This window comes from Hakea prostrata, chromosome 2 (genome assembly GCF_041222555.1).
Source record: "Hakea prostrata isolate BN-2017 chromosome 2, UWA_Hpros_2, whole genome shotgun sequence".
Classification (NCBI taxonomy): Eukaryota; Viridiplantae; Streptophyta; class Magnoliopsida; order Proteales; family Proteaceae; genus Hakea; species Hakea prostrata.
The window spans coordinates 27390600-27462688 of record NC_142601.1 but is presented as its reverse complement, the minus strand read 5'-3'; the positions used below and the strand labels follow the sequence as shown (position 1 = coordinate 27462688).

General features: G+C 39.1%; 1 protein-coding gene across 3 annotated transcripts; it reads left to right on the top strand.

The window, feature by feature from the left end:
- The first annotated feature begins 30531 nt into the window (after positions 1-30531).
- Positions 30532-67893, top strand: CYP71 (cyclophilin71). Of its 3 annotated transcripts, XM_089144486.1 has the most exons (13): positions 30536-30884; positions 34493-34578; positions 40834-40922; positions 41187-41426; positions 41528-41649; positions 45699-45774; positions 45944-46051; positions 46135-46311; positions 48171-48388; positions 52299-52431; positions 52794-53017; positions 65541-65694; positions 66693-67892. In XM_089144486.1, exons 1-13 carry the CDS (start codon positions 30733-30735, stop codon positions 66774-66776), a joined length of 1863 nt encoding a protein of 620 aa, XP_089000612.1. In that variant the 5' UTR covers positions 30536-30732; the 3' UTR covers positions 66777-67892. The 3 variants fall into 3 exon arrangements, with proteins under 3 accessions (XP_089000613.1, XP_089000612.1, XP_089000614.1); XM_089144487.1 differs by lacking the exons at positions 65541-65694; positions 66693-67892 and adding an exon at positions 64554-65505 and having other exon boundaries at positions 30532-30884; XM_089144488.1 differs by lacking the exons at positions 30536-30884; positions 34493-34578 and adding an exon at positions 38033-38463 and having other exon boundaries at positions 41179-41426; positions 66693-67893.
- The last annotated feature ends 4196 nt before the right edge of the window (positions 67894-72089 follow it).

The following is a 72089-nucleotide window of genomic DNA, read 5'->3' as shown; positions in this document are numbered from 1 at the left end:
TAACTCAACGATTCCAATCCCCATTTCTTTGCATGAACAAAACAAACAAACAAAAAAAGAAGGATGAATAAAAATAAAAAACTAAAAATGTGCAATGAAATGTACTCACCCGTTTTATTAGTATGCATTTGGAAATGTTTCTGTTTTGTGTGACCAATTCTTTTGTAAAACTATTTTTTATATGTTTTGGTGTTGAAAGACCAGTCTTTGTTTGCAAATGGGTGTTTGACAAATTTGTTCTAGAAATATTTGTAGAACACTATTAGGACAAGTTGGTGTTTGACAAACTTGTTTTAGAAAATACCATCACGAATCACAACTTGAAGCATGACTCACACAAAAAACATGGATATAAAATCCAAAATACTCATGACATAAATAAAAATCTTGGATTAGAATACCCATGAACAAGAAAGAATAATGATGGGGGTGTCAATAAAACCATGTGGCCCTAACCTGCCCCAAACCCGCCCTGAGCCCAACCAGATCCCAACCCAATTTTTTCAACTTCAGGGGTGGTCTTGGGTTACAAAATAGTGAGCCCTAACAAGGTTGGGTCGGGTTTAGGTTTAGCCCTCGGGCCAACCAGGCGCGGCCCGACCCGACCCTTTGTTAATTTAATAGTTATTCTTAAAACTAATATGTCAAAGCATGATTGGTTAGTTGGTAAGATTAATAACTTTCAATAAATGGATCTTGGGTTCCATTATGCTTGGTGACATTTTTATTCATTTGGTTTCCCACCTTCAAAAGTAAAAATTAGGGTCAAGGTCAGGGTTAATCAATGCCAACCTGACCATATCACAGTTAATTAGTGCGGGCTGGCTTGGGTCGGGCCTGGCCCATTGACTCCCCTAAATAATTGTCACGCCCCACCCACCGTCTCGGTTATGCCCGACAACCCGTGGGTGCGATCCGTCATAGGATCCACGGTCTTACCCATCAATAATAATAAATGCAAGAAATAGATATCCAGAGCAAAAGCAAGTTCAAATAATTAATCACCAAAATTTATAGTGCCCATATCTGATCCTAAATGCTTTCCTGCAAACATCACTAGACTTTACTCTCAACCGATGATATCCAGATCTCAGATCGATCTTTGAGAAAATAGCAACACCTTTCAACTGATCAAACAAGTCATCAATCCTAGGAAGAGGATACTTATTCTTGATCATTGTTCAATTCTCAGTATTCTATGCACATCCACATACTACCATCCTTCTTCACCAACAAAACCGGAGCTCCCCAAGGTGAAACACTCGGTTGAATAAACCCTTTGTCTAACAATTCATTCAATAGGTTTGAAGTTCTTTCAACTTAGTTGGAGCCATTCGTACAAGAGCTTTCGAAACCGGGGCTGCTCCCAGAATTAGATCAATAGAAAACTCTAATTCCCTCTCTAGGGGCAAACCAGACAAATCATCAGGGAAAACATTAGGAAAATCCTTGACTAACCAATATCAGACAACTGCTTTGCACAATCTTTAGTCCACTCTCTGACTTTCACAATCGCAACAACAATCTTCTTACTCAGCTTCCCTTGGTTGCCTTGATATTCAAACGGATAAGCATCTTTAGGATGAAACAGTACTTTCCTTTCTGAACAAAGGATGACTGCTCCATACTTTGTCAACCAATCCATTCCAAGTATCACAGCAAAATCTTTCATATCAAGCTTCACTAGTCGAGCTTCCAAGATCTACCAGCTATAGATATTGGACAAGACTCAACCACTTCATCTAATCTTACAACAGATCTGGTAGGAGTACTAATAACAAGTCATCTTTCCAATTTCACAAGTATGACAGGGATACGACTACAAATGAAGATGCAATGAATGAATGAGATGCACCAATATCAAATAATACAAATGCATAAATAGATGATACTGAAATAATACTTGTCACCACTTTATGATATGTCTTAGATTCAAAACCAGTAACACTGAAAACTTTCCCTGTCGGAGCATTCTGAGCAAGCTTTATCACAGCTGACATCTGAGGATTAGGTTTTTGAATGCAATTACGAGAGTAAAGACCCGCTTTTGCACAATTAAAGCAAGTAATATCCCTAATGCCAACAGGAGTTGCTGAGGTAGGAACTGCAGGTCTCTGATTACTCATCACCGGACGAAGATTATCATACACAGGTCCAATACCTTGACTGCCCACCTCAGAACAAACCAATCCACTGCTAGATCCATAGCTCGAGCCAGAGCTAAAACTAGAACTAGCACCTCTAGGCTAAAAAGTAGATGTAGGATATGGAGCATGCCTAGACAATCTTCGGTTACGATCCACCAAATTGTTTCGGTTAGCTACTGATCTCTGGAACTGATAATTCTCTCTCTCATTATCCTCCACTTTCTTGGCATTCTGCACCATTTGAGCATAACCCTCAATCGGCTGAATGGCAAGAAAAGTCTTCAGTGATGGTCTCAAGCCCTTGAAGAATTTCTTCACCTTCTCATGATCACCTCTTGATGCTTCAAGGGCAAAGAATAACAATTCTTCAGCTTCTGTTGATACTCAAGGATAGTACTAGATCCCTAAATGAGAGCCATGAATTTAGACTCCTTAGCATCTCTCACAAACTCAGGAAAAAAGTTCTTGCAGAAGGCTTCTTTGAAGATTTCCCAAGTAAGATTCTGATGCAATGCTTCCAGAATTGGCAGAGTAGCATTCCACCAAGCATCAACCTCACGATGCAGCCTCTACTCAGCACACAAGATCTTCTGAGCATCATTACAGCGGAGGTTACGAAAAGCTTTCTCCAACTCTCTAATCCACTTGTTCAGAAACAAGACATCTCTAGTGATTCTAGTGAAAGCAGGGACTTGAAGTTTCATGAAATGTTCCATCAGCTTCGAATGAGGTCCTGCAGCAAAACCATCAACATTGGCACCAACCGCAGCAGTACCAGTCCCAAGAGGATTACGAGTTGCTTGCATGGTCTGTTGAGTACTCACGAAACCTTGAATCATAGAGTTAAACTGGTTCTACTGCTAAAGCATCATGTTTCCCAGAATGTTCATCACATCCTGAATAGAGGCTACCATAGGCGGGTCTGGAGGAATGGGGTTTCCACCAACAGGAGGCACTTCAGTTCTCGGAACTTTAGCATTCACATTCCTAGCAGGGGTCTCAACATTAGCTTGGTCATTGACACCATTGGCTTCTTCCTGCTGACCATTCAACACACTGCGATTCCTTAACTGAACCATTCTGCAAAAATTCCAACATTAACAACAGTAATGTTAAGTCCAGAAAAAGATTCTTGATGCCAAACATACTTCAATTCATTGGAAACAACAGTATATAGAAGTTGTATTTAGCACAAAAATCAAAAACCACCAAAACAGGGCCAAAATCCACAAAATTGGGCAACAACAACTGGGCCGGTTGCTTAAGCCATTCACTTGGTCAATCGACCGGCACAAGCGACTACCTCAAGTACCACGATGAAAAATGTCTTTATATACGATTTTTTGGCTTCCCATTTCATTCCACACTTGCCAAAACACAAAAAGGGCTCTGGGGATTTCGTTTAAGGTCAAAGAAGATTATTTGGAGACTCCATTGACTTCGAAACTACTTTCCACACCTTTCTTTCACGCTACACAGGTTATCTTCCCTCCAAAACCCTCTTTTCTATGGTTTGGTGAGACTTTCCCAATGTACAACTTTTTCTAGGTTTTCTTTGGTGCAAAGCACTTCTTTTCTTTTATAGAACATGCCTAGGCATAGATCTACTATTCACTATGCATTTTAACACTCATGGGTATCTCATAGACATATTCTAACTCTCTTTCTCTCTTTCTTTACCCAAAAATCAGATTTTCATCTAGATGGCTGCCCGCGGAGGTAAGAGAGTTCCTATTCGCGGCCGGTCGAGGTGATGCCCTTGATCTAGTACATCCAAATTACTTCAGATCTTCAGAGGCTTAGGATCTCTACTTTGGCCACTTTAGTCACCGCCCGGTCAAGTTGGGTCATCTCGTTGTGACCGGAGAGCTATAGGAGTTCCAGATCACAGAGAGATTCGCGGCTGTGGGATGGGGTAACATGTTGACATTGAATGATACCGCTTATCCCAAGCTTGTCAGGTTGTTATAAAGCAACTTGACCTTCTATGAGGAGCCAACAGGGGAGGTAGACACTAGGCTTATCATAGAGAGTCGGGTGAAGGACAGAACATCCGACTCTCTACTCAGAATCTCTCTCACATTCTTCAGATTCCACACATACCATCAGAGAGGAGATGGTTCGAGCCAGGAGCAAAGTCTGATGATGTCATACACTAGGAGGAGAGGGCTTTCATCTAGTCTGCCATATGCTACCATGACTGCAGTGGGGTTGAGTCAGTGACTGACTACTTCCCTCCTGCAGGATTATCTCTAGGATCATTGCTAGGAACCTGCTGGCTAAGGCAGGTCATCAGAGTGAGATAGCCCTCATGCAGGCGTTGATGACGTTTGCAGTGTACACCCACTACCAAATAGATTTGGCACACATCATCCACAATGCCATGATATATAGGGTGACACATCCTGGGGGAGCAAACCTTGCATATGGGAGACTTCTGACTCGGATCTTCCAGTACTTTGGAGTCGACTTCGAGGGTGAGGAGGTCTTACCTGTCGACTTTGGTGGCACCATCAATCACCGATTAGTCGCACGGATGCACTTATTGGGCGGGCCTAACTCACCAGAGATGCCAGCCGATCCAGAGTCAGAGGATATGGATGCATAGTTAGATGATGATGGTCAGGGAGACTCACCGCCACCATCTCAATTCGAGGTAGGGGGTCCATCTAGGGCTCAGGGTACATCAGCAAGGCCATAGACTTCAGCACCTACCTGTGCTATAGATCTGATCACTCAAGTGGAGCATCTAGAACATCATTGCGCAGCAGTGAGGGATCAGTTGGGCGAGTGCTTGGATATTCTTTGCCAACTGAGGCCAGCACCACCACAAAAGTAGCTTAGTTTAGATTTGCGCTTTTTCTTTTTTTCTTTTTAACTCAATACAGACTGACTTTAGGATTTTATATAGTTATTGTCATTTTTATTTCACCACATATTGATTTGTAAAGCATGAGTCACACTTTAGATTATGAAAGGCTCATCTTATTAATGAAATACAGTTATGCTTGTTGCAGTTTCAATTATTGTTTTTTATGCACTTCTTGATAACCATAATTGTGAGAATATGTTTCGCTTTATTTATAGTAAGTTGTACAAAAACAAAAATTCATTTACTTTATTGTTTCACTTCCTAGTGAAATATTTCACCTAATATTCACTTCTAATATTTTTGAGTCACTTCTGGATCTATGACTCAGATTGCTCATCTATGAATTGTATCAACTATTATTGACTTTGTAAAACCAGGGCTCTGATACCACCTCTGTCACACCCCACCCGCCAGTCTCAGTTATGCCCGACAACCCATGAGTGCAATCTGTCATAGGATCCACGGTTTGACCCATCAATAATAATAAATGCAAAAAATAGATAATCAAGAGCAAAAGCAAGTTCAAATAATTAATCAAAAGGATTGCAGGAGTCCAAATACTCCAAAGAATGGATCAGAGGAAAGAATCAAAGGAAAGTAATCAAGTTCAGGAACTAATGAGTTCAGCGGAAGAAATCAAATAAACTAAATGAGTTTCTTTCCAGTAGACTTCGCTAAAGCTATAATCATCTCTTCTAAAACAATAAGGTAGGAGTTCTCCAGTTCTTCAACAAGGACTTCTCAAAATGTTTGACGATCTGCCTTCTTCGGCCATCAATGGGTGCTATAAGCACTCTCCAAGCATTTGTTGGAAGCTTTGTGGACCACATCTCCGTTTCCCACTGACGGTGACACATCCTCTTCATATAAGTAGTTACACTCACGCGGTACATCTCTAGTTTCCGACATGCTACCATCTGTACAGTATAATATAACATACAAAGAAAGGAATGAGTTCTGACGAACTCAGTAAGAGTCACACATTTCTCATACATATGTCAACATATCCAGCAATGCATGTATGAAATGAATGATATGCAAAAGTATGAATGCTGCTAAGATCTAACTATGCTAGTTTCTAAATAGTTGACATGCATTAAGATATAACACCAGCCCTCCTCTAGGTAGGTCTAGTCACTCTGATCCCTCATGGACTGGTTACCTCTGTTGGGATCCTGGGTAAAGGGGTTAAGTCCTCATCAATCATCCATGGCTGGAGTTTAAGTCAACACTTTCTAACCACGACCATTGGCATGAGTACTGGCGCATGTTGGGGTTTCTAATCCAATGCAAGGTCATATAGTAACATACTACTTGAAGTCCACATACTTCCCCTATGGCACCAACCAACTCGGTTCTGTATCCTTCTCAACCTAGGAATGATAACCTTCACGGACTAGCTACCGCTATTGGACTCCATTCCCTAACCCTATGGTCATCCACATATTGTTGGGGCGGATGCTGTCATGACTCCTCACGACTCCCGGGCTGTTCCTTGGATGTCCATGAGCTCAAACCCTAACATATGTAACCCTACCATTGTCTGATCAACAATGGACCACTGAGTCTCCACATGGACTGGTTACCACTGTAGGATGAAACAGAGTCACGTCACCATTATCACAGGTCATTCAGTTCCAATTCCCTTACCAAAAGGGTAGTAGCATGTAAGGGTTTCTAGCCACGCAGTCTAGACTTCCTAGGTATGTCATCTAGCAATCATGATAGTGCTGGAGGCATCAGTGAGCAAGGGTCCAATATCACAGCCCTCTAATATTTCAAGCAATGATACCCAATTGGATACCCTTTCATCAGAACTACATCACATCATCCAACATTATATTATAACTATTCATTCAATATCATAAAGTGATAAAGTATATAGAAACATCATATATAACATACTTTCAACAGTAAAACAATGACTTATACAACTACAGCAAGTCATATGATTAATTGAGAATGTAAGAAATATACCATTCATCATATAGCATGTCATTACATATAAATAAGAAAGTATGTCCTTACTTGTAATTATGTAAAAAGCCTACTAAAGTGCAAAAAAACTTCACCCATAAGACTTCCAGTAAACTCAAAGAACACCTAAACATAGAGTTACAATAATACATTAAAGACATTGTTGGTGCAACCTAGAGGGGGGGTGATTAGGTTGCAACTAGTGGATTGTCCCAATTTTTCGGTTTGTGCGGAAATACAAGATAAATTGAGAATTCAAATGAATTCAAACAATGACAAGCAATCACAACACAAGATTTATAGTGGTTCGACTTTACAAGTCTACGTCCACTCCTCTCTTTGCTTCTAAGAGAGATTTCCACTAATGATTCTCTTTCAATACAATGGGTAGAGATCAAACCCTTACAATAATCTTTATTAAGCAAGTAGGGCAAGAGCACCCCTTAATAATCTTTGTTTACGGGCAAGAGCACCCAAACAATCTTTGTTCACGGGTAAGAGCACCCAAGCAATCTTTGTTCACGGGCAAGAGCACCCAAAGACCAATTCTAATCTACCTAGACTAGAATTGAAACAATTACAAAGGAAGGATGTTACCTTACAAGAGGTGTGACACTTTACCTCTTGTGTGAATGTGATGCAATGTGAGTTGTATGCTCAAATAGAGATGTATGCACCACCTATGCCTTCAATCACTCCAAGCTTGACTTTCACAAGCTTACTTTGTACCTTGGTATTGTTCTTCAAGGTTGGGAGAGGGTGAGAGGCAAAGCACAAGGCTTTCTTGCAATTTGAGAGCTTAGGATCACTTGGGGAGTGGGTGATCAAGTGTGAGTGTTCTGGCTCTCAAATGAGGTGAATTGGGTTTATATAGAGCACCTTTGAGTGCCAAAACCCAATCCCCAACGGATAGAAAACGGACACATTTTAAGTCCACTTTTTAGCCCAGACGGACGTCCGTCTGGTCAGACGGTCATCCGTCTGAAAAGAGTCGTTAAACTAGCTGTTATAGGCTGTTTTTACACCAGACGGAATTCCATCTGGGCAGACGGTCATCCATATCAGAAAATAGCAGTTGCAAACTAGCCGTTATGGCTTAGTTAAACCCAGACGGTCAGCCGGCTGCTAGACGGTCATCCGTCTCAGACGGAATTCCATCTGACCAGATTGAAATTCCGTCTGAGCTTCTGTGACTTGGAATCAGTCACAGCAAACCAAACAGTCGACTGTCGAGCCCTGTTTTGCTGAATTAAGTTGGGGCTGGGACATGGCTTGGGTTTTTGGACTTTTTGGTCAACCCTAAACATTGTACACCTCACTAACATGTCCTAGGTCACTCTAGTAATATGAATTACATATAATTGATGCATTTACATGAATGTGTATGCGAGAGTATCCTAAGCCCTAATTCAACCTAAGTCTTGATCTTCGACTTGATTTTGTGCAACGATCTTCATGTCCATCTCGGCATGGTCATCTTGACTTAGACTTCATGTCCATCTTTATGTCTATCTTGGCATGGTCTTGGCTTTGACTTGAGCATATGGCTTTGACTTGGAGTTGGTCCACTTGTTCTCATCTTGAACTAAAACATCATAACTCAATATAGCCATTAGTAATTCATGCTTATTATCATCAAAACCAATAGAGGCTGATGTGGCAAATGCTGATGTGGCATTTCCCAACAATCTCCCCCTTTTTTATGATGATAAACACATGAATGATTGGAAGCTATGAATGATAATTAACAGCAAATAAACACTCATTCATATGCATGTTATTTACATGTTTTCCATGGTGAATTCTAATTCATGTTTGTTATCATCAAAACATGGTGAATTCAAGTTTCATGTTTGTTATCATCAAAACCAATGGAGGCTGATGTGGCAAAATGTTGATATGGCATTTTCCAACAGACATGAGTCAAATTAGAGCAAAACAAACCTCACATGGCTAATGTGACCCAACTGGTCACTTGAGCCGGTCACTTGGGTCAAGTGACCGCCCCTGACACAATATAGAAAGCCTCCTTGAACAAATCCCACGACACAACGCCCACATGCAAACCTTCCAAAATAGGCCAAGTGGAAGTCCACCAAGCGTCAACTTCATGTTGCAGCATGGGCTCAGTAAACAGAATTTTCTAGGCCTCAGTACATTGCAGGTGTCGGAAAGCTTTCTCCAACTCACGCAACCACTTGTTAGGAAACAAATCATCCTTGGACACTCCGGTGAAGTTGGACACTTGCAGCTTCAGGAAACTCTCCATCAAGCGGGTATGGGGAGTTCCAGTCAGCCTTTCTGCATTCAGAACTACGGCATGAGGATTTCTATTCGCACCGGCATGAGTCTCATTGTGCAGAGTCATGAAACCTGTTAGCATCTAATTAAACTGGGATGCTTGTTGCTGCATCATATTGCCCATGATGTTGGCAATATCACGGAAATTCCCGATGTTCGGGGCACCAGTACATCATGGGGACCTTGGTCACCAGTGTTGGTCTGCTGATCATGACTACTGGATCCACCGCGTCCACTTCTCAAAAGAACCATTCTGCAAAAACCAAAATGTCCAAAACACCGAATTTCGAAGTTTCATCATAATCCATAAGTCCAAATGATTAAAAATCTTAAATCATGCTCAAATATATCCATTTAGTCATTAAACAATTAATCATAGGACAAAATTCACATTTTTCCGAAATTCATCAGAAATTGGAGCTATTGGGTCCATTGGTCGATTGACCCAGTAGACCAATGCTCACAGCACGCGAAAATCAAGGTTTTAAGTCACAAATCTTCATTCAAACTCATTCCAAACCTTGCAAACTTGAGAGGGAGCTCTGGGAAAGAAGTTCTAGAGTATTTCTAAGTGTTTCAAGAGTAGATTGGTGATTCAACAACAACTCTACAACACTCATACATCATCATACATGGTAAACCATCATCTTCTCTCTCAAATGCATCTTCTCATGTTAGCATTTCATCAAAATCCATGTTTTACTTGTGTCTATAGTTATAAATCATGCTTAGGAACACTTAGAAACATGTTCCATGAGTTTTTAGCACAATGCCATGTTTAGGCAACAAGTTCTAACACAATATTGCATTTTCACATCGCTTTCGCAACCAAAATCACCTATCTTTAGAAAAAAATTGATTTCTCACAAACCGCTTGGAGTTTTCGCACGAAATCAAATGCTACATGCTTAAAATGATATTGTGGATGTGTACATGTAGTTTGATTCCACCAATTTCATAAGTTTCAAAAATCCACTTTTGACCTAGAATGCAAAATCCCCAAATTCTCCTTATTGAATTTCTTACTTTAAACCAAGATTTCAATCGATTTTCTTCAAATAAACTTCATAATCATGAAATTCCAAGTATTGCGCACATGCTAGTATGTTCAATTTGCATTTTCCTCAAATTTTCAAATTTAATGAAAATTACGAAAATGCCTTTCTGGCTGAATTTTCGAAACAACACTAACAAGCAAAGTCTTTTGTCTTTTCCACAGACAATCATCATACAGAGAGAAGGACGCAGTCGAGGCCATATAGTTGGAGCTCGGAGGGGTAGAGGTCGAGTTCCAACTCAGCCGAGAGCAGAGGTACTTCGGCTCGATAGATTCGATACGCCACAGGCAGAGGTCTTGTATGAAGCGTTCTTCGAGTACTGCCATATAGAGTACGGGCGACTTCTTCACTTACGAGAGATGAGGGTGTTCAGGATCCGACAGAGGTTCGACACCTTAGGGTGGACCCATCTCTTCACAGCGGACTTGCCCGTCTACCCGGAGCTAGTGAGGTTGTTTTTCAGTAACCTCACGTCTATCGAGGAGGCCAGAGGACAGGGCCGTCCTTTCAGAATGATCCTTGAGAGCAAGGTCATGGAGACACATATCCGGTTCTCCACTAGGACACTGACACAAATTCTCCAGGTGCCTTACTATGCACATCAGTGCTTATGGATACCCTCAGGAGCTGAGGTGGACCGTTACTTATTGCCCTACGAGCTTCATGAGATACATGCCACGCTTTGGGATAGCTCCGAGTGTTATCTTCCACGGAACAGCGGGCAGATGACAGATTCGGCTCGGATTACCGGTCGCATTGTGGGCCGAAACATCATGCCAAAGGCCGGACATCATCATAGGGTCACAATGATGGAGGCCGTAGTCATCTACCGTATCTACATGGGATTTCAGATCGACTTGTCCTACATCATACAGAACGTCATGATAGACCTGGTGGCACGTCCGAGTAGAAGGAACCTATGCTTTGGGAGATTACTGACATTAGTCTTCTAGCACTTCGGGGTGGATCTAGAGGGCGCAGATGTAGTCACTGAAGCACTGGGATATCCTATCAGGACGAGGACCATCAGACAGATGCGGCTTACCTAGACTGTGAGATCTCCAGATCCAGAGGATGAGGAGGATGATGATGAGACTGAGGAGGAGGTTCCAGCAGATGAGAGTGATGCTGGTCCAGATTTTGATGATCAGGCAGAGGATGATACAGAGATGCATGAGGCTAATCTAGAGCATCATGAGATTCCCAGATCATCACATTTTGAGACTGGAGGCCCTTCACACTCAGTTCCAGAGACTTCTGATTTAAGTGCACAGATGAGATCAATGACTTCCATGCTAGAGAGGATGGGGGTCAGACAGGAGCAGATATATAGTGCTATGGAGTCACGGCAGGAGCAAAGTCTCAGATTACTCAGATGGCCGAGGACTTCAGAGCATTCAAAGATCAGAGTAGAGCACCTAGATAGATTGTACTTAGGATTTTCTATTATACTTAACCAAATGTCATGCTGGATCTAGTTCTGCGGCCTAGCATGCGGAACCTTTGCTATGGGAGGCTACTGACCTTGATCTTCAGGCATTTTGGGGTGAGTTTCGAGGATACACCAGTGGACACTGGTTCACGGGGTTACACGATCGGGACTCGGACCATTCGTCAGATGAGGCTGCAACAGACTGTGAGATCTCCTGGTCTAGAGGGTGAGGATGACGAGGAGACAGAGGATGAGGAGCAGGAGTCAGAGGATGGAGAGGAGGATATCGGTTCTGATAGTGATGATCAAGCCGGAGATGATACAGAGATGCACGAGGCTATGTCGGAGCATCACGAGTTTCCTTCCTCGCACTTTGAGACAGGTGGCCCTTCTCATGCAGTTCCAGAGACTTCAGATCTCAGTGCACAGATGAGATCGATGACTTCCATGCTAGAGAGGATGGAGGTAAGACAGGAACTTTTGTATGAGAGGATGGAGTCACGACAAGATAGGATAGAGTATCAGGTGACTCAGCTATCAGAGGACTTCAGAGCTTACAGAGATCAGAGGAGATCACCTAGATAGACTGTACTTAGGATTTTCCTTTACGCTTTTCAGATGTAATCATTGTAAAACTTTTCTTAAAGTTAATGAAGTTCTTTTTGTTTCACTTTATTATTGTGTATTATGCACTTTTCTTGCATTGCATTAAGTGACAATTGTTTAAGTATAACTATTGTACATTATTCAGAAGTATTCAGTTATGCTTCATTACACAGTTTCTAGTCCAAGTGTTCTATTATTCACATCTAAGAGTAAATGAGTCACTTCTAGATCTATGACTCAGGAATGTTCTGTTACTGTTTTTTGTGGTTAGGATTTCCTTGAACTTTGGGCTCTGATACCAATCTGTCACATCCTCCCAGCCGGTACCCTAACTGGCATACCTGAGAGTGTGATCCACAGCCCTGAAGATCAAGTATCGAGGAAATCATCCTCCCACATATACAATAACATAATCATAAACAGGAAATAATCAAGGTTTAATATTATAAATAAGGTTCAAAACAAGAAGTAAATAAACAATATAATCAGAGTGCGGAAAATGATACCAGATATCCAAAGATATCAAAAGAAGTAGAGAGAGGCGGAAACTCACTCCACAAAATACAATGGAACGCAGTACGTAAGTCTAAAAGAAATAACAACTAAATCAAAGGAACTAAGAAAGATAACTAAACATAGGAGTTTTCTATCCTATAGATGACATATTCAAAATAGTGGACTTCATCAATCCATTTGAGACGATCCAATTCCACGTTGCCTTTAATCGTGGTACGCAACTTGATCAACTGAGGGATCATCAGAGTAATCTTGATTGTCGCCAACACCTTGCGTGTAGTACGCTTCATCGGCTTGCGCTTCAGTGTATGGTCCTTCATAGTAGTCAGTACCTATAGAATAGTCTAACAAAACAATGTACAAAAAGGAATGAGTTTCGAAGAAACTCAATAAGGTAGTTAATCCATAAAAACATAAATAATATGTGGCAAAACATAACAAGATGCAACTTAGTATGAAAAAGATAATGTATGTATGCATCTAAACTTTATGTATGCTGGTCTCTATTGGCAGACATGCTTTAAGTCATAGCACCATACTTCTTTGGGTAGGTCACGCATACGGCTCCGTTTGGTAGTGGGTCCGGCATCCCTCTCGGACATTCCATGGCTGGGGGTTAACTCATCTCTCTCTCACATCACCATTTGGTCTAAGTATTGGCGCATGTCATGGTAAAAGCCTAGCCCAATGCAAGTCATCTACTCAGTTATATCAACTCAGGTCCAGATACTTCCATTCCTCCCCTCTCAGGATCCTTTCCGATATCCTTTCCACTAGAGTCAGCGTATTCGACTCTCTCAAATACGGACTCATCAACCCTATTGGTTATCCACATATGGTAAACGGGAAGCTCTCATGTCCTCACGGATATAACTCACCGGTCTCGAGTGCCCATGAGCCCAAGTCTAACCATATGCAACCCTCCAATACATGGCCCCCACAATGTGATTCCCGTCCTCTCACGGGTTGGTTACCGGTCTTGAGCGCCCGTGAATCCCCATTGCTGCCACGGGTTGTTCGGTCTCAATACCCTTCTGATTTGGGTTTGATATAACGGGGACATCCTAGCCAAACACTGCTAGATAGCCCTAGGTATGACAATCAATAATTCGGGAAAGCGTCGATGGACAACCCCGGAAACATCCCATACTATTTCCGATAATGTCCAAGGACAGAAGTGTCAATAAGACACCTCACAATCCCAAATCATACCTAATCAGACACAATCTCGGATCAGACATGACATACACAGTCAACAGTTCATCATATACAAAAGAGAATATAAAGTCATGATCTAATCATTAACAACATGATAATAACCAATTCATATAAGTATGAATAATGAAAAAGATTACCTAAACAAGTGCTACTGTTCTCACAGTAGTAAATCAGAAGTAAAAGTATACAAACAGTAATTAAACTCATAGTTTCATAAAGATAGAAACCAGAGAGTATGTGATCTATGTAGTTAAGGAGATAACAGTCCTTACCTTCTAACTCGTAAAGGAACTTAGGGAATCAAGTAAGACCTTGACTAAACCTGAGAAGAAAGTCCTAAACAAGTGTATACAACATGTTAGTATACAGAGAAGGAAAGATCACAAATCAATCAAAACAGACCAAGAATGAGGTTGCTGTACTCATTGGTCGACTGATTGGTCTACTCGCCCATCGACCAACAACGAGAGACGATAGCCTTCAAGAATCAGAATTTTTAGATTAAGAAACCGAATTTGGTGGTTCAAAAGGGTACAAAATAAGAGGGAAACTATAATGGTAGTATCCTAGTATATAGAGGACATCAAACTACCAACCAAATCAAGTTTCCAAGTTACAACCTAGGAACAAAAAGGTTAACCTGATTAGGTTAAATCATGGATCATGAAGAAAACACAGTATGATCAAGGGTAAATAATTAGAGGATGATAGGATACAATTCTTGTAAGGAAAACACATTGATTGGCTATTAACAGGGTCAATTAACATATATCCAAGAATTAGGGTTTCACCCTTTTTGGCTCCCATGAAAAAGTTGAGATCACAGGAGGGAGGGAATTAATGATTTGCCAATAACAAGAAAAACTAAAGAATATTAAATTTAGATCAACCTAAATATTACCCATGAGGTTTCCCTCACATGGGAGGTTACCGAAAGGTTTCCAGAATGATCATACAAGGGTTAGGGTTTCAAGAAATAATTGGCTAGGGTTTCAATAATCTAACTGGTTAAGGTTGAGATCATGATGATGATCATAGATCTCAAGGAATCGAATGAGATCATGGAATAGATGGTTGCAAGAATGCAGCATCATCTTCCTGATCTCAATTAAGAACAGATTAAAGAAAAGAAAATCAGAGATAGAAAAGAAAGAGATCATAAACATACCTTTGATGCAGGAGGATGAAGATCACTTGAGTTCTTGCGAGATATCAACCAAGGATGCAAGGGAATTGATTAGAAAGGGGTTCTAACTCGTTCCAGAGGCTTAGGAGGCAGAGTATTCCGGAGACTAAACTTAAATAGAGTAGCCACGACCTAATTTTCAAAAACAGAATCAATTGGTCGATTGATTGGTCGACTGGTCCAGTCGACCAATGAGTCGACCAATCAGAACAACAACTTCAAAACAGGGAATTGAAGGCTCAAATCAAGTCCAAACATCAAGGGGTTTTGCACACACCTAAAGTGACATACCTAGTAGGTAGAAATGCCTTCAAACCAATACAGAGAGCACTCCAAGTCCATCAACTAATCCGATCTTCATCAGGGTGCAGTTTCCATGGATGGAACACTGACATCAACACTCATGGATTTCAATCCAGCCATCAAGTCTTCTACTGGAATGGCCCAAAGCTGACTTCTTGCTTCGGGTTGCTGGACCTACAAACAACAGGGTTTCCGGGTCAAGGTTAGGGTTGGGTTTCACATAATCAGTCACAATCATTAGTCAATCATATCATACACAATTCTAGTAACTCCTCAAATAGAAAGTATACAATAACATGATCCATCTCATATACAATTGACAATAAAAGACATTCATAAACTAAAGAATACAAGTAAGTAATGCTACAGTAATTGAAGTAAGTACATCAGTAGTGTATCCATAAAAGAATCCATTTATGGTAACAAATCCGAATGATTCTAATATAGAAGCTAAGATCACACAATCTATGTAATTATATAAGTAACCCTCCTTACCTTATATAACTTTGAAGAGAATCCCAAGAATCAAGGAGAATCTTTTTAAACTTGGCAAGAAGATCCTAAACAAGTGTACATACCTTATTAGGAAAGAAGTCAAAAAGGCAGGAGATCAAACGAACCAAAACAGACCAAGAAAAGAGCTACTATCTTCATTGGTTGATTGATTGGTCTACCGACCCAGTCGACCAATCAGTCAACCAACTAAATCAGTAACAGACAAAAACAGAGGTTTCTGATCCGAAAACAGAATTTTGCGATCCGAAACACTACCATACAAGAAGGGAATTACAATGACAGTGTGCTAGTACTAAAGAACAAGTCTAACACTATCATTGATCAAAACCCAAAGATACAAATAAGGAAACAAAACTTACCATAAAAGTAACAGTCAGGGTTTTTGAAGAAAATGTGGTATGATCATGAAGGGAAAACCAGGGATTGATAGATTACTAATCTAGTAAAGAAAACATAGTGATTGTACACTAATCTAATCAAGAAAACAGATCTAATACTATAAGAATTCAAATCAGGAGATGAATCAAAGAAGAAGATCATGATTCCTTCAAAAGCTTGCAATGATCGTGATCAAGATCATTATATTAGCCATCAATCCTTAAGAAACTGATGAGCACATTTATGTGTGAAATCTTAGGGCATAAAGCATGCATTTTATACACTTAGAGTGGAGTTACCTTGGGTTTTATGTTGTTTTTGCAGATTTTAGGACTTTTCAAAATTTAAGCAAATATTTGGAGTTTAGGGCTTGAATCATGCTATTTTACATGTCAAGAAGTCCATTCAAATTCTCAAATACGAAAATGGGCCAGATCTGGAGCATGATGGGCTAGAGATGTGTGATTATGGGCCAACTCCGAAATATTGAAGAGATAAAGAAGGCAAATTTGATCTACGGTTGAGATTTTAAATCAAATCTACAGAGATATTATTGAGAGAGTCCAGATGGAAAAGAGTCCTTGCATACCTCAATATCTTATTTCCTATCTTGGATTTAATTAAAGAAAGAAAAAGAGGAAAAATCCCGTTTTTGAATGCCTCTGTCAAGTTTCGATCAAACCCTTCATCGAACAATCATCCGATGTCCGATCGTGCTGATTTTTGGAGGAGAGCTTCATGACTACTCAAACCTCAAATCCAACGGTGGAATTATGCATCTGATCTCTCTAAGTTGGCGTGATTAGTACGTTAAAACCCTAATTGGTGCAGTTTCCTTTTTAGTTCTGAGCAAGTTTCCATAATTGGAACACCAACATCAACATCTATGGGTTTAAGGTCAAACTTCATATCTTCCACTGAGATAGCCCACAGTTGACTCCTTCCTTTACTCCGGGTCATTGGACCTACAAACAACAATGTTTTCGGGTCAAGGTTAGGGCTGGGTTTCACATTCTCCCCCCTTAAAAGAAATTTCGTCCTCGAAATTAAAAGCGTACCTGAACTTCCAAAAAGGTGAGGAAACTTCTCCTTCATATCTTCTTCCTTCTCCCAAGAAGCTTCTTCGGGGGTATGGTTCTTCCACTGAATCTTCACCACAGGGATGGTGCGATTCCGAAGTTGCTTGTCCTTCTTGTCTAAGATTTCAGTTGGCTCTTCATCATAGGTAAGATCAGCACTAAGTCCTTCGGGTGCTTGCTGTAGTATGTGTTACAAATTCTCTATGTATTTTTGAAGCATCGAAACATGAAACACATTATGAACTCCAGCAAGAGATGGTGGCAATGCCAAATGATACGCAACAGGCCCAACCTTTTCAAGAATCTCGAAGGGTCCAATGTAACGAGGGATAAGCTTTCCCTTGACATTGAATCTCATCACACCCTTTATAGGTGAAACCTTCAAGAAAACTTTCTCTCCGATTTGAAATTCCAAATCGGTCATTCTCTTATCAGCATAGGATTTCTGTCTTGACTGAGCAGACTTAATCCTTTCTCTAATCATATCGACCATTGCGCTTGTAGCTTCAATCATTTCCGAACCTAAGACTTTTCTTTCACCAGTCTTAGTCCAATACAAGGGTGTCCTACAAGTGTTACCATACAAAGCCTTGAATGGAGCCATGCCTATTGTTGCTTGATAACTGTTGTTATAGGCAAACTCAACCAAAGCTAAGTGTTCATCCCAATTTCCACCCATATCCACTATACAAGATCTAAGCATATCTTCCAAGGTTTGAATTGTCCGCTCAAATTGTCCATCAGACTGTGGATGATGAGCTGTACTCAAGTTTAATTGGGTTCCCAAGGCCTTTTGTAAACTGTTCCAAAACCTTGAGGTGAACCTAGGATCACGATCAGAAACAATACTCATTGGCACTCCGTGCAGACGAACTACATTGTCCACAAGCCGAGCTAGCTTATCCAAAGTATGAGTAATCTTCATAGGAATGAAATGGGCTGATTTGGTCAACCTATTGACAATTACCCATACAGTGTCATTACCTTTACTTGTCCGAGGCAAGCTAGTCACGAAGTCCATAGAGATATCTTCCCACTTCCAACTAGGAATAGGAAGAGGCTGAAGTAATCCAGATGAGGGTTGACAAACGGCTTTCACATGCAGGCAAGTCTCACACTTGGCAACAAAATCATCTACATCGGCCTTCAAACCAATCCACCAGAAATGTTCTCTTAAGCCCTTATACATCTTGGTGCTTCCAGGGTGTACCGTAAAGATTGACTGGTATGCCTCCTTGAATATCTCTTTCTTGATCCCTTCATTAGCTGGTACACAAAGTCTACCTCTAAACAATAGAGCACCATCCATAGTTATACCAAAGTTAGGGTCCGAATCAGGATTTGAAGATATCTTCTCAATCCTTTCCTTAAATTCCTGATCAGAACCTTGCAGAGCAACAATTCTATCTCTAAAGGGTGGATCTTGTTGTCATGGCAGAAAGGACAAAATCCAAACCTTCAGGGACCACTTCCAAATCAAAACTTGCAATTGAAGACAACAGAGGTTGACTTAGAGCATTCAAGTCCAGTACTTTCTTCTGACTTTTCTCACTTCTCTCACCTTCCAACAAGTGTCTTCTGCCTACCGTCCACAGTAGCAATCCCGATTATAATAATGAGTTAAAAGGTTGGGGTTTTCTATTTATAGAGAACAGAGGGCAAATCAGAGTAAAATCCCGCAAGCAAACCATGTTAGTCTCTTGGGGTGGTTGATTGGCCAATCAACCACCTTAAGCAACCGCCCCTAGTACTTTTCAGTACTTGGGTGCTTTGCTTAAGGGGTTGATCCCCAACTCAAACCTAACCCTAAACAACATGTGGGGGAGGTCTTACCTTCAATCCGAACATCTTCAAACACCTCTTGACTCTGACTAGAACTCCACTTTCCCATCAAGGCAGGTTCTTCATCAAGAGAATATAGATCCATGGACTTCAATCTGGATATTCCACAACTTAATCCGACTTGAGCTTTAGGTTATCGGACCTGCAATACGGGTTTTGGGTTAGAAATACGGGGGTTGTTACAATAATATCCAAGATGGCTATCAAAACTGGTGCATTGCATAAGTAAAAAAATACATCAACCAAACCTTAATCACAGAGGAGCTCAAACTAATTAAACATCTTCTATTCAGTTTAATCAAGCAGATCATGGACATCCAAAATATACAATCCCATCCAAAGACATGGAATACATTGACTCTCTAATGTCAATGTTAGATAAAGCTTTCTTCTAGTATATTTATTCACCTCAAACCTTGGAGATGAGCATCTTCTTACTGGCCTTGTGGGCGAGTGTTCAATGGAAACTACAAGGTAGCTAGTGATGCAAGAGATACTCACTAAAGAGCAGTTGAAGAAAGCTGCAAGATTGCAAATGAAAGATATAGAAGGTTGGCTAGTGGGAAGGGGTGCTGCACTAGCAACATCTATCACATCCACCTAGCCGGTACCCTATCTAGAATACCCAAGTGTGTGATCCACAGCCCCAAAGATCAAGTTTAGGAACGATCATATCCACTTAGCACAATAATATAATCAAAAGCAAAAACAAATCATTGTATTCAAGTAATTTAATAACAAAAATCAAGAAAGGATCTCAGAAGAATCACAAAAGAATATCAGTGCAAAAATAACAAGATACCAATCAAAAGAAACTGTAGAGTATAGCGGAAATATACTCCACACACAAAGCGGAAGGTAGATCGGAAATCTAAAGCAAGATCTAAGCTATCACAGTTATAGTAAACAGTCTAGAAGAATAAGAGAAATCTAGTCACAATCTTTTGTCAGCTCTTCTTCTTCTTCAGTCTTCATCTTCTTCACCGAAGGGTTGTACTCTTGTAGCTTCAAGTGAGCATCTAACTCACGATCCCATCGGCGAACAAGACGATGATGGCTACCATCAATAGGAACCATCAGAGCAGTCCAAACCTATGAGCTAGCTGCCCGACAAGTCATAACCTTCTCCAGAAACTTATGAAGCTGCACCATATAAGGAAGGGTCCTCCGTACCGTAGCACAGGTTCTCTTCCGAACTTGCAAGGTCATCTAAAAATAAGTCCCCCAAAGGGTAAGCTCAAAAAGAACTTAGCAAGTATCCAATCACAATAAACATCTTCACACACACTCAATCAATACAATTCTCAGTTTTCAACATACTATCTTTCGATTGGGGGCATCACACAACACTCAAGATCAGATCCAGCAACAAAATCAAAAGGCATCGATTTAAAACCCATGTGGGACCTTCTACAAGGCATCGATTTGAAACCCGAGTGAGTTCCTTCTCAAACTTATTGAATTTCTCCAGAAATTCTTAAGTAAAGGCATCGGTTTAAAACCCGTGTGGGACCTTCTACAAGGCATCGGTTTAAAACCCAAGTGAGTTCCTTCTCAAACTTATTGAATTTCTCCGGAAATTCTTAAGTAAAGGCATCGGTTTAAAACCTGTGTGGGACCTTCTACAAGGCATCGGTTTAAAATCCGAGTGAGTTACTTCTCAAACTTATTGAATTTCTCTAGAAATTCTTAAGTAAAGGCATCGGTTTAAAACTCGTGTGGGACCTTCTACAAGGCATTGGTTTAGAACCCGAGTGAGTTCCTTCTCAAACTTATTGAATTTCTATGGAAATCTATAAGTAAAGGCATTGTTTTGAAACAACTAAGACCTACTGCAACAAAAGACTCAAGTGACTAACAAAGTTCAAAGATGAAGTTAATTCTTTATTTCTTTAAACGACCAGAAGGGGCCAACCTTTACATCAAACATACATATGAGATAACAAGTGTTGGGATACAATCTTCGTTCGGTCAAAAAAGAAAGTTATCGTCGGTGATCGTCAAGAATTTAAACAAGATCGAAGCAACTTTGTTTGAAGTAACACAGAGTCAAGAGGCAACACATATTCAAGAAGAAGAAGAAGAACAGAGTCGGGAAAACATATGTTATCATTTGTTTGTCTCCCTCGGGGATTGCGAAGCATTCTGCAAGTACAAAATCCTCCGCAATTCCATATTCTTTATCCAACTTTTCCAGAAGAAGCCTAATCTTTAATAAAACCTACATTCAAGGCAAGCTCTTCATAATTGAATCCTTTAAGAGGAGACAGAGGAGGAAAATCGTCAAGATGATGCATTATGTCCGGATCGGGAGATGGAAGGTCCATCACATCCTTAGCCCAGGTAGGAAGAGGAAGTCCTAGCTTTGCAAACACTTCAGGATGACAATTTTCGCGGTGGGGAGTCGTGTCGAAATAAGGATTTCTCCTTAGTATCGATTGTGAAACCCAGCCCTAACCTGACCCTGACCTTGACCCGGTAACCCAGTTGTTTTTAGGTCCGAAGACCCGGAGTAAAGGAAGAAGCCAACTATGGGCCATCTCAGTAGAAGACATGGTGTTTGCCTCTGAACCCATGGATGTTGATGATGGAGTTCCATACTTGGATGTCTGTGCAGATTTGGAAAGGAAGCTGCAGCTGTCTGAAGATGAGATTAGTTGAAGGACTTGGAGTATTATCTGACTTCGTTTGAAGGTATTTTCTCACACTTGACATGTCACTTGATGTGATGCAAAAGCCCATAAGGTTTAGAGCCCATTTGATCCTTCAATTCCCTATCTTGGCCTTAATGTCTGCCTTGGTCGACTCCTTGGTCGAGTGGACCACTCGACCAAAGGAGTGAAATCCGTGAATTTGTAATTTTAGGGTTTTTCACTTTTATTTAAACCCTACTCCGTGTTTCTTTGTTACGGCTGCCTCCTAAACACCTTGATTTCTGGAAAACTTTGGTGACCTCCCATGCGAGGGAAACCTCATGGGTAATGTTTCTATTAACCTAAACTAGATTTTCTATGATTTTCTCATTGTGTTCTTGATTGCAATCATTCCCTTTCATCCTGTGATCATAACCTTTCTTGGGGAGCCATAAAGGTTGAAACCCTAATTTCTTGGGTTAAATCAAGAACCCATATTTTTACCATGATTTGATGTTTTTACCTTCCCATATGATTCTAATACATCCTAGGAAGTTCCCCTTTGAATTTCGGATCAATCCGACTTCAAACGAGGAAGTTATGGCCAAAGCAGTCTGTACAATTCCGTACTGACTTGCTTGGTCGACTGGGCACTCGACCAAGCACTCGACCAAAGGAGTCAGTAGCTTCGTTATTTGCCCGATTTGATTCGTTTGCTCTCTGATCTTTTAGGCATCTTTCCTAATGTTGTATCCATGATTGTTAGGAGTTTATTTGCTAAGTTTGGAGTTGCTCTCTTTGATCTTTGGATTATCTTCGGCGATAATCAAGGTAAGGACAGTTATTTCATAATGCTATAGATCGCATACTCTCTGGTTTCTACTTTATGAAACTATGAGTTTAACTACTGTCTTGTACTTTATACTTCTGATATACTACTGTAAGTACACTAGCACTTGTTTATGTATTCTTTTTCATTATTCAAGCTTACATGTGATGTTTATTACTACTTGATCGGATTATGCTTTTACATTCTCTTTTGTACGATGAATTGTTGGTTGTGTATGTCATGACTGATATGAGAATGTGTTTGACTAGGTATGGTTTAGGGATTGGGAAGTGTCCTTTTGACGCTTCTGTCCTTGGACATCGGAGGGAATAGTATGGGATGTTCTCCGAAGATGCCCATCGACGCTTTCCCGAATCATTGGTTGTCATACCTAGGGCTGTCTAGCAGTGTTTGGCTAGGATGTCCCAGTTATATCAGACCCAAATCGGAAGGGTATTGAGACCGAACGACTCGTGGTAGCAGTGTGATTCACGGGCGCTTAAGATCGGTAACCAACCCGTGAGAGGACGGGAATCATATTGTGGGGGCCATTTATTGGAGGGTTGCATATGGCTAGACTTGGGCTCATGGGCGCTCAAGACCGGTGAAATGATCCGTGAGGAGACGTGAGAGCTTCCCGTTTACCATATGTGGATAACCAATAGGGTTGATGAGTCCGTAGTCCGGGACTATTAGGACTCTAGTGGAAAGGATACTGAAAAAGATCGCCCGGGGCGAAGAATGGAGGTATTTGGACCTGAGTTGATGTAACTGAGTAGATGACTTGCATTGGGCTAGGCTTTACCCTGACATGCGCCAGTACTTAGACCAAATGGTGATGTGAGAGAGAGGTGACTTAACCCCCAGCCATGGATTGTCCCGAGGGATGCCGAACCCACTACCAACAGGAGCCGTACGCGTGACCTACCCAAAGAAGTATGGTGCTATGACTTAAAGCATGTCTGCCAATAGAGACCAGCATACATTGAGTTTAGATGTATACATTCATTGTTTGTTTCATACTGCATTGCATCTTGTTATGTTCTGATATATGTTATCTATGTTGTTGTGAGTTAACTTGCCTTACTGAGTTTCTTTTGAAACTCATTCCTTTTTGTACAATCTTTTGTTAGACTATTCTACAGGTACTGATTACTATAACGGACAGTACGATGAAGCGTACTACACGCAAGGTGTTGGCGACAATCAAAATTACTCTGATGATCCCTCAAGTGATCAAGCTGCGTACTACGATTAGAGGCAACGTGGAGTTGGAGCATCTCTGTTGGACTGACGAAGTCCACTATTTTGAAGATGTTATTTATAGAATAGAAGACTCTTAGTTTAGTTGTCTTTCTTATTTTTTCTTTTGTTTCAGTTGTTATTCCTTTTAGATTTATGCTACGTTCCGCTGTATCTGTGGAGTGAGTTTCTGCCTCACTCTACTTCTTTTGATATCTTCGGATATCTGGTATCATTTTCCGCACTCTGATTATATTGTTTATTCATTTCTTGACTTTAAATCTTTTGTTTATAATATTTAAACCTTGATTATTTCCTGTTTATGATTATGTTATTGTATATGTGGGAGGATGATTTCCTCGATACTTGATCTTCGGGGCTGTGGATCACACTCCCGGGTATGCCAGTTAGGGTACCGGCTGGGGGGATGTGACATCGATTCCCATACCTTGTTCTCACCATCCCAGTATGCCTGCAAGTTATAAGCGTTTAGCATGTCAACAAAAGGCTTACTATGCAAATATTTGAAGATGCAAGCCCTACGAACATCAGTTGAAAAGGGACTCGGGCAAAAGGGTAACAGCTTGCCTTTGGGACGATGACGTAGCTCCAGACCCTTTTGCCCCTGTTGAAAGCTTTCCAACTTCCCGCTCTAGCTGTCGGATCTTCTCCCTAGCATCATCCAAATCCGAACGAAGACGCTCATTCTCGGAATTCTTCTCTCGGGCAATCTCCCAAGCTTAGTTTCCAAGACAAGCAATCTCAGCATCCTTGGCTTTGGATTCTTCCCAAAGCTTGGAAACTTCATCACTCAATTTAATGAGTCTAAAGGCTGCTTCTACCTGGTTGTGGAAGTTACCAGTGAGACTCCTGCAACAACCTAAGGGTTAGTCAAGAGCAAAAGAAAAATATTCAGAACGAAAGGTAATGAAGAAAAACTTACATCACCAGTGATTTCATAAATTCCTTATTTGGGACCGTAGAAAGCGCTATGCTCTCGGTAGGCATTTGAATAACAGTGCACCATTCTAGTGCCTTGTTAAAATCGCCTGTCACCAAGTCAAACCTCTTCAACGACTAGGAAGGATGGAACACATCATCGGTCACCGGGGCGCTTCCTAGTGGCAAAATCCTGCAGCTCCATGGAAGGAGTGGAGGAGGATGCCAAACAAGCACTAGAGTTGGAAATACGAGCGGCACCTTCGGGGACCACATCTTCCTCAGATGCCCGAAGGGTCTTCATCATGGAAGAAGACTCAAGCGTAGTTCCAGCAGGGGCGTCAATAGTGCAAGCGACGATGGAGGGAGCCACGTCCTCCTTAAAAGACCGAACGGTCTCTTTAGGCAGAGGAAGCGTGGGAGAAGCATCAGGAGAAACTGTGGGAATCTAATCTGAAGATTCCCCAACAATAATCTCCCCACGTTTAGAAGATTCGCCAACGGCAATCACCTCAGAGGGAACAACCTTCGTCGGTACTGGGGCAGTCTTTTTGCAAGAATTCGCCCTAATATAATCCAAGTTAATTCTTGGAGGCACTGCAAATGCAAAAAGCAGCATCAGTACGAGAATCTAACAATTTATAGCAGAAAAGGGAAAACCCTAGATTTCTGTTGAACAGATGAAGTAACGAACACCAATCCGGAAACTTCCATAACGAGTAAACCTTAAGTATGCATACTGTGGAGATTACTCAGGGAGAAGAAGAAGTTCGTGACAAAACTGAATGACAGAGCAGAGGACTTACTTGTTCATGTTCTAATCGAAGATATTGTTGGAGGACAAGAGTACAAAGACAGCAAAGAAAGACAAAATATTACTTTGCAAATCTATAAACAGAAATAACTTGCAGATAGCGAAATAAGGATGAAGCACCCTTAAGGAACTTAAATAGCCTCAAAGAGTGATGCGATGGTTGAAAGCCCAAGTTAATCAAGGGACAGGATGGAAGAGATGCTTCGAATTCCTAAAAATGCAGGATCAACGGTCAGGGGATAACGACGCTTCAAATTCGTAACTTGAAGGTTGAACTAGGTTTCCACATGGAATAGTGTGCACCTGATACGAGGATACTGCCAAATACCAACCGTCGCACCAGTATTAAATAATAGAGTATTTCCAATTCCTTGGGAAGAGCAACTTGTATACGAATACAAGGAAACGTTTGGACTTCGTCATAAAGGAGGAGCAGTTGGGAGAGAAAGTTCAACATAAGGTTCGGAAGAATCAAATTAACCGAACGCATCTCTCAGATGTCCCGAACGATATCTTCAATTAAGGTATAAGTTAATTTATGTGATAACTTATCTCATTCTACAATATCTCTTGCATGAGGGAATAGACAATTCTTTGAGTACGGTGTGAGAAAGTATTATGGAAATCATTGGAAGAGTTCGAGAAAAAGAAGACAGATTTCTATTCTATTATAGAAGACCATAGGGGGCCAACCCTTACAAAAAAAAAAAGATGGTTTCCTATGGGGTGGTTTCCTATTGTTCTTTCTCATTGTCAGCCGAAGAATTTTTGTCAGAATCTTTATCCGAAGCAAGCTTCTGAGGTTCTTCAGGAAGAGGCAGCGAGTCAGCAAGATACTTCTCGATGTCTGGGTCTGCTGGAATGGGGTCCTCCTCTTCCAAAACCGAATCGGGGAAAGGCAGTTTAAGCTTCTCAAAGATTTCCTCGTGACACACCTCCCGAAAGGGAGTTGTGTCGAAAGAAGGATTAGATTCAAGAATCTTTCTCCATACATCATTCTGCCCCTCTCGGTAGGCTTGAAGGTTGAAGGAACCCAATAGGTCATTGAAGGGAACGCTGTTCAGATACTTCCGGATGTAGTCCCTCTGAAGAGCTTGTGAAAGATGTTCGGGCTTACTAGGAACTGCCATCTTCGACAGGCGTTCGTTCTCCAGGGCCTTAAGCTCGAGGCTCTCACCAAATGCGATAGCCTCATTTTTCTGCTTCTTGGCCTCACATTCGGCAGTAATAGCACGACTGGTTGACGAGTCAAGTTCTTTCCTCAAAGAAGTCATCTCCTCATCATGCTTCTCCTTCAACTCTTTGGCTGCTTTCTTCAGCCGGTCCACCTCAGAATTGGCCTTCGTCAGATTCTCTTCGCAGGTCTGCAGTAAGGAGCCGCTACGACCAACTCGGCTCAATGCCTCCATGTGTTGATAGAAGCTCAACACAGCATTCCTAGAAAGGCACGAGGATTATCGAAACCCCCAGGAAAAATTACGAAGCAAGTAGTAAAAGCTCAAGAAAGGTAATACCTTGTGGAAAGACAAATGAGAACGTCGTCTTGCAGGGTTTCAAAGGCTTGGAGGTCGGCAGGCATAAGGCCGAGAGAGCTCCACTCAGTAGCCTTCTCAGGATCCTGTGTGGCTCGGTTTGTCTATGTCAGCGACCATTGGGGGACGAAGATCTCCTCAGAATCTTTATTCTTTTTGGATTTCTTCGGAGCAGAAGCATCGACCGAGTCGTGCTTCCTTTTGGTCCGGATGGGAGAGGGAATTTCGACCTCCTTCACCATAGGTTTCTTCCCTCTCCCCGAAGCCTCAACCACTGGCTTCAGGTTTCTAATACCCTTATAAGAAGGGTCTGGAGGCAGCATCGAGGCCACTTGTTCTGCAGTTAATGCTCAAGGAGACCATTGCTCTGCAGTCACAACGGATTTGGCAACCTTCGCCCGAAGGTTGTCTGGATTCATTCTTGGAGGCACTACAAAGAAAGACGAAAGTCAGAAAGTTGAAAAGGTTCATAGTACATTCAAGAAAGTGAAACGTGGCAGTTAGAAAGCTCACGTTGAGCCAGCCCCCAGTATTGGAGAATGGAGTTGTATTCCATCTCAAGCCCATGTATCTTTTTATACCATGGAATTGACTTGATCTTCTCGACAACAGCTCTGTCTTCTTTGGATAGTTGAGGGATCCGATTGCTCTCAGAATATGAAGTATACAGTTTTCAAGTGGTCGGAAAGTTAAGATATGATTGAGGCACTCGACAGGAAAAAATACTGCTTGCGCCACCCTTCGTGATTGGAAGGGCAAGTTTCTCTGGCAAGAATGCTGCCTGACCAGTCAAGCTCAACTTTGTTGCGCTTGGAAAGCACAACCCATCCAGGAGGATGGGAAAGAGAAAGAACATGAAAATGTACAAAAAGAGGAAGAGAAGGTACAATACCAAGTTTAAAACATAAACCCAAGAAGCCGACGATGAGACGCCAGCTATTAGGAAGAAGCATTCAGGGACAAATGTCCCAATGATTCAGAATAGCAGAAGATAAAGTATTGAAGAAGGGAAAGCGAACTCCGCTTTCCAGAGTATCTATATACAGGGAAAATTCGCTCGGAAGGATCGAATCAACCCTCTCGTCAGAAGTGGGAGCCCTAAGATGGTACAAAGAAGGAAAGTCGTAGCATTGGACGGCTAAAGGAAGGTTTTCCTTGATAAAAGAGGAAGCAACAAAACCAAGTCCATCAGCAGATCTGGTAGGTTGTTTGGACTGCCCAGAGGATTCGGCAGTCACCTTCGGAGTCATGGATGGTCTAGACTCAGGAAGGGCAGAAGAAGCCTTAGCTTTTTCTTCTGCTTTTCTTTGTTGGCTAACTTCTGCGAAGTCACGCCAGAGAGCAGTTAGGGTTTTCTTGTCGCTATCTGACTGCTTAAAGGGGACAGAGGCAAGGGCCTCATCACCAGTATCGCCCTTACCGGCGCTAAGTACAGGGGAAATTTCAAAAGAAACCCTACCGCCCTCCATTACTAAAAAGTCTGATTGTGGTTTCTGGCAAGAAAAGAAACCTGGAGACGAAAGTAAAGTTTTCAAAGGAGTCAGTAAACTTACTGAATCACTGAGGCAGAAAGCTCGAGAACGAGAAGATCGTGAGGGTGCGAAGAAGACGACGAGGTTTCAAAATTCTAGACAAAGAGAATGAAACCTACGAAGACAACGAACTGCTTTTAAGCACCCGCACAAGTGTTCTAGGACGTGTACGATCGAGATGAATTCAACATCAACGATCGAGATTCGGAGACTATTCGAAAGTTTGAACTCACAAATCAAAAAAGGCATTCAGAAACCGTCGTTTTGATTTCGTGAGCAACAATAGTTTTAGCTGCAGAGGACGCATGGCGTCACCCTCACAAAAAGTGAGAATACTCACAATGCTTGAGGAAAAAACGACACAGCTGCATTAAATGTGATATGACATTTAATGGGTTGAGGATTAAGCAAAACTATTGTTTGGCGGATAACCCAGTTAAAAACCAAGCCTTCGGGATCGACCGAACGCTTGGTCTCGGGGGCTCGTGATATGGAGAAAATATAACCGAACCTGGTTCAATCTTGGTTCGACCCTCGACTCCGGTCGGGACGAAATGAATCGACTCGCTTCCGAGCGAGCCGGGTCCAGGAGATAGCTTGCTGAGGAAGAAAACTAACTCAGTCACAAGCATGCCCTAATCTGATACGATCGGAATAGGTTAATCAACCTAAAGACGGCTATCAGTATTCGGCGGCTGTCACTCATCGCTATCATATGGATAAACACCAGATAATAATCGTATTATCATAGGAGTCATCTACTAGTCCAAACTAGTATAAGTCTATCGCTCAACGGATCTATCTGTTAAGATCCAACGACTATCCGAAGAATGTTCAAATACATCCAACGAAAGAGATTCGAAGGTACACTCTATATAAGACATCACCTACTCACAAGGTAGAGGACGAACACACACAGATACATACAATTTGAATCGTATTCTCGTTATTCATTCTTTAGCTTTGTGACCTAACAGAACCGTTTGTGATTAAGTTCATCAATTGACTTAGCCTTCGGAGGTGGACTCTCGATCCCAGCGGTCGGGCCACATCTGACGCTTGTTTTTGCAGGTCATTCTCAGGAGATCTAAGGGCTGAGCAGATTTTGGACGCATCACATCCTTAGCACGATTCTCTCTCCGCCTCCACGGTAGTTGCTTTCTATAAATTAGTTCCGCCTTTCGCAAGATTTGGGAGGTCGTTCATGGCTTGTAACCCTAATGCGGCCCCCTCATATGAACGTGGGATTAGATTAAAGTGGGTCTGGATCGTGGTCTAACCTGGACAGAGAGTGCGGCGGTTCGATGGGTTAGGTATAATTTTCTTCATATCAATCAGTCATGTCAATCAACTCTTTGATGTGACTTAAGATTTCAATCATATGATATAATGTTGGCACACATGACACACGTCAATAAGGAAAGTGATGTCTACCAAAAAGAAAAGAAAAGGAAATTGATGGACCTCATAAATTTCGTAAAAAGGGAGGGTTGAAGTTTTAGAGGAGAGAAGAAGAAATGAAGGGTTAAGATTAGAGCTAAATAAGTTGACGGTCGCGATGGAGGAGTTGCTGAGAGCAGAGCTTTCCAGTGCGCGGCGATAGCTATCACCGATTATTTAAACATCCATAGATGCAGGGTTTAACATTAGTAATTTCATTTCTCACGGAAAAACTGTTCAAGAGACTAGTGATTACTGATTCGTGAGTTTCTAGGGCTACGTGTTGGTCTGTTTATTGAACATCCCCGTCATTCTGAGCTGAAGTTCGCAAAACCCTAAAATGGAGGAACCTCAGAACGGAAGGGAGACTACGTGCATGGCAGAGAGCGAGGAAGAACCAATGGTCGGTCCTGGTCCGGCTCCTCAGTCTCGTCCGAAACGTCCTCTGCAATTTGAGCAGGCATATCTCGATGCGCTTCCTTCCGCTAACATGTATGTTCTTCTGTTTTACTCTGTTCTATTGTCAACTCTTTAAAGCAACAACAACTATGACAAAATTAAGACTTGAAACCATTAGAGCTATGGACGTATTACAGTGTTCCATGACATCGTGTATTTATAGACCGCCAGATTTTTCGTGCCAGCAAGTTAACTACATGACATGTTTTTATCTGCCTTTGGACAATGAGAATTAGAATCTGAAACTAGTATCCTGTTTATGTCATAAGAAATTCAATATGAGAAGCTAATATGGCTTAGTTCAATATAACTGTGTGGTAAGTGGCTGATTTCCAGCTTTTTATTTATTGGTTAGGAGTTAGGACTTAATCTTGTCAACAGAAAAGCTTAATCAATGTGAGCCATTGAATTAACCAATGAACTGGTGGCAAGGTTCTTTATTTTTATTTTAATTTGTTTTTTCGAGGGGCAAAGATGAAAGAGAGATTAGTTCTTATGCTCCCTTTGAAGTTTTTTTTTCTGATTCCGGTGTAGTACTACACTCACCCAACCGCTTGGCCAGTTGATTAAGATATTATTTTAAGAATATATTTGCATCCCTAGCAAGTAGAGGCTTCACATAGGTGCTCAAGGTAGTGAAACGATTATGAAAGAAATTGTGAGGCCTTTTTCTTTTAAATTATGTTTTCGATCATCCATCAAGACTTATGGTCAATATGATTTAGGATTTCAATATGGTGATCATATCAGATTCAAATTGGTCGGTACCTTCATAGAATTAGCTTGCTCAGCTTTACCTCACCCTACTACCTAGTACTACTGTATTCCATGGGCTATCAAACAACACTTGGTAGTTTAGTGTGTATGTAATGTGAATAAATAGAAATGGCAAAAAACTAAAATTATTATGAATAATATTGGAATTAGCATTTACGGAAAATCAAATTGATACCATAAAGAATATTAAGAACCCATTAGCTGTGCAGTCTTAGGAATATCGATAGGTTCTTGGCGATTCAATTAAGTATTTCCCATGAATAGGTGTGAAAGACCTTGAAATTGTAAAGTTCATTAGATATCTTGAAGAGAGTACTACTGTCAGTCCTCTGAAATCTACAAGCCTAAGTCTAGTAGGAAGTTCCAATAGATTTCTTGAAGTAGCTTCTTGCTGCCTTTTTCTTTTCTTGCCTCTTTCTGGAGTTTCCTCTTCTCACGGGAACCCTTCCGCTATCTTTTTCCTTTAGTTTCTTTTAATGTATTTATTATTGCCTCCTTTAGTTCTTCCATTCTATGTTGTTTGCAAATTGCAGTAACTTCTTTCTTCTTCTATGCTTTGTTATTTCTTGCTGTCATATACTGCAGGGGCTGCATCCTAACTAATATTTTATGGGTATTTTATTTCCCTTCTTACTTTCATGACACAAATACTGTTGTTTTCTATGGTTTCCCTTTGAAATTGTCACATTGTTATTTTCTGATTTCTATTGTTAGTCATAGATTTCCAGACTAGAAAAGCAGCTATCACTTTTGGATCATTGACTATACTTGCACTCAACTAATTGTATGCTGCCTTGATCCCTACTCCATGTGTCCCCATTGAATTTTAGCCTAGTCTTGCATGTTAGTTATGCAATTATTGAATATTACTCTAGTTATTTTATCTAGGTTGCAAGGAAAAATTTTTGGTTGAAACCAAGATTTTGACCCAAGAAAAGGCCGAAGTTTTTAGGTTTTGACCAAAATTCGTAACATGTGATTTTTTGTTGAAATTTTGTCCCTAGGTTTCGAGCCTTATATGATGTCCATTTCATCTGATTTATTGCCTCATACCTATTTAAAGCATAATAAACACAATGGAACTAGTGTTTTGCCAAAAAAAATCATTTGAAAATTTTATCATTCAAGTATACTAACAATGACTAGTTCAGACAAGTACAAATTGTATTGCATACAGACATAGAATCATTAGCATACATGAATTGTTTGGTAGAATGGTTACATCTATAACAAGTCAACAAAATAAAATGACCAACTAGATCAAGTGATGGTGTCTCACATATATTAAGTTGAAGCCTATATATCATATATACATGTATACATAAAATAAAAATGCATAATTTTAGAAAATAATTATTAAAATCAGAAAATGAAAAAATGGTAGCAAATAATTAAAAAAATAAGTTTAACAAAACACAATCATAGATCGTAGTCCGAGGCTAAACATATATTAATTTCAAGGCAATACAAGATCATTTAAGGCATGAGCAAAACAAATTAAAAAAAGGGAAGTTTGGAACTGTTGAGTATGGTTCATGGTTCACATTCTATTGTTGCCGGAGTTTTCTTTGTAGCTGTGGTGGCTTAGGATGTGTTTGGCTACAAAAGACAAAAGATGAGCAAAAGAGGTGCTTGAAGGCAAAGGAGTTGTAGAAATTAGGTGAAAATGGGATAGAAATCTACAAAAACTGAGAAAAAACAAGTTGGAATGTTGAAATGGTCAAAAGTTCGGTCGAAACCTCCGAAATGGTCAAAATCTCCAAATTTCAACCGAAAAATTTCGGTCAAAATCTCCAAATTTCAGTCGAAATCTGTAACTTTCCGAAATAATTGGAATTTCATTTCGTTTTTGAAAAATGCAGACATTTCGATGGAAATTTCGACAATTTTAGTTGAATTTTCTTCTATGCTAGGTTGCGTGTTGATCTTTTATTTGCTGCTGCTATTTCCCTTTGTCTGATATTTTCTCACTAGGAGTTATTCCCTGCTATAGTTCAGCTAGCCAGCTTTTGTGGGATCCCTAGTCCCTTGGGTTCCTTCTACATCAGACTGTCTTTGGAGGTTCCTTCCTTCTATTTTTCCATGCTTAGTTCTTCCGCCCTCTCTCTTCCATCCTCCATTTACAAGATTGGATCTGCCATCTGGCTTTTATGGCATAAATTGTGTTTAATTTTTACTATATTGGTCTGTGCCAATTCAACACCCCCTCTCTCATTTACGGTGGAACTTTCATCTGGAAACAGATGACATTTAGGCACAGCTAAACCTTTTTGTGAAGTATACTGCAAGCAGCTGTTCTCGAAATAAAATGGAGGCTAGACTTCACTGATGCTTAGTTACTACTAATTTTTATACTATTTAAGTGTTTGATGAAATGTTTACATCATGTTGGTTGAAGTCATTGTATTGTTTCATGATGACATTTATAGGATTAATCAAATTTTAGGTTTTAGCTACATAATTGCATTTCTTTTTCTCCTTTGGTTACGTTTGTTGCCTCTTGGCTCAGCTATGGAATCACATGTTGAGAAATGCTAGATTGAGTGTTGGCAAGCCCTTTATCAGTGTTTGGGTATTTAATTTCCAGGTTCAGCCATGGCTGGCTTTCTGACTTTGCATGTTCTCAGCTTTAGAATTCTTAAATCCCTAAAAGCCTCGCTTCCTTTTCAAATTTGTTTATATGATTTAACTTATTGCAAGGCTTATTTTTCTTCTCTACTCCTATGATTTATTCTCTTTCACCTTGTGGGTAAGGTTCTTTCTTGGTATTGGGTAAGGACAGTTTCACATATGATAGTAAGGTTCTTAAATGTTGGTAAAATAATTATGTAGATGATTATTTTATATGCTATTGTTTTTGACAGGTATGAGAAAAGTTACATGCATCGTGATGTGGTCACACATATTGCTGTATCAGCAGCAGATTTTCTCATAACCGGAAGTGCTGATGGTAAGATATATTTTTTTTATACCCATCTTAAGGTAACTAATAAGCATAGTTGTTAAGGCGTCGCCTAGACGTTCGGGCGCCTTCGGAGCGCCTCAAATCAGTGTTGCCTCATTTTCAGGCAATAAGGCGATCGCCTTGGGGTATGAGGCATTGCCTCAAGAGCTTCGGACACCTTATACCCCAAGACGTCCGCTTTAAATCACATGAAAGATGCCAAATCGAAGGCATATATTGAATTACTTATTAGATTCCAATTGTAAAGTATCTATTGTTTGAACCTATATGCATATTTATAATGATGTTACATGTGATCAATTGTTAAAAAAAGAAAAAAAGAAACAAACAAAATCGAAAGAGAATAAGTTTTTGACTTGAGTCTCACACTCTCACTCTCACTCTAATCCCTAATCTCTTTCTCTCTTCCTCTCTTCCATCCCCGTGATGACACTCTGGCAAGCAGCGGCCAGTGACAGATGACTTCTTCTCTTCCTTTCTTCCCGCGACTTTTTATTTAGGACCTACTATGTGTGGTTTGTAGTATGTTGGATGACTTGAGGTAGGCTAATATTAGTTTTTTTATTATATAAGATATGATAGATTTATAATGAATTGGAGTGAATGAGATGTACACTAAAAATTTCACTTAAAACGCCTTGACCGCCTCAAAAGCTCCTCGGAGGGCGCCTCGTCAACTCATTGCCTCAAGTAGCCTAAACCGCTTGGCATCGCCGTGACAACTATGCTAATAAGTTATGTATTCAACCTAAGCATATGGCTATGTTGGTACTACATGTTCAAATATTGCGCTTCGAATACACAGTTACATTGTGCCAGTTGAATAAAAGCTTCAATGTCAATTAGTTGCATTACTTGCATTCAAAAGATAGTCACCAGCATTATGCGATGGATTCATAAGTTAGCATTCCCATTGATCATATATAATCTTCAGGAAGTGCTAGCTACCTTGTGGATTTGCATTGTAACACTTTCTTTTAGCAAATCTATGGCACCATTCAAATGTGGCATGTTGGGTTGAGAGCGGTGTCCACTATATCAAAAATCTTTTCCTTTGGTCTTAACATTCTAACAACTTAGTTCAGCTTTATCCAATATTAGATGAAATTGTAGACTGTGCATACACCTTGGGTTTTGGGCCCCCTCCATTTTTTAGTGTTTCTGTGCTTAAAGACCGTTCTTTGATTGGAAATGGGCGTTTGATAAATCCGTTTTGAAAATATTTTCAGAACACTATTAGAATAAGTTGGTGTTTGATAAACTCTTTCTAAGGTTTCAATGGGGACCAATTTTTCACTTTCGTTTCCATTCTTTGGTAAAAACATCTTTTTGATGTTCTGTAAAAGGCGTTCTTCAAACCACTTTTCTGACCGAGCCGTTCTTAAAGAAAAGAAGAACGAACCGTTTTAATAAACGCCTCTAACCCGTTCTTCCGTTCCCAAAGAACTGAAGAACGCCAAAAACGTTTTCTAAGAACGTTACCAAACGCGCCCTAGGAGATTAGAAGAAGAATTGAGATTGGGGATAATTCAATTTACTATTATCAAAGATCTACTTGAACCGTAGCTTGAATGATAGAAGGTGTTCTTGAGTGAAGAAAAGAAGAGATCAGAATTGGGATAACAGTCCTTTATGCATTGTTCAACAGCACCAAAACTCTTATAGAAAAAGTCATAGTATTTAATCAAGTCATCTCTAATTGCTGGGACATGCATTATAATATATTTATAGACCTTCAAAAATCCCTAATTTGACTTATTAAAAGGAGTCTTAATCACTCTAAAAGCCCCAACATGGTAAATGAAATTAAATTGGAATTTATCGGGGTATTAGGTATCCTAATCTACATGAAGCACCTACAGACCTAATCAAACATTGAACTTTAAAGCTTCATTATATGGATCACAAAGAACCCAGAACACCATTCATGTGAACGGAAAGTGTCACAACCCTTAAGTTGCTGCTGTGTAGATGATCCCAGAAGATCTTTGTGGGCGCAAGACCAGAGCATGTGAATATTTCGGTTTGCCTTCGTGTGGGGAGGTAAGATTTCATTTGTTTCTATTTTTATTGGGTCCGAGTTGCTATCAAGTTATTTTTATTTTTTCAAGCTCAGAATCAGCGTTGATCTTCCGCAAAGTTGGTTTCTGTTTGTGAATTTTTAAAAGTAACCGCAAGCGCACGGTATCGTGTAGCTAACGGGTCGATCTCAGGGAGATATGCCACTTATAATTCAACTTCTTAATAGTAATGCGAGAGTGGAATGATTCAATTTTTGTTAACTAATTAACTAAACTAAACGATCCTAATCTATACGTCTAATGCAATCGAATTGAAACGAACAATAAATTAAACACAATCAATGCATAAATAAAAGACAGGAAAATGCAGATGCAACACCACCCGTCACCAGAAGCAGAGGCACGACTGTAGGCTTGCTCCGGTTATGTGGTCCGAGATTATGAATGAATAGGCAGAAAGTAAATAACAAAAAGTAAATAACAGAAAGTGAATAACAAAGCAATAAACAAAGCAATAAAAGGAAAAGGAAATAACTAAAATGCAGATGCAACACCACCCGTCACCAGAAGCAGAGGCACGACTGTAGGCTTGCTCCGGTTATGTGGTCCGAGATTATGAATGAATAGGCAGAACAATAAATAATGCTAAAAGTAAATCCTAAATTAAGAATATGGAGGGGTAGATAGAAGCGGGAATGGAGGGAGGAGAGAAGATTGATAAAGAAAAATTACTTACTTGCGAATTGAACAAATTATTCGAATCTCAACCAACCCTAACAACCAGATCTAGATCTAAAATGATCTAAATCTGCAATTGCTAGACCCAGAGAAAAACGAATCTAAAAACTTGAAACTTGAACTTGAAACTTGAACTTGAATTGCATTACATAAAAATTAAATCTAAACATTGAATCTAGAAATTTAAAATCTCACAACTGCAAGCAAAGAAAACTAGAGAAAACCTTAATAAACTAAAGAGAGAAGAAAGAATGCTTCTACTAAGCTCTAAGACACGTTCTCCTTTGATGGAGTAGGCTCTCCTTTTATAGAGTTTACATGAGATATGAAGCACGGCTGAATTTGAATAAAACTCAGGGTTTCTATCTGACTCATCCAATTAGGGTTTTGACGTACTAATCGCGCCGACTTAGAGAGATCAGATGCATAATCCCACCGTTGGATTTGAGGTTTAAGTAGTCGTGAAGCTCTCCTCCAAAAATCAGCACGATCGGACATCGGATGACCGTTCGATGAAGGGTTTGATCGAAACTGGACAGAGGCATTCAAAAACGGGATTTTTGCTTCATCCTTATCTGAATATAATTCTTTTTCCTCTTTTTCTTTCTTTAATCAAATCCCAAATAGAAAATAAGATATTGAAGTATGCAAGGACTCTTTTCCATCTGGACTCTCTCAATAATATCTCTGTAGATTTGATTTAAAATCTCAGCCGTAGATCAAATTTGCCTTCTTTATCTCTTCAATATTTCGGAGTTGGCCCGTAATCACACATCTCTAGCCCATCATGCTCCAGATCAGGCCCATTTTCGCATTTGAGAATTTGAATGGACTTCTTGACGTGTAAAATAGCATGATTCAAGCCCAAAACTCCAAATATTTGCTTAAATCTTGAAAAGTCCTAAAATCTGCAAAAACAACATAAAACCCAAGGTAACTCCATTCTAAGTGTATAAAATGCATGCTTTATGCCCTAAGATTTCACACATAAATGTGTTCAACAGATAGAATAAATGTGTTCAAATAAATGTGTTCAAATAAATGTTTTCAAGACTAGTAGTTTCTATGTGGTATGTAGCTTGGAGAGGAAATACGACAGCTCCATAAATATGTAAGGTTGTACTCAGCCACCTCAACCAATGAATTATTGATATATGAAGATTTGCTTTCAGTATGTTATTCTCTAGTCCAATTTGAGTGTAGGGAAGGGCAAGGGCTTTGCTGTGAGAGCTAAACAGTTAGGGTTTGGGAACCTTGCTGTCGATTGCTAATTTTTAGGACTGAAGGAGCCTTCGATGTTTACTGCCTAACTCAAGATCATAAAAAGTGGGTTATACTATGATAGTTTCTAAGTACATGCCTGCTTGGTCCAAATTTCTAGGTAGATACTAGCACTGCTTATATGAACAGTTCTGTAGAATTTCCCTAACTTCTGATGTCACTTGGTTTTCTGATTATTCTCATTGGTTGGTGTCCTGTAATAGTCCAGAAATTGGTTCGGTTCATCTGCTCTGTCTAGCAATTATTAAGTACTATTATAAGCTGTCAATAACCCTAGGAGTTGAAACACTTTTTTTTTTGGGATGAATAAATAAATTCATTGACCAAACAGGAGAATAGGGGAAGGGAAAAGTACAAAGCCAAAGACAGGCCAATAAGAAACAAGTGCAGAACACAAGCACAAGTGGCACAAAACCATACAATCAGACCAGAAAATACAATCAAAACCAAAGTGGACCAAAAGGGCAGCAGACCCAGGTAGACAGACACAGTCTTCCTATTGGTCAATAACACGAAAAGCCTTTGTTGCAACAATGTGAGGGGCCAGGCAGCAGGGATCGGCACAGTAGCACCACAGACGCTAGGGATAGTAGCATCACAAGATTGAGACGAAGAAAGATGAAATCTGATTTGAGTTTGAACCTGATTCGGAGAGTTCAACAACGATGGTCCTCATGGCTTTTTCCAAATGCCAGAGGCCATCAAGGGCTGGGACCCTTGACGATTTGAAGTTAAACCCTGAAAAAGAAAGTGGAGAAAGAGGGAGGAAAGAGAAGAATGAAAGAAAAGGGAGAGGGCGAGAGAAGGAGAAACAGAGGGAGAAGATGAATCTGGATCTGGTCTGAGATCGAACTTGATTCGGAGAGATCATCAATGATGGCCCTCACGGCTTCCCCCAATGCCAGAGAAGCCATTGAGGACTAGAACCATTGACGATGAAGCTGAACCCAGAAATAGAAAAGGGAGAGGGAGAGAGGAGAGCCAAAGGGAGGAGATGAGTTCAGATCTGCATCGAAACTAAATCGGAGAGATCAGCAACAATGGCCCTTATGGCTTTCCCTGACACCAGAGAGACCTTCGAAGATAGGAACCTTGACGACCCGAAACAGAATCTTGAGATGACCTTTTTTTTTTTCCTCCTTTTTTGTGAGGACAGAGTGGGAGAGAGGAGGAGGAATTGAGAAGCAAAGAGAAGATGAGAACAAGGGGAGGAGAAGTAGAGAGAGAAGATGAGAACAAGGGGAGGAGAAGCAGAGAGAGAAGATGAGAACTGAGGGTAGAAAGTGAGAAACAGAGAGAAGTTGAGAACACGAGATGGACAAGCAGAGAGAGAGAGAGAGGAGGATGAAGAAGCTGTGGAGAGGAGAAGAGGAGAATCAAGAGACATAGAGGCAGAGAGAGAGCCAGTGTCTCTCCGTCTCCCGAATCGCCGACCTCTTCTGGTTTTCAAGGGAAGGTTCGCTTTAGAAACCGTAAGAGACGGGATTTTTCAAGCCCAGAACTTTAGGAGTTGAACACTTGCTTTAGGTGATAGTGTTATTTTTAGTTGCTGGTTTACATGCTGTGTTCCATTGATATTAATATAGATTGATCCTATTTTGACTAGTGTGTTCTTACATTTTCTTTTTAGTTCATGAGCCTTGAGGTGTCAATTGTCATATGCAACTGTTGTCTCTTCCTTGTAAATCGGAGACTGATCTCTCTTTGGATTGGGGGTTGGGATCTGGAGACGTGTCACTTACTGGTGGATAGCTACTCCCAAAAGTTCACCTTTTGCTCCATAACATGAATATCTCTAACTGGCTTTTGGGTTTCCTGTTTTCCACCTTTTAACTGGATAATCTAATTAGGGTGCTTGTTTCGTTGGCATGATTATTCTGTATTTGGGAGCAGAAAGGAAATTGGTATGCTTCATCAAGATAATTATGTCTTTTCCTTAATGAATGGAACTTTTTTTCTTTCCTCTCTCCTGCTACAAAGCACGAGCTTGCATGTGAAGTGGTTTTTGAATTCTATGTCATTTGATTTAGTGCTTATTGGGCTGTCTGTACTATTTGCCCAGATTACTTTGTTTACAACCTTCATTCATACTGTAATCATCATATCAGTTCTTGTTATTGGTTGCTGATGTGTGATCACTGTAAAGCTGCTTTATTATTGTCAGCCAATTGATTTCTTGTGTTGATACTCTGATTTTCAGGGCATTTGAAATTTTGGAAGAAAAAATCTCTTGGAATTGAGTTTGCAAAGCACTTCAGATCCCATCTCGGTCCCATTGAAGGGCTTTCTGTGAGTAGCTCATACATGTTAGGTTACTCTTAGTTTTGAATATGTACAAGCTGATTATTTATATTCCATATATAAAGCAAGAAGAATTTTTTCTTGTGAAACAAAACATTGATATAAACACTAGCTTATGGTGAGAACAACATAAAAGACTGGGAAGGGACTCCAATATCATCCTGTTGGCTGCTCCTGTTTTTGATTATCTTGCAAACAATTTGTTCCTGTTGTACAAGCAGCAGTCAACCATGATGAGGTTCAGTGATGCAGGTTAGTGTTGATGGGTTGCTTTGCTGTACAATCTCGAACGATCGTTCTGTCAAGATATATGATGTTGTCAACTATGACATGATGGTGATGATACGCTTGCCATTTGTTCCTGGTGCAATCGAATGGGTTTACAGGCCTGGTGATGTCAAAGCCAAGATTGCTATTAGTGATCGTAACTCTCCCAATGTACACATATATGATGCAAAAGCTGGTTCAAATGAACCTATCATCTCTAGAGAGGTTTGTCATCTTTGTTGGCACAGTAACAAGGACAATTTTTACTAGTTCTTTTGAAGAAAGCATCTTGATGGATCTCTTTTCTGGGTTTGTCATCTATTCAGGTACATATGGGCCCAGTAAAAGTTATGAAGTACAATCATACATTTGACACCGTGATATCCGCAGATGACAAAGGAATAATTGAGTACTGGTGCCCTGCTACACTGCAGTTTCCTGAAAATGGGTATGTACTTGTACCTTTTTTTAATCAGCTGAGAAAATTTCATTCAAAAGTAATCTGAAATAAGAAAAGAATTTATACTTCTGATGTCAATACATAACTTTTGCAGGTTCCTTTTGTTATTTGTCTTCTATTTGCAATTTAATTGAAACAGTTGCATATAGGAAAATATTTTTTTAAAAATAAGCCCAGGGTAGGTTACATGGATCATGGGCCTAAGATCCTTCAGTTAAATAGTGAAGTGGGCCTCTTAATGAGTCTGTTATCTAGCTTAGGCACGGAAACAACTTAGTATTTAGTTTATTTTTTAAGTTATGGTAAGTAGTCTTTCCTAGCATTGTGATTAGGTTTACACCTTCAACATAAAGTAGTGTTATGTCTTATTTACAATTCGTTCTCCTTCTAGTATCAGGATTCATAAAAAGGGTGACAACCCATTTATATAACACCAACATCAAAGAACAATGTGAAGAGTTTAGTTGATTGAATTTTCAATGTTTGCAAAGTTGGCTGCTGCTGCCTTTCTATTCTATGGGAGAATTATTTAGTTTCATAATGGTTAAAGCTTAAGCACCAGGGATCTTTAGTGTTTCGAGTCCAAGGTGTTTTCATTTTTAAACCTAGCATCCTAGTGTGATTGGGGATTCTCTATTCTAATGTCATCCTACAAGCTGCTGCATTGAAGATCATGTCAATATTGAGATAAGTCTGCAGGTGCATTCATCCCTATCCTTTCTTTTCCTATTGCCTCTGTTTTTCTAGTGTTTCCTTGATTCCAAGAAGTAGAATGAGAACTTGCAAGATCTTGCTTTTCTGAGATAACGAGATGAAACCAGGGGAGAAATTAAAAACTACAACAACTTGGTTGATTCTTGAATTGAAATTCCAAACCAGTATATAGAAAGGGGTAGGTTTCACTCAAGCCAAGATAACTCAACGGATCTCGTTTGAGTTAAGACAGTTTTGCCTGGGTTCTTGCTGCCAGCTCAAATCTTGCAGTTTCTCCAGAAATTTCGCTGGATTTAATTAGATTAGCTGCTGCCTGATGTTTCTCTAATTTAGGTAGAGCTGCTTAGCACATATTGACAATTTGGCATCATGTGGAACGTATGACATAGGGTCATGAGTTGACCTATGGATTATAATTTGAACTTTGGTGTTTGAACATGTGTAGGTCTCTACTTCAGTATGTAGCAGTTTCCAACTTAAGGTCCAAATTGGAACTTTCAGTTATTATTTTTTGATAAATTGGAGAGCATCACTGCTTTCAGAAGGCTTGAATAGGCTGGGCAGTGAGTTTCAGCCCCAAATTACATCATATTACCCTCGAATTGGACCTTCAAATTATTGGGGGAAAAAAAAAAACTCTTCCTGATCTCCTCCCAGCTTGCTATTTTGATGGAGCAAAATTTCCCTTGAGATCAAGATATTGATCTATGTCCCAAGAATCCTTCTCGATTTAAGGACAGACCTGCCGACTCACAGATCTATATTGCCCCGACAGCGTGTTTGTTGTATCCTCATTATGATTGATGATATCCTGGAAACTGGCTACGACCTGATGTTACTTCCCCTCTTCTGCAATGGTTGTTTGGTGAATTTTCCATTAAGGACGTCTGACTTACGTGATCCATTTCTTTTTGGGTGTTGTGGCTCTACTCTATTCTAAAGGTATCCTGCTATAACATCTCAGAGACATTTATGATCTACTAAACCATATTGGTAACTTGGTATGGTGGAGTACAAACAGGACAAGACTCTAGTGGATACTATTGCCAAACTTTTGCACTTTGGGGGTGCTGCCATGTTTAACTCTACCAAGTGAAGTCAGTTGTAGGTGCTTTGCAGTATGTCACTTTAACGACACTTGACGTTGCCTTTTTGATTAGTTGGGCTTGTTAGTTAATTAGTTCATGCATGCCCCCAGCAGTTTGTCTGAAGATCATTGGTGAGTTGTGAGGTGAATCCTTTATATCTCAGAAGTACTCAAGGCTTGATCATGGTTGTCAAAGCGGCCTGACGACCAAAGCAATTGGGGTTCCGCCTAGGCGATCAAAGCTGTTGGATAATTTTTTTTTCAATACATCTACTTTTAAACTACTTTTCAATACGACTACTTTCTATAATAAGCTAAACAAATATTGAATAGTCACATTCATCCAAGAAAAAAAAGCATTCAAGAATCATAATTATGAAAATTATTCAAAAAAAGAACACAAACATAAGTTCATCTCATCAAACCATGGTTGTCAAAGCATTCGCATAGGTTCTATGTCACTTTGGGTCTTGGAGTTCCTTTGCAGATTGGTTGTCAATTAAGCGGTTCAAAACAAAGCGTTGAAAAACCGCTTTGCCGCCTAGGCCCGTCTAGGCGGACGCTTTGACAGCCATGGGCTTGATTATTGAGCACTCTTCTTCTCATGGATCATCAAGCTTTCCCGTCCCTAATCTTATCTGTTGTACTTCTTGGGAGCAATGTATTGTTGTCCATTCTTTTAGTGAGGCTGAATATAAGGCTTTAGCTGATGCTAGGTGGACTTGATCTAATTGGAAGTGTAGAACCATTATTATCTGAGCTTGGTTTTTCCTTTGAGTGGCCCGCCAATTGTGTGGTGCAACACCATTGGGGCTTGCTATTTTATTTCTAGCCACCGTATTTCATGCCCTGTGAAAAAATGTGCAAGTGAACTACTAAATGCATGATCACGTGGCAAACAAGCAAATGCAAGCCCAATTTAATTGAATCAACAATCAAGTTACTTACACTTTCACCAATCCACTTGCATCTCTGCGTTTTGAATGTTAGAAAGAAAGCTGAAGCTTGAAGTACTCGATTCGATATCTTGAGAGGATTGTACTGAGAGGATTTGGATCTCCTTTCCATTAATGGACTCTTCTGCCCACATGTGATATGTATTTATCACTCATGAACCCAAATACTGAGTCCTCTTAGTAGGTGGACCTTGTATTTTATATAATCTCAAGATTGTATTTCCTAGTTTAAAATAACTATGACTCTCACATTGTAACGTTGTATATATTTGTTACTTGAACTTGTGAATGCAATAAACTGTGGGAATGTAATTTATTTTTACTAATAGGTCTACAAGATTTGGGTGTTGTGGAAGTTGAAAATGGAAAACCTTTGCAGCAGCTTGTTTAATGGAGGAACTGGAATTAAACTAGATCTATGTCAAGCACCTTTATGAAAGAAATGAGTAGAAACATGAGTTCAAACTGCTGGTGATGCCTGGAGGAAACACCAATTGGTCTAACCAATAAACCACCCAGGCATCACACTGCAAGGGGTCGACTGGATCAAAATCGATCTTACCAGTCTTGATGATACACTAGACAACTACCAATGGAGGAAACAAAATTGCAGAGCAACTTGTGTAGGTAATTTTTAAATTCAAAGGTAGACCTCCACCAAAGGGATCCTCATAACCTGGCCTAGGGGCCTTTTGCTTGTAGACCTAGCAGGAAAGAGGATTCCCCTGCAGTCCAAATTACATTGAGAATGAGGTAATTACACCTGAATGATAACATTCTAAAACAACTTCAATAGAACCACTAGTTCAGACCAGCAAATCCTGTTCGATAGTAACCATAAAATAAGACTGGGAATAGAAGCACCTAATTTCATATCCAACCAACTGGATAACCCATAGTTTGGGCCCTTAAAAGTAGCATATTACATAGAAAACCCCATGGGTTCGAAGACCCAACATGCGTATTAGATTAATCCTGAGCAAAGAAGCCCAGTTATGGCTATCAATCTGCATGTCTTTGATTATTTCTTAGGTAATGTACTTTTTTCCTTTGATAATGTATAATCCTCTTTTGGAAGTGTTGCTCATGGAGTTGACAAACACTGCGTCCAAGAAAAATTGCTGTGTTCTTTGAGGGCAACATTACATTCTATAAACAATTTTAATTGTTATTTTTGTGTTAAGTAACTCTTTTTGGTTATGATGTTCATCTATTCATTTGCTGATATGAATGATGCAGTGTAATAAAATGGTAGTTATTTTATTGTTTTTTTTATGTAGGTTGAGTTTCAGATTGAGAAGTGATACCAATCTTTTTGAAATTGTGAAGTGCAAAACTACAGTTTCCGTGATTGAGGTACAACATTCAATTTATAATGAAATCTTATAGTTTATTTGCATTTTCTTTAACCCTTCTGTTGCATAATGCCTGGCCTTGAGCTTTTTCTTTTTTGGGTGGGGGGGGGGGGGGAGGTTAGTATTTTTCGTGAATGTGTGGCTGAGATTTCAAATCCTTTGTTCTTCAGGTGAGTCCGGATGGTAAGCAATTTGCCGTTACATCACCTGATCGTAGGATACGTATTTTCTGGTTTAAAACTGGTAAACTACGAAGAGTTTATGATGAATCTCTTGAGGTACATATTCCTCTGCCAAATGCTAATTTTTTGGGGGATAATTTTCTTGCTCTTCTCAATCAACTGCTGTCTTCTGGCAATAGGTGGCCCAGGATCTCCAGAGAAGTGATTCTCCCCTTTACCGGCTTGAAGCAATTGATTTTGGACGAAGGATGGCTGTTGAGAAGGAAATTGAGAAGACAGAAAATGTTCCACAGCCAAATGCAATATTTGATGAAAGTTCCAACTTCATTATATATGCAACACTCTTAGGCATAAAAGTAAGTTTTGTCAGTTCCCTGTCTGTATAGTTTCTATCTTGCTAAGAGGTTCCACATTTGCATTGGTTGGTGATACTGTTTCGGATTCGTGTTCTATGTATTAATCTTTTTTCGAAGAAAATGAATTATATATTGTTCTTCAGACTTTTTCTTTTAATTTCATTTTGTATTTGCATGTAATGATTTGAAAAATGTTGTTCATCCTCAATGGAAGATGACACCATCATGACATATCAAAATAAAAAAAGAGTTCGGAATCCTTCATGTTAAAGAGAGTTGGTTTTCTCTTTAGTTTTTTGTTTGCTATTCTCACAGGCTAAAAAGACACCACCGTGTGACATGTTTAGATAAACTAAAAATATATTAATTTCAAATCAAACCAACACGATTTAAGCCATCAACCAAGAAAAATAAAAAAATTGGAGTTTTGGACATACCTTGGTTTGAAGCTTGAAAAATCTCCATGAGAAGCAGCAAATAAGGTGGAGGACAAAGGAGACAAATCTGAATGAAAAGAGGATTCAAGAGGCAAAAATGGGCAAAAAATGGTGGTAGAAGTGCGAAATATCCTGGGTGGCATCATGAAGATCTCGATCTGTCTGTGAGCTTTTTTAATAGAATGGTCCATTTTGGTCAGTCTTAAGGGAGATGGTCCATCTTGGTCGAAATTTCAACCAAGATGGACTGAAACTAGAGCAAAGATAATCGCTATAGAGTTTTTGTCTCGGTTTGGAAAAAATCAGCAATTTCGGTCGAAACTTGGTGACTGGCATAGACTATGTGGTTTTGTCTAACAGCTTGCCTGCATGTTTTTGACGTTGCATGTAGAGATATGATGTAATAGGTTGCAATGCATTTGCATTTCCCCTCACTAGGCTTGTGTCGGAAAGCTTACCTCTTGGAAATATTTCTTTAGATGCCTTAACGGGTGATGTTTTAGTATTGGATGAGTAACTTGGTGCAGGAGATAGGTACACATGGCGCTTGTTTTGTGTGTGTGTGTGTGCAGATTCTGCTTGTGGACATTAGAGTTATCTTCAAAATTTGCTTAAATTCACTGTTTTGCTTCAGATGTAATGAGTGGATATCACTTTGATAATTAAGTCTGTGAGAACCTTAATCATTTGAAGTAATATAGTTCAATTCTTCTTCCGTTGCTAATGGTTAACAGATTCTTTCTATGCCATTGATATTGAGATCTATGGCATGAATGTCAGGCTGTGGCCCTTAAACCATGTGATCTTAGATTGGTTGGTGTGTTGGTGTAGCATAACAGCCATGTTCTGAACATATGTAGTTCAGGTGGTATGTTATAAAATAGAAAACAAAACCAAGAAGAAAACCAACTCCTTCAAGATCAAAGTCAGAATTTTTTCCGTTGAGATGTCATGATGGCAATCATCTTCCATTGAGGAGAAAGGCAACGTTTTTTGTATAAATTTCTGCAGCACAAAATCAAATCAAAGGAAAAATAAATATAATTTACTGTTGTTTAAAATTAATATATAATTTACAGAACTTTAAAAGCATATAGAATCATCTAAAGCAATACATACTTGGTTTTTGACAAAGTTGATGAGTAAATTGGGAAGACAGAATATGTTACACCACCAAATGCAGTATTTTATGAATGTTCTATGTGATGCATCTAGGCATACAAATATGTTTGACATAGTTTCCTTACAGTACTCTTTATGCACACAGTCTTTTGTAACTCATTTGGAGGTTATATATTGGATTGGAATTAACCTAGAATGACTTTTTTCAATATGCAGTTTTTTGATTCTATGACATTCTCCATTTGGGTATCCATCAATGCTTATGCTTAACACTGATTTTCTTTCCATCCATATTGATAGATTGTTAATTTGCACACGAATAAGGTGGCCCGTATTCTTGGAAAGGTGGAAAACAATGATAGATTCTTGAAAATTGCACTGTATCAAGGTGACAGAAGCAGTAAAAAAGTAAGAAAAATTCCAGCAGCGGCAATTAATGTCAATGAGAGCAAAGAGCCCTTATCTGATCCTACTCTCCTATGCTGTGCTTTCAAGAAACACAGAATCTATTTGTTCAGGTCATACAACTGTTCATTCCAATTATTTATTTATTTTTTCCCCAGTCAGCTGTTGAACTTTAAAATGAAGATTTAACTGCTAGTCTATATATGAAAGATCATTAATATTTTTGTTCTAACCCTTCTTTTGATTTCACCCGCACACGCAAGAGGGGGGGTGTTGAGGGGTTTTTGTTTATAGGGATGACCTAGAATGGAATTATGACAAGTTGCGAACCAAAGCAACCAAATACATGAGGAGGAGAAGAAGAGAAGATGGGTGTGGGAGAGCTTTGCAAGAAGCAATACAACTTTTCCCCTTCATGGTATCCATATATGATAATAAAGTCAAATATAACTAGGATTTTATACTACCTTATTTGAATATATGAAAAAGTAAAGAGAATGAAATGTCATTACAAGAGACCTATACCTATTGTAGAACACTTGGGGAACAAATAAAGGGCCAAAAATGAAACTAATATTGATAATAAAACCACTATTCATGTGAATAGTAGTTTGAATTAATCAATACTTTTTAATTCTCCTCCTCGAGTTTTAGTACACAATCAAAGGGCTCCAGCTTGGAATAGCAGTATTAGACACTGAAAGCTTTTTGGCACAAGTGGCAATAGCAACTCAGGTAAACACTTGGATAACTTCACCGAACGGATAATCAACGACTGCAATAAATAATCTTTATGTTGAGTGAACCATCCAACAGTGAGAGGAATAGGCGGTAGTAAACATGAGTGGCATCCCCTTGTACTTCGCTTGTCAAGAAGCCTTCAGCACCGGGCTTGCCCTCTTTTAAACATTATCCGCATTCACAAACATAGCAGCAATAACATATATCAAAGACATTATTAAAATAGTGCCAGTAGCAGTAAGTATTCATTATCTCAAAAGTATAGTGTCTCTAGTAACTACATCACAAGAAGCAAGTAGGAATCTCCACAGAAGAAGAAAAAAGTGCAGCTCAAATGTCCACATGTAAGCACTTTACAATGAAAGTAGGTCATGTAACCTTAGATTGAAGACATTTCAACTAGGATCTAGCCTTTGAAGATCTTAACTCAAAAAGTAAGTGTCTAGGGTTTTAAGATTTCAGGGTAGTTGATTCCCCCTCTCCCTCTATTTTTTTTTGGGGTAGGGGGGGGGGACGTGGGGGGATGGGGCGCAACAAATAGGGGTAGTTGATTGGGATACATAAGAACACGGGTTATGGTGGTATGGACTATATGGATGGATGGACAGGCTCTTGAGATATGCGATGAAAAGTGATTGGAATGGGGTGCAATAAGGGTGATCCCTAAAGTTTGGGACTGTTTTATTTGTTAGATACTGTATTCCTAAGTTGAAAACTTAGGTTTTTGCGGGTTTTTTTTTGGAGGAGGGGGGGGGGAGCTAAAAGAGTTTGTGGAATTTAGAAGGTTATCGAAGAATTGGGGATGGCGATAATTCAACTTACAATTTTAGAAGAGAATGGCAGGTTAAATTGTTGATAAGAAGATTGGTCCTGTTAGAAATTCAGGTAACTTGATGGACAAGAAATTTTATAAGAATGTTAGTGGGGTTTGCATTACATGTATAAAGATATTCTAAAATTCCTAGTTTGATTCATTAAAGGATTTGTAATCACTTTAAAAGACTCAAATAAGGTGAATAAAATTTTCACCAAAAAAAAAAAGGTGAATAAAATCAAATAGAGTTCTATGTAAGAACTAAGTATCCTAATCTTAACTCAAGCTCTAAATAATTATTGAATTTAACACCTAGTCCCATGAACCATCATTTCCCTCACTTTTTTGGGCTTGTAAATAAGGCCGCATACATCAGTCAACCAAAAAATAAGAAGCTTAGTGTCTATAAAACCTACCAAGGGCCAAAATTAAATATTCCAAATATCAAAGCCCAATTACCCTTCAGGACATTCTTTAGTGCACCAGCAGGTGGTAAGTGTTATTCTACTAAAGCGAAGGTAGAAATAGAGCCCGATTAATTGACAATATAGGTTACCACAAACCAAATAGAAAATATGGGTCACTGTGGACCAACTAGGTAGTTGTTGTTGCTATATTATACCATCTTCAAATAGATAGAGAATGCAGGTTACTGCGGACCAAGTAGGTAATTATTGCTGTTGTAGAATACAATCTTCAAATAAAATTCCTGAGTAGATAGAGAATAAGCCTTCAATTCTTTCCTCATGTGTTGGGGACGTGGACAAACAATAACTGCCAATAATTAGTGTCACAAAGGATGAACATCTCAGGAAAATCTAATCATAAAAGGGTTGTGGTACAAGAAGACTCCATTCTTGTAGGACCTTCTAAGATAGAACAAGGAATAGCAGCAGTATAGCATGCCAAACAAGGGGTGCTATGATAAAATTATCCACAAGATAGTAAAGTAGTATGTGCAGCAGGCAGCGTTAAAGCTCAAAAGCCCAAAACACCAAGATCAGCTGATCAGAAGACTTGAAATTTCAACATAGAGCAATCCAAGGGTTTTTGCTCTCTACAGAAGATTAACTGGATATGGTAACTTGCTGCGAAAAAAGGAAACTATTTGAATCTCTTGATTTCTAGGTCAGAACATTATATAGTATGTGCCCAATAATAAACCCCTTAGAAATTCAATTACATCTGATTTCAGAAACTAAAACTATAGACCAAATCCAAAATAGCAATTGATCAGGATCATGAATGTGCCGGAAAATCCCCATAGAGTGGAGGGTTTATGTTACTCAACCCCAGTACAATAAGTGTGTAGACGAAAGGTAACAGTTACAAGTGTGGTGTTCAAGCTCTAATAAAGTCAGTAGAATACCTCAGGCGCTTAATCAAACTAGAAACAATTTAAAAAATTATATAGCTCGATTCTAGCCAAACCAAACTCTAGAACTTGCTCGAATTTGAAGTGAACGATAGTAGGCTGTAGACAAAGCATTGCTGAAAGTTTCTCTGGCATCTTCTGCTGCAATTGAAAGTTATGGCAGCAATTCCCAGATTAGAAACACTATTTGTTGGGACTTAAACTTGGATAAAATAGAGGCCTAGTGTAGGTGACAACTGCTGGAAATTTGGTGGGAATTGAGTAGAATAGAAGTATGTTGATGGCATGGAATTTCAAAGTAGTGCCTGTAGAGCAATCCAGGATTGGGGCAAGTCTCCCTTTATTACATGCATCTCTAGAAAAAACAGCAAAATTAATTGAAGTGGTAGATAACTTGGTCTTCAAAAAAAATTGAAACACTTTCTAAAATAGCAACTGTAGGCATCTTTTTACTATTCAGACTTTAAAAACTTGAGACTTCATAAGCTTCAGTGGGCTTGTAAATGTATTTGAAAGGCCAATTAGATAGAAAATATAGCAAGAGAGATGCAACAAGAGGCTACAGATAGTATCAGTTTTAATCTGAGAAGACTCTCAAATAGCATAGAAAGGTTGGATCATTCTCTGGTTTTAATGCTCTGATATTATGTGATGAGTTGCAAACCAGAGAAACCAAATGTACAAGAGGGAAAATAAGAAGAAGAAGAGAAAAGAGGTGGATGAGGAGAAGATGGAGGTGGATTGCACGGGAAACAATGGAATTCTGCTCTCATGGTTGCCATATATTTATAATAAAGTCCGATTCAGCTTAGGAATCTAAACTATCTAAACTGAATACAAGAAAAAGCAGAAAGAGGATAAGACATAATTAGCGAGAGACCCATGTGTACTATAGAACACTTGGGGAACAAGTAAAGGGCCAAAAGGGAACATAACATTAGCAATAAAACCACTGTCCATGTGAACGGTACTGTGGATTAGTGAATCAGTAATGAAGCAGTTACTTGTAGTTCTGCAAATAAGAATTGATGTGCTGTTTGTTGATGAGAAAAGTCTTCAGATTTCTTATGTTGTTTGGATATGGGTTAAACAGTAAGAGAGAACCAGAGGAGCCTGAAGATGCAACCAAAGGAAGAGACGTGTTCAATGAAAAGCCACCTGCTGATGAACTTTTGGCTGCATCAGATATTGGTAAAGCTGTCACAACATCTCTTCCGGACAATGTGGTAAGCTTTTGTTTCTTACATTATACGCTTTTACCTTCCAGGCTTGGACCAAGTAAAATTTTCTGCTACACAGCACTTAGTTTTCAACTTTACCATTACAGAAAAAGCTTTCCTTGAATATGACTTTGTTACAATTGTTTTTACATCGGGTGTGATATTTCCGGCAATATATGAATCTTTGTCTCCGATTACCAGGCCATGCATTTACCTGTATATTTATGATGACTTGAACATATTTGCTTGTTAGCTGGTTGTAGAATTCTACTTAATATAATCAACAGCGCATGGGTTCTTTGTTACTTGCTATTTTTGTTGCTTAATTATATGGACTTATTTTTGCTGTGTAATTTTATCTTAACCAGATCTTGCACACGTCACTTGGTGACATCCATATGAAACTATATCCTGAAGAATGTCCAAAAACTGTGGAGAACTTCACGACTCACTGCAGGAATGGCTATTACGACAATCTTATATTTCACCGAGTTATCAAAGGCTTCATGATACAGACAGGTGATCCTTTGGGAGATGGCACCGGTGGGCAGTCAATCTGGGGGAGGGAGTTTGAGGATGAGTTTCACAAAAGGTATTGTATTTCAAGTTATTGACATTAAAAAGATTTTTTATATTGGATCCGTAGTACTGTTTAAGAAGAGGTTTCAATATTCTAGTTAACTCTCTATGGTTATGAGATTGGTTTTTATTTTATTATTTTTTTATATTCAATTAAAATAGATCTACTTTCATTGTATTGGAGAATATTTTCCTCAATATGGAGGCACATGTTACTTTTCAAAGTTTAAATAGAGACCTTTTGGCTAGATAATGGACTGCTATTTCTTCAGATTTTTTTTTGGGGAAAGGGGGTTGGGAGAAGGAAAAAGAAAACAAGTTGTCAAAGCATCCTAGGTGGCAATGCGATTTTTCAACCGCTTTGTTTTGAACCACTTTGTTAACATGCAGTTTTTTGGCTGCTTTTTCACCTAATTGCTACCACTTTGTCTCCCTGTGCACTTTACGGCTGCCTAGAAGCCAAAACGACCACATTTTTGACATTTTGTACATAATAATATTTTTCTTTATTTAAATTTTTTTTTAATTGTACAAAGTTGTATACGAACTTAACATTTAGTCATTTCGGAATCAAGAATCAATGAATCATTAAATGGATAAGGCACTTATTTGGCATCACACTATCATAGAGTTAAGTAAACATGTAAAATTACTACTTTCATTTTCGTACTTGCAATTTGATATAGTTTATAGTCATATGTTATGAAGCTTTGATGAGATGAACTTATGCTTATGTTCTTTTTTGAATAATCTTTCGCAATTATGATTCTTGAATGCTTTTTATTTTTAAATGAATGTGATTCTTGAATGTTTGTTTAGCTTATAATAGAAATTTATCAGCTTAAAAGTAGTCATATTGAAAAAACTTTGACCCAATCGCTTTGGTTGCCTTATTGCCGCCTAATCGCCTAGATAGAGCCCCAACACTTGTGCCATATGACACCCACCAGTCAGCTGCCTAGTAATTGAGAAAATGTACAAATATGTTAGGGTCTTCGAGCCCATGATTGGGTATAGGCATATGGTAGTTGGTTGTGTACTTGTGCTGAAGTAGATATATACACCATGGTCTCCATTGTTCCTGGCTGCAATTGCAGCCGACTTACCAAAACCCCCTGTAGCATCCCTAAAATCTTTGATCTGTAGATCTATGTTTCAACTTTCAAATTAATACAAGGTTGAGTACTGACCAATATATAAGAACTAAGCAGATTAGTAATTCTCACCTTTGAATCAGCAACTCCCTGCCTATTTATATTTGGCTCCAAGTTCACACCAACATCTTGAACTGAATCCATCAATTCACTATCGAGTCCAAAGTTATATTTGTAGTGTACTTCAGGTTCAAGTAGTAAGCTTGTGATAACAAATATAAGCTTAGTGAGTGGCTTAACTGTTTGGAAAATGCAATCAAAATCATAAAATATAAAACATGAAGTAAGTTTAACTATCGATACTCACAAATTTATGCAAAATATGACTTAAGTGCTGCTCCCATCTCTCATCAATGATGTTGATGTATGACTTGGAACTTTTAGGAGTAGCAACTCCTGTTGTCAAAGCGTCTTGCTGACATGCAATATTTCAGCCGCTTTATCACTTAGGAAATTCCGCTTTGTTGTCTTGTGAGCCGTATTGCCACCTAGGCACTAAAGTTGTCACTAAGGATTTGTGAAAACCCTAACTATCCCCGTACCAATCCATTTAGTCTTGTTAAATCAAATCTTATACAAATCTCTCCTAATACCTACCCATCTCTAACTATCTTAAAGTAAACCCATACAGACCCAAATTCAACACATCCCTTTTCCTATCAACCCTAGGTCATCCGGTTCCTCTCAACAACACCTTAAACCTATCCCACATTTCTTAGTTAACCAAATTCTACAACCTATATTAATCCAAACCAATATTCAACATTTTTATCCATCCTATCCCAAATTTGTTAGTTACTTGCAAGTTCACAAGAGGATTGTTTTTGGGCTAACCCTAATTCTAGGGAGATCAATCACAAAACCCTAACCCTAGAATTTGGTTACATCACCTTCCCACTCATACTAGATCCCGATCACCACCCTTTTCCCCTCATCTGAACTCTAGAATTTCTGCACTCATCTTCTTCATTAGAAGCCCTAAAACTTTAAAAAACCTAATTCTCCACAACCTTTCACCAAAAACCAAGGTACTTGCCATTTTGGTGGTGGGCCAAACAAAATAGAGGGCAAAACCAAAAAGTTTAAGATTTTGCCGAAATCTTGCTGAGGCTTCGACTAGAATATTGTCAATAAAAGGCCATTTCATTTGAAAATTCGCTCATTTCGAGCAAAATTCAAGACTTCTTTCCAAAGCTTCTCTCATATCCTACTTGATTTGATCTACAACATCTACCACTTGTTCTCGCGTGGTTCTTGCCAGCAAACGTATGCATCGTGTGGATCTGGTGGCATTCACTCGAATCTTGGAGTTTTTCATATTAGAGATAGCCATTCTTCTTAAGATTAGAGTTTTACAAAGTGTATGACGGAATGTTCTCAAATGGGTGTGGATTTAATAAATGTTGAACATCGTGCGCCAATCTACACTTGTACTTGACTACTTGTATATTGAATTTTAGTTGTATTTTTTCTTGCATTTTAATGAAGATCTTAGTGTTCTCTTGCATCATATGCATATGCACATTGGTTAAAATTCATGTTTCAGACTTTCAATTTTTCCCACATAGTTGGGCTGCTGGACATGTGCCAATCAAGAACACTACTTTGGCTTCGTTTTGGGCAAGAATAACATTCCTAGTGTGTTTTTTGGCCTCAACTTAGGTTGAATATCGAAAATGAGGGTAGAAGGACCCCATTGAAAAATTGAGGTCGAAATCTCAAAAGTGATTCCGAAATTTCATTCATTTTACTATGCCCAAAACCTATTACCTCTAGGATGCCCATCCCGAGGAACAAAATTTGACCGAAACAAGAATTTCGACCTTGCAAAAGGCCGAAATTTCTATAATTCAGTCGAAACTGGACACCTTTTTTTGGGAATTTGGAACTTCAATTTTGGGCTTCATATGGACTCAAAATGATTTGGATTCTTGCATACTACCTATTTCAAGCATAATACACTATAGAACTACTAGTTTACAAAAAAAACCATTGAAAATGTAACATCCAAGTATATACTACAGATGAGAAGAAGCGAGAATGTTACCAATTATAAGTCTACTCTATTCCATGTCTCCCTCTTCCGTCTACACCCCATGCAAATGACAATACAAGTCCCATGATGTTTGCCGCATATAGTTGTCGATGTAGTCGGCAACTGCAGTTCTGTATGTGGCCTCATCCACATGCCTAAGATTTCTTGATGGTGGGAAGTTGTGAATCTCCCGATAAGGAACTGGCTCAACTGCATATGGAAAGATTGGTGGTGGCTGTGGTATAAAGTGGAAGATCTGCTCAACAAATGAAGGAGCACCTTGGTTGTCAGCATAAGGTCCATACTGACAATAAGGTTCCTGTGGCTGACTCCTATAGGTGATAATAGGAGGGACACCATAAGCTCCATAACCATAAGGCTCCATTAGTGGCTGACCTTGAGTCTGATAGCCAGGAGGGACACCATATGGTCCATAACCATAAGCTCCATAAGTCGACCCAGTAGAACCAATACTCTCCACAGCAGTATCATATGAGGACTCTATGCGCCTATGCCATCCGGATTCCTGGAGGTGGAGGAATCTCTAGAATCATCAATTCTCATTGATCTCATAGATCCCACCAAGCTCTCAGCATCAAGTGGACGGTAGGACCCATATGATGGTGTGTCCTTTGTGCTATAGCCGTGTTGTCTCCCCTTCCCCTTCCTCAAATATGTAGAGGAAACATTTTGGCCTTGAGATGCAACTCCAGTATGGTCTAAATCCTGTGTCGCGTGGGTGAATTGACTCTCGCTTATGAATCTCAGTGGTCGTCCGCCCCCCCAACTCTCACGTACTGGTGGTGGTTTGTCCCTAGGATCAGCTGAATCCTGATCACAAGGTTCAACACCCTCCTCATCCCCTCCATCATCATCTTCATCATTGCCATCATCATCACCATCGTCGTCATTGCCGGAGGCTTGAGTCACTCATCTTAAGTGTCGGACCAGACAATCAAATCCTCACTATGGGTGGATGCACTAGGGTGTGGCACGAAGGGACGGGCGGGCGTTGCATGTGCACTCCCCTCTTGGGCCATGAAGTCCTCCACATCAGCCCCCATCTTTGCAGTCTTTCTACTAGGACGAACTCCCTCCTCATCTAACAATGGCTCTCCACTATCCTTGATTCAGTTAACTACTAGGTTATCATCATTATCCATTTCAAATATGTCGGCCAACTCTATATTGTTTCTCTTTCTGTCCGTCCCTTGTCTAATATGATCCTCCTTTAGTCTTATATTATAGTGTATGTAGACAAGGTCCTCTAGACACTTTACATCCAATCGGTTGTGCCTCTTTGAGTGAATGAGGCTGAAGATGTTCCAATTTCGCTCACAACCAGTGGCAAAACATGTCTGGGAGAGAACTTTGCTTGCAATCGCACTCAAATGGGATGAGTCACGTCCAAATTGCAACCACCACTCAGCTGTAACAAACATAGACTCCAAGTCATTTCAATACTTAAATAACTAAATTTAAGATAGAATATAATAATTAAATATATAACAAAATAAATGAATGAACTTACCCCCAAGGGTGGATTCTCGTCTCGATACGGCCAGGGAACAACCGAAGCTCCCAGTGGCATCCCTAAATGCTATCTAATATATAAAGAGAAAAAAAACAATAACTAGTTACTAGGTTAATAACTTAGTATAAAATTATGAATTGTGAATATCAAATCATTATCTCACCTCCATAAGGATGATTGCTTGTTTAGCTGGATGATTGGATCCAGTTCCAACTTCTCCACTACAGTTTGGATGGGATCTATCAAATTTTGCTTCATCCCAAGATTGTCCTTGTAATGTTACTTGGGATTAAGTAGTATGCTGTGTAAGAAAAAGTATGTCATAAAAGGGAATAGTTAATGCTTAATAGTGTGATTACATAATGAAAATTAAATTGAATACTAGATTTAACAACTCACTAGCCTTATGCAGTGGATGCTACAACATAGAGTGCCATCTAACTTGGATGATTTCGAGGACTTTCTTATTGCCGTGTGGGTGGACCTGAGCAACTTGCTGCTTCATCCTCTCTATTGCAACAGATATGTGTGGTAGAGTAGGTCTTCTCTGCTAATCTACCATCCTTAACACATGCACCGCAGGCTTAAGCATCTTCACCACTATCCTCACATTATGCCAAAAAGTCTCATCGAGTATGGTCAATTGTGCTCTTTTTCCTCCTATGGATGAAGAACCCTCCCAGGGTAAACCACTACTCGATGCAAACATGCTCCTAAGGCCAGTCTTCCTACTCTTAAAGCTCTGTAGTGCTATCCAATTAGTAGCAAATCTGGTTATGCTTGGCCTTACTAAGTCACCCTGACACTTGTCCAATGCATATGTGTGGTTATAGATGAAGGTGCTAACTTGTTGGGCTTGCTCCACGGTCTTCTTCACAAGCTTGACCTTTCCGATGTCCTTTAGCATTAAGTCAATGCAGTGAGCAACACATGGAGTCCAAAAGAGCCTCTATCTATCCATCCATCAAGGCATCAATACAAAGTCATAAAGTGTACATGTAATGTAAATATATGTATTTAAAAATGAAAATTAGTACTATATGTTTTGATACCTAGAGTTCCCTTGCATCTTCAACCCAACTTTCTTGTAGTTGGAGCCATTATCAATCACAATTTGGATCACAGCCTCCACTCCAACATCCTTCATCACTTGCTTTAATAATTTATAAATGTATTTTGCATCCTTCTTATTACCGGATGCATCTATTGACTTGAGGAATACTGTCCTCTCATCGCAATTCAACATGAAATTGATGATGGACTGTCTAATGGGACTAGTCTAACCATCAACCATCACAGTCACTCCATAATGAGCCCACATGGGTTTTAATCCATTAATATACTCATTGAACTCTTCCTTATGCTTATGCAAATAGACATTATATCTCATATGGAGTGGGTCCCTATACACCACTCCCAGCCTTGCCTATCTCCTTAATCATATTCCCATAGTAGGGCCCTTGGGCTGTATGTGCTGGAATATTTTGGTAATAAGCCCATTTGGAGAAATCCATTCCCAATTTTTCCTTCAGACTCCCCTATAAGTGCTTCAACTTTCTCTGCTTTTGCTCAAGCCTCCTAAATAGGGCCGGATTATTGTGAAGAATCTTTAGATCCGGATTTGTAGGATGTGCTAATGAAGCTCGACCCTTTGTAGGGGCCCGTGGGATAGGAACCTTTGCCTCACACTCTGACACCTCCTCATAGGGACTTGGGAGCTGTCTGTGGCTCTTTAGAGGACCCACAACCCAAAGGCCTCTGTTGCCTTCTCATCTCATCAACCCTCTGTTGCTCCCTACTCATCATCATCTCCCTCCTGATCTGTTTGGCCTTTGGATTAGGGTCACATTTATACTCTCCTGGCTCATCTAGACCATAATCCTTGGGATTTGGAAGGTCATCTAAGCATGCATCCTTGAACTCCTCCCTCTATGTTCTCTTCTCTTTCATCTTTTGCTTTCTCCCACTAATATATGAGGCCATTGCCTTCTTACCTCTGAGGGCACCTTTTGGCTCCCTACTACATCCCTGTTTCCACCAGCTAGATGCACCTTAAGTCTAGTGGCCTTGCCTCCTCCTATTTGTTTCTTACAGTAATTACACTCGCTCTTCCTTCTATCAGTTGTCAGTGGCCTTTTGTGTTGCCAAGCTATGTTTGACATCTTTGAAAGAGAGTGCCTGATACAAGAAATACACTCTTATGTATCTTGAAAAGCTCCACAATATGCTCCAAAAATTACATACATGCTTCTAATAATAACCTCCTATTTTTAAATATAAAAAAAAAATATAAGTATTTTTAATATATAAAAAATTTAAAAATATATAAATACACACTAACTCTTTTAAAAAGCTCCACAACATGCTCCAAAAATTGCATACATGCTTTCACTAATATTCTCTTATTTTTAAATTTAAAACAGAAATTAATTACTTTTTTTTAATATTTAAATATTTTTTAATTATTTAAATATATATTAAATACATTAAAAATACATAATTAATAGAAAAAAATTGATTTAACACCATCACAGCAATATCGTGTCAACTCTCACATACATTAATTTGAAGCTCATGCATCTACTATATGTGTACATTTTTAGCAATATACATAATTTACTAAATAATTTTTAATAAAAAAATAAAAAATAGTAGGAAAAATAAAAATTAATCTTCACTACAAATTCATAGATTAACACTCTAAAGTAAACATACTAAAATTTGGAAGCAATCCAAGGAGACTTAAGGCACAAACAAAACAAAAATAAAAAAATGAGGAAGTTGGTTATTCACCTTGCAAGATTTGAGAAAATTCTCAAATGGAGGAGCAAATCTAGTATTTGAATGAAATGGAGTTGTAGAAATTAGTTGAAAAGAGGGAAGCAAGAGAAATCCAAAAAAAATGTCAAAATAGGGTCGAATGTTTGAGGCGATGTCGCTCAGTATGCTTGAAACTGATGATAGGTTGAAAAATGGCTCGAAAATGTGCATTTTATAACTTAAAGCGTGTGTTGTTTCACGTCGATGCCATATTGGTCGAAATATCATTTCGTTATTTCGGTCGATACGATACGATACCATATGGTACGTTTCGTGTGCCTGTCCTTACTTTTCATTTCAATCTGTGATTTTGCTGACATTTTTTTATCAAAATTTCAATAATTTCTGTCGAATTTTGTTCCATGCCTTCACCTACCTTGTCAAAGGACCCTAACCCTAACCTTAGTTCATCCCCTAGAAACCCTAAATTTAAGAAACCTTAATTTTACAAAACCTAGCTTTGGAATTGAATATGGAAATTAAAATTTAGAAAGAATTCTCTCATCTTCTATCTCTGAGCCAGCCTGGCCAAACCCTATTCTCCTTTCCCTTGAGCCCTAAATCACCCTAGGTCTATAGAAAGCTAACTGCAGGGTGTACTAAGCCCTAAACAGTTGCTGTGTACATTTGAAGACCTAATTACAAGGTGATTAAACCCTAATTTTTACTGCTTGTTCAATTTAGTAAGATCCTAAGGTTGAACTTTAGATTTAGGGCTTGCACCCTTAAAGATCCTTGGTTCACATCAGAAGCACTTTGGGCAAGATGAATTGCATGTTTATGGGGTTATCATCCTTCAAAGACAGGGTGTACATAGTGCTGAAAGCTTCTGCACAAGCGGAGTCCCCGGGGGGGGGGAGATTTTCGTATGCAGCCTTTACCCCAAAATTTTTTGCTGTGAGGTCTTTGAGTACCTTGACCTCAGGCTACAACTGTGATCTGCCGACCATTGTGCCAAGTCCTGTCCCTGGGGGGTATCATCCTTCAAACAATAACAAAAAAATTAAAAGAGGAGTAGAAGAAAGGTCCCTAACCTTGGGAGGGGTAGGGCGATGTGGTTCCCTGTCTATTTCCCAGACCAGCTTGGTGAATCCATGAATATTTTGCAGCTGTTGCTTGTGGGTGATTGATAGTTGTCATATCTTGAGAATGTTCCTGCCTCAAGACCTGCCTGATAACTGATAATGAGCACAGCTGATAATGAGCACAGCTTAGCAGTCTCTTAGAGGAAGAAGAGGTCCGGGACCTTCCACGGTCCAATTTGAAAGCACAATTAAATTCAGTAATACTCAGCTGCCTATACCCTTCTAGGATAGGGAATAAATAGAAAATATTGTGTTAAAATAAAACTGAAAGACACTTAACTCCTAAAGCTGAACTAACTTAAAGGAGTCCCTACCTACCTCTTTACCGTCTCTTGGAAGTGTGTCTTTTTTTGGGTAAACACCAGGTCTCCCATGCACGGAGGCTGTGAAGCAACGCTAATCACATAATTAACTAAAAGATCCCTTAGTCCTTTGCGTAAATTGGACCAATTGAACCATAAGTGAACCATCGGTTCAATTCACTTGCTAAAAGCTCATGTACCTGTGTTTAGGGTCCATTAGTTGAGCAGACTCCAAGGGGAAGCCACTCAATGAAGAACCAACCCATACATGTGACAACCTTATGCTGTCTTCTGGAAAAAGAAGTTTTCTTTGGTGCTTGATTTACTTTGGAAGAAATTCAACCTCAAATTTGGTGGGAGTAATAACAGGTGTCGCAACCTTGACCATCTCCGTGCAGAACTCCGGTAGTGTAGGAAGATCAGGAGTGAAGTCTTAACCCTGGGGGATTTATCTAAAAAGAACCCTAGATGCTGAATGAACTCTATACTCCTTGAGATTTGTGGTCATGTCCATGGGATCTTCTTTAATCTCTATCTTTGCCAATCCACCCTCAGCCGTATCTGTGTTGACCTCTTTAATTTGGGCCTTTTCACCTAAGCACTACATGTGTTGGAGGAATGTTGGTGTCCCTGCGTGCTTCCAGGTTCTGAGGTACTTAGGGTTTAGTTTGGCTTTTGGATGGATGAATGGATGGCTGTGAAACTCCAATTGAGTTTGGGTTCTGTTGGAGGGTCGTCCTCAAATTTTCAGCCTATTTTAATGGTGGGAAGTAGGTTTTTATATTGGACAGCACCTTGGGTAGATGAATCGCAGGCTTAATGGAGGCTTATCCTTCAAAGGGTAAAGTTTAAAGAGAAAGGATGGAAGAAAGGTCACTGACCTTCAGAAGGGTTGGGGGGGGGGTGATTGCCTGACTAGGGCCTGGACCACCTTGATGAATCGATGAACACTGCCCAGATGATGTTTATGGATGATGGATAGGTCCCAGATCTTGTGAAGGTTCCTGTCTAGGTCTCAGACCTGCTGGGTAACTGGTAATGATCACTGCCCTGAGGTGTCTCTTAGAGGAAGAAGAGGTGCCTGACCTTTAGCTGTCCAATTTGAAAGGACAATTCAATTCACTGACACTACGCTGCCGTATTCTTGTTTTTTTTGGTAAGAGCTGCCTGTATTCTTCATGATAGGGAATAAATAGAAGAGATTACATGTTGAAGTAAAACTGAAAATAGATCAATTCCTTGCATATATAGAGCTAAACTAATATCCTAACTCTCTTCTAATAATTCCCTAGGAAGTTATGTGATAGAGAGAGCCAGAGTTGAACCATTGGTTCCACCGAACAAGAATAGGATGATGTTCTCCAAGATGACCATTTTAGATATATGGGCTCACCTGTAAAATAAAATTTTCTTTTAAGTGACTATTTTGAGGTATATGAACTCACCCGTAAAATAAAATTTCATTTAGAGGATGATGTCTATTTAAAGATAGGATGGATGAAGTGCAGATGTGTGTCCAAAGCATTGTTGTTACGTTGGCAAAGCAACCGAAGGTGGTGGAGAGGTGCCTAGGCTCCTAATCGACAAGCTGCTCACCTAGGACTGGACCAGGGTGACATATCCCTCCCTCCCCCCCCCCCCCCCCGGTGCACAAAAAAGGAAAAAAAATAAAATAAAATAGAAGTAGAAGAAGGCTATTACCGAGATAATTACATATCCCTCCCTGATGTTCAAGATGCTGCCAGCTGCACCCCTTCTGTAAAATTGCCTTGTTAACTGATCACTTTGAAAACTTGTGCCCTTATGTATTGTGATTTCCCTCGACTGTCCTTATCTCTTCTTCATCTTTCAAACACAATCTAAATGTAAAATCAATCTCTTTCCTTTTCACTTCCTGTCTAACTCCCCTAAAAAATTTGTGGCTTCAAGCAGGAAAGTCCAAATGTTCGTGTGAGGATAATAAACTGAAACAGAAAGAAGATGGAGAGAAGTCGGTAGTTTGTGGAATAAGAGAATGATAATCTCCCCACATTGGGAAAAGCACCTTCCTAAACATTTTTATTTTTTGGGTAAAATCTCCTTCCTAAACTGATTAACAAATAAAGGAAACAAATACTAAGAAATTAGAGGAAAACTGGTGTGGTAAGCCTGCTCCGCTGACACTTAATGGCATAACAGTAAAACTTTGTAACATATTTGGTACATATGGGTAATGTGTCCCATCAAGTTGTCACTCCTTTTTAATTTTTTGGTACATATGGGTAATGTGTCCCATAAAGTTGTCACTCCTTTTTAATTTTTTTAATTTCTTCTCTTTTAAAATGTTAGTGGTTGTATGATATATACCTTATATTAACTAAAATTGAACATTTATGCCACATCAAATCATGAAAATCAACACCAGACACATCAAGTCATCAAAAAACAATACTATCAAGTCAGCTAAAACAATATAGAGCAAGACAATGACTAATTATCCTCCTGTATCTATACTTGTAATGATTTACTGAGAAATCCCTTTGAAATTTTGTTTATATACAGTTCTTCCACTTCATTTGGAACATATAGAATGATTACAGGATTGCAATTGTCTTTCATCTTTTGGCCATTTTTCCTCAGATGTTGCCGTTACTGATATAAATCAGGGTTTTTGAACCCTGGTTTGTGTGTGAAGACTAGAGGTGAATGGAAGGAATAGAAGAGAAACTAAGGATTTGTTTGGTTACAAGAGGAAGTAAAGGAAGGGAAGTGACATTTTTTTAAAACAAAAAAGAAACTTTTGTAATCATGACCTCATGTGATTGCATAAGTTACATAAATTTCATGTAAGTTTTATTTACTTATTAAAACCAAAGGGAAATGGATGCAAAGGAAATTGAATTTGATGACCAAATATTGAATGACTTGGAGTTAGTCATGTAATCATGTAAGTATGAATACAAATGATAAGAAAATTTTCCTTCCCTTCCCTTAAATTCTCCTTTGAACCAAATGAAACCTAAAGGAATGAAAGAGGAAACCGACATGAATGGGGGAATGTGCAGTAGCAGAGAATAAGAATTCCGGTATTCTGGCCTATGATGGGCAACACTTCATGTTAACCGACTTCAAATTTTCATGAACTCTGTCCACGTATCCTTGGGAAGCTTATGACATTCTGCTTTTTTATGTCTTTGAGCAATTTCTTCCGAGAGGTGACATTTTCTCTGGCTAAGTTTGCTGTTTTTAAATACCATATTGATTTGAAGAAGACGGAGTCTCTCACTTAACTCAGAAAATCCAAATAGAAGAGTGTAACGAGTCTTTTCTAATAGGGTCTCGAGCTTTTCATTGTCTCTCACCTCATTTTCTGCTTCTGCCTTTTTTTTTCTTCTTTTTTTCCTTTGCTGTTTCGTTTCTTCTAGTCGGAGCCCCTAAAAAGGTGGGGGTTTCAGTTCTTATCCTCCCTTTCAGAGAACTTGCTCGAAAGCACTTCATATGCACTGGAACTGTAATACTTGTTTGCTATTTATATGTGATTCTTTTAGTCTGCTTTAATTGTTTTTCTAAATCCTGTGCTTCAGTGGGACATGTTTAATGCTTTAGCCTTTGGCTATGTCTCTGCAGCTTACGGCATGACCGACCTTTCACCTTATCAATGGCAAATGCTGGGCCAAACACAAACGGATCTCAGTACTTTATTACGACTGTGGCAACACCGTGGCTAGATAACAAGCATACAGTGTTTGGTAGAGTGGTGAAGGGAATGGATGTTGTACAGGTAATTTTGGTTTTCATATACATTTTGCACTTTTCTTATACAAGCCATGTTGGGTGTTTATGATCACATACGTGCAATGTGAGCATGTACGGACATGCTTGGGGTAGTGACAATTTCCTGGCTAAGGATCTTAAATGACTTGGGAATCTTCTTGGTTTATCTCCTTTTCTGGTTTCAAAAGGCATCTGTTACTGATGTTGGACAAATCACCTGGTGAAGTGTGGTTGGACCTCTTCTTTTTTTTATTATTATTTTTAATTTTTTTTTATTTTAGTTTTATTCTTAAGCATCTCATAGTAGTAGGCTCTTGTGAGAATTCCAGCGTCAGCTTTGATTGATGATTCCTCTCAAAGTGGACATTGTGATTTTTCCATAGCACACGCTGCAAAATTTTATATAGGTGGATAATGTGGAATTGTGGACTCTTCCAGCTGATGCCTAATCAGCGTTGTGAGAGGATATACAAAATGCATGAAAACTCCCACACAAGAAAGTCCCAGGGGGAGGGGAGGGGAGGGGGCAGTTTTCTGATGCAGCCTTACCCAGCAGTTTTTGCTGAGAGGCTGTTTTGATGAGTTGACCACAGGCTACAACAGTGGCCCACTGACCATTCCACCAAGCTCGCGTCTAGCATAGTCATGGACTAAAACCTGCCATTTTGTGAGACTAATGTGGAAGTTGGTGAAACACACATGCTCTGAAGTATACAGTGGCAGAGGTAGAGGTAATGTAAACATGTCCATAAAAATATAGGCCAAATAACTTATGGATTGCCCCCTGTATGACCTCTATCATCGACATATTTAGGAAAAGAATGCTTGTACAAGCATATCAAGTGTTCCTGTGTATTTTGCCATTTTAAGCTGTTGATCTGTATTCTTGTTGGAATCTTCCTTCAATAGTTGTAATATTTTCTATTCATTCATGTACATGTATCTGTGCTTCTGTATGTCTCATGGAGGGAGAGGTTGATTATGAATTCTGGTTTTCTTTGATAGGCAATAGAGAAGGTGAAGACAGACAAGGCTGACAAACCATATCAAGATGTTAAAATCTTGAACGTGACAGTCCCTAAATCTTGAAATCCCTTCTCTGAATCGTATTTCCATCACTCGTTATTGTTGATGCTCTCAACCGCCATGTTTGATCTGCAGTAACAATTCTGGTTTGAGATTGACTTGTCTTAATATTTTTCTAGATTACTAATTACATCCTGCATATGATTGTGGTGACCATCCTTCTGTTTTCGTTTCTGACAACTTCATAGTTGGAGAAAAGGAAATTTTGTTTTATCTATTCCAGAAATTTTCTGTAAGCCACATTTGTTTTTTTCAAATTATCCATTCCAGAATTTAGCATTGCTATGTGTACAGTTCTTCAAACTATTCATTGCTGGGATAGTTAAAGCGATTATCTGAAAGATTAGTTTCATCAGTATGCGTTCGTTGATCACGTTGAGAACTGTGGGTTGTGCTATACTGCGTAGTTCATATTCGGGTTTGCTGCTGTTTTCATCGACAGATAATTAGTAAACTATATACTGACTGGAAAATGTGCTAGTGATATTTTGGTGGCCATGAGGACATAATCAGGGCTTCTTCCCTAGCTTGGCTTTATGATCGTCTATGCAACCATTATTAAGTAGCTTACACCCCTGTTGGAAGTTAACAGCAGAAATTGTCTCCCGTGGGTTGAACTAGAACAAACCGCGTTATCAAATTTTAGGAAAAACCCCTGAAGTATTAATTTTCCCTTCCCTTCTCTGTGGAGAGGAAGAAAAGGTAATAATAAAACTCATCCTATAGTTACGGAACATCTCATCTCTGCATTAGGGAAAAGAAAAGCATCAACGCTATGTTCAGATTCGTGTTTAGAGATCATTCCCATTATTATATTGGAAAATGTGTCCATTGTAAGTTGATTTACATACCGTAAGAGTCTTATGTGTTGCTCTTGTTGGCAAGGATCTTGATATCTTTTCTCTTCGTATGTACATGTATTCTCACATGGTGTCATATTTATTGCATTATCATATTTTAAGATGCATCTTATTTTCTCCTTTAAGCAGAATTCTGGCATTTGGAGTAGAAAATTTTTGCTGGCGATTGTATGGTGTTTTCTGAAGTTAGAGATGGAGGACAGTTAAATTAATATGGAGCTACTGCATGATTATTACCTTTTTAACTTAGGACGTAAATATGAAGAAGTCAGAGATCCTTTTTAGGTCTAATTTACCCTGAAAGCATGGGTGGAAGTTTGGCAGTCTGTTTTGGGGGAAGTTTGGCAGTCTGTTTTGGGGAGGACGTTTTGGCTACTTTCCAATCCATGGTTCCTTGAATCGAGGGAGTAAAGCCGAGTGTGTTGTTCCTCGCCTTTCTCAATAGAAGTTTAATTACCAAAAAAAAAGTTTGGCCGCAGTGGTTCTGATCTGTTTTAACTTCACTTAATTTGAATAGCACATGGGGTTAAGATTTTGGTACTCTGAGGGTGGAATAGGGCCGACGGCATGTTTGGAATTAATGTTTGTTCAGCACTACGAATCTCGGTTAATCGTTGATTTTCTTAATTACAATATTGATTTTAGACCTAAATTTAATCTTAATCTTCGCCATGATTCTTTTGTCAAATTTTAGTATTTTGAATTTTAAAAGTTGATATATTTTATGTCAAGATATGTAAGGGCCAAAGGTAGGGTTAAGAATAAGGCCAATCAGGGATAGGGATAAAGACAAGAACAAGCCCTAGCATTGTGTTTGGATTGGCCCAATTATGGATAATGAGAGTGGCAATGGGCTTGGAGTGGCCTATAAGGACATCAGGTTGAGCATATGAAATTTTAGACCATGAGCTAGGGGGATAGGGCAGGAATGAGCTTCTTTAAGGGCGTTCAGGGGTGGGATTGGGTTTTGAAAAGTCTGGCCCAGTTTGTCCTTATTGTAGGCCTGCTGGAAAGTTAGGGAGGGTATAGTGTACTATTATAAGTTTCAAAGTGGTAATAAACAATTAGTTAAGACATTGATAAACGAATGATGGTGATCAGCTTCCTCTTAATATGTAGAACAAATGAATCTACGGATGTAGATCAACATTGATTGTCGGATCAATGTCGACAGATTCAACAATGTTCACATTGATCCAACAATGTCTATATCGGATTTAGAATTTGTTGAAGATTGAGCTTGATGCATGTATTAAACCACGATGGTAATTTAAGCATCAATAAGAATTTTCTTCGTTTCAAGAGTCTCAGAGCCAATGATTAACACAGTAAGGTGTTAAAAATTTTGTTATTATTTTTTAAATTATCTAGGGTTGAGGATGTTTACTGTGTACTCCTTTGACTATACATTAAGAGACATACAATCAAGTAGTATTAATTATACCTCATAGATGTATACATATATTATATTGGTACAACATGGATGAAGAAAATCATTCTCTCAAAAGATATCTTGATTGAGGTTTCGAAAAAATATATATATAGAGAGAGAGGCCAAACCAATGCTGGTTGGACTTTTCTAACAAAAGATTACTAATCCCCCCCTCTTTTCTTTCCTCCGCTTTAATTAAAGTATTTTTTTGGTTTGATTTTTTAATTAAAGTTGTTGAAGTTCAAGTATTTTTCAATTAAAGATTCCTCACATATTTACAATATATGATCACTTCCATCTAACATAGACTACGTAAAGTCATCCATCTTTTCAAATGATAACTAATTTAAAATAAAGAAAAGCTAAGGCGAAAATCATGCTAGCGTGACCCAAGAAAGTTATATATTCCCTCTCTTTTATTTTTATTTTTTATGCACCAATGGGTGACTCTCCGGATCTATGATTTCTATTGCCTAAAAATTTGAGACCATAAGCTCTTCTTTGTAGTTTTTCTTTTATAAATTTATTTTATAATTTTTATTTTTTAATAATGGATATAGGTGCCCCATGGATTTCCCACTATGATGAAGTTGAAACTGAAATCTTCAATAAAAATAAAATAAATAAAATTATAAAAATTATAAATTATAAAAAAAAAAAAAAGAAAAGTTGGTAAGGTAGGTAACATTTCGGAGACAGATGTTATTTGTGGGGAAAGGAAAAAAGAATAGATGTAAGATTATAGCAATATAATAACAAAATAAAAAAAAAATTCAGTCCTACCCTGAGATAACCTGTAATATGATGACAAACCTTAGGATTTTAGATTTATATATATTTGGTTCTTCTGTATAGAGGAATAACCACTTTGAATGTTCACGTTATTTTCTTAAAGGGTAATTTTCATCTGGACCCCCTGAGGTTTGGTCTTTGTCATTTTTAGTCCAAAAAAATTGAGACTTTGCATCTGCCTCCCCTGTACTATAGAAAAAATCAATTTAAGGACAAATTATTGTTTCTATGACGAATTTGCCCTTATTATTATTTTTTTAAAATTTAATTTTTTTTACTTTTACATTTGAAGGGATTAAAGTTTATTAATTTACGAAATCAGACCCTACTTCATTATTCGATTCCCAAATCCCTGGTTCTTAAATCTTTATTTTTTAAATCCTAGTTGATTTAGTATTTTCTCTACTATCCTCTATCATTCGAGAGAATTGTAATCGGTGGTTTTCAGATTCAACCAGAGAATAACCAACACCTCCCTTTCACTATAAATTCATTTTTTATATTCAGAAACTTATCAATTTTTATCAAAAACAAAATGGCGCCGGAACTGAACAAAGCTACTTCCCCCGCCTGTCGGAGTTAAATCCGCTGCCGACACCCCCGCCTCATCATCGTCTCCCACAGCCAGCACCCCCACCGCCGCCGATGCTCCCGTTGTTGACGGTGCTACTGCATCTGGCCCCGCCGCACCCGCACCTGCTCCTAGTGCCAGTTGCAAGACCACCATCGCATCTTCCATTGGATTCTTTGCCGCAGTTGCTGCTGGTCTCTTCTTCTTCTAAGCGCCACAACCCCAATAGAAGTATCACTACTAACAGGGACCGTAAGAACCCTTATCACCTTGTAATCGCCGGTGGTAGGGTCATAACCAACTCCAAAACACTCATAGCAAAACGTAGTATCTACACTCACTCACAGGGGCCAACCAGGGGCGGAGCCAGGATTGAACTTTGGGGGGGGGCGAATGTATGTGGGCCAATGTGGGACCCACTGTAGGTCCCATATCAGAATATATTATTATATTTTAATGTGGAGTTTACATTAAAAATTAGGTAAATTAATAGAAAATTCGTGAGTGTGAGAGAGAGAGAAATGAATAATTTGAGAAAGAGAGAGTGAATACCTGATGTGGAGAAAATTTAAGGGCCTGTTTGGTTACATGAATCTAGAGATTTCAAATCTCTGGATTCATGAATCTGAGAATTATACCTGTTTGGTTGTAAAAATCTCTAGATTCATGAAATCTACAGATTCACGTTTTTAGTGTAAAAAGGTGAATCTGTAGATTTATGGGTAAGGGGTGAAATCCAGAGATTTCAAAAAAGCTATACAATTGTACATTCACAAAAATCATGTCGATCAAATAAATTTTTAGGATGAATTCACAGATTTAATTCCACAACCAAACACTTAATTTTATAAATTATAACTCCATAGATTTGAAGTCTATAGATTTGAAATCTCTAGATATTTGAAATCTCCAGACTCATGTAACCAAACAGGCCCTAAGAAAATTTCAAAATTTGCTAACTACTTCAATATTTTGTGAGACGTGTGAGAAAAGAAAAGAGAAAAAATAGGAATAAAAGAGGAGATTCATGAGAGAATAAATAGAAATGAAAATTGGAGAGAATATATAAGGAGAAATTCATGGATCATGAGTTAGTTTTTAATTAGAATTTAACATTTTATTCCTTAAAACTAGGGATTTAATAATAATCATTAGATAAAGATTATGAATGACATTTGTACCCATCATCTTTATCTTAAATTTTTATTTTTAATTTTTGGAGGGGGCCAAATAGTGGTATTTCACATTTAAAGATAGAGAGATAAGGAATAAAACAAAGATATTTACAAATTCAAAAAATCCGGGGGGGGGCCATGGCCCCCTCCGGTCCCAACGTGGCTCCGCCACTGGGGCCAACTCTGTGTGTTCTTGTAGATGGATTAAAAAGGAATGCGGGTCTCTTGCTCTGATATCCATCGTCGTCGAGAAGCATATATATTAAGCCATTACAGGAAGCCACATCATAGACTTCACAAGATAGCTGAAAACCAAATTCTACTCCTACCGCCGCTTCTCCTCCTTGTTCACAATCATCTAGGTCTACTGAAGTGACTTGCAGGGCACCGCGTTCATAATCTTGGTTTATACTTTATAGAGACAATGCTTAGGTTGTGACTTGTTGCAATGGATCAGGTGAGATGCATCTTAAAAATCCGGATGGT

Coding starts and splice junctions, on each gene's coding strand:
- CYP71 (XM_089144486.1), top strand. CDS start 30,733: ATGGAGGAACCTCAGAACGGAAGGGAGACTACGTGCATGGCAGAGAGC. Junction 46,312..48,170: donor CAACACTCTTAGGCATAAAA/GTAAGTTTTGTC, acceptor CCATATTGATAG/ATTGTTAATTTGCACACGAA. Junction 65,695..66,692: donor AGGGAATGGATGTTGTACAG/GTAATTTTGGTT, acceptor TTTCTTTGATAG/GCAATAGAGAAGGTGAAGAC.